The sequence below is a fragment of the Daphnia magna genome, unplaced genomic scaffold (genome assembly GCF_020631705.1).
Source record: "Daphnia magna isolate NIES unplaced genomic scaffold, ASM2063170v1.1 Dm_contigs199, whole genome shotgun sequence".
Lineage (NCBI taxonomy): Eukaryota > Metazoa > Arthropoda > Branchiopoda > Diplostraca > Daphniidae > Daphnia > Daphnia magna.
Genome location: NW_025533171.1, coordinates 1 through 68,131, shown reverse-complemented (window position 1 = coordinate 68,131; position 68,131 = coordinate 1). Strand labels below are relative to the sequence as shown.

The 68,131-nt window shown below is 38.3% G+C and overlaps 8 protein-coding genes, 3 long non-coding RNA genes and 5 pseudogenes across 12 annotated transcripts in view; 6 read left to right on the top strand and 10 right to left on the bottom strand.

Annotated features, from left to right (window-relative positions):
• The window catches only part of LOC123467586, a 14,683-nt gene extending 8,157 nt beyond the window's left edge, over positions 1-6,526 (top strand). Inside the window, exons 2-7 of the mRNA XM_045167458.1 lie at positions 1,858-2,120; positions 3,450-3,518; positions 3,641-3,707; positions 4,683-4,831; positions 5,160-5,430; positions 5,671-6,526. Of these exons, the coding sequence (XP_045023393.1) occupies positions 1,863-2,120; positions 3,450-3,518; positions 3,641-3,707; positions 4,683-4,831; positions 5,160-5,430; positions 5,671-5,756 (900 nt within the window). The 5' untranslated portion in view covers positions 1,858-1,862 and the 3' untranslated portion in view covers positions 5,757-6,526. The remainder of the gene's footprint in view (positions 1-1,857; positions 2,121-3,449; positions 3,519-3,640; positions 3,708-4,682; positions 4,832-5,159; positions 5,431-5,670) is intronic.
• On the bottom strand, positions 6,203-10,581 carry LOC116916176 (platelet-activating factor acetylhydrolase IB subunit alpha2). The gene is made up of 5 exons (XM_032921389.2): positions 10,346-10,581; positions 10,167-10,289; positions 10,013-10,096; positions 7,937-8,059; positions 6,203-7,831 (listed from the first exon to the last, which is right to left on the bottom strand). Exons 1-5 carry the CDS (start codon positions 10,409-10,411, stop codon positions 7,529-7,531), a joined length of 699 nt encoding a protein of 232 aa, XP_032777280.2. The 5' UTR covers positions 10,412-10,581; the 3' UTR covers positions 6,203-7,528.
• Positions 10,582-11,589: 1,008 nt separating this feature from the next.
• LOC123467588 lies at positions 11,590-12,319 on the top strand. The gene is made up of 2 exons (XR_006641806.1): positions 11,590-11,802; positions 11,908-12,319. It is a non-coding gene; the product is annotated as an uncharacterized LOC123467588 (long non-coding RNA).
• A 16,586-nt stretch (positions 12,320-28,905) lies between these two features.
• Positions 28,906-30,405, top strand: LOC123467585 (tetratricopeptide repeat protein 19 homolog, mitochondrial-like). The gene is made up of 2 exons (XM_045167457.1): positions 28,906-29,347; positions 29,412-30,405. Exons 1-2 carry the CDS (start codon positions 29,000-29,002, stop codon positions 30,216-30,218), a joined length of 1,155 nt encoding a protein of 384 aa, XP_045023392.1. The 5' UTR covers positions 28,906-28,999; the 3' UTR covers positions 30,219-30,405.
• LOC123467587 lies at positions 30,169-31,748 on the bottom strand (annotated as a pseudogene).
• Positions 31,749-31,857: 109 nt separating this feature from the next.
• LOC116933621 (cyclic nucleotide-gated cation channel beta-1-like) lies at positions 31,858-36,420 on the bottom strand. Of its 2 annotated transcripts, XM_045167452.1 has the most exons (16): positions 36,290-36,420; positions 36,140-36,187; positions 35,844-36,038; positions 35,247-35,463; positions 35,035-35,174; positions 34,853-34,972; positions 34,498-34,757; positions 34,342-34,431; positions 34,083-34,270; positions 33,820-33,961; positions 33,563-33,722; positions 33,304-33,485; positions 33,072-33,235; positions 32,906-33,007; positions 32,738-32,834; positions 31,858-32,615 (listed from the first exon to the last, which is right to left on the bottom strand). In XM_045167452.1, exons 2-16 carry the CDS (start codon positions 36,159-36,161, stop codon positions 32,310-32,312), a joined length of 2,385 nt encoding a protein of 794 aa, XP_045023387.1. In that variant the 5' UTR covers positions 36,162-36,187; positions 36,290-36,420; the 3' UTR covers positions 31,858-32,309. The 2 variants fall into 2 exon arrangements, with proteins under 2 accessions (XP_045023387.1, XP_045023388.1); XM_045167453.1 differs by lacking the exon at positions 31,858-32,615 and having other exon boundaries at positions 32,738-32,849.
• Positions 36,421-36,469: 49 nt separating this feature from the next.
• LOC123467584 (protein disulfide-isomerase TMX3-like) lies at positions 36,470-39,098 on the bottom strand. The gene is made up of 10 exons (XM_045167456.1): positions 38,951-39,098; positions 38,814-38,877; positions 38,702-38,741; positions 38,454-38,617; positions 38,211-38,394; positions 37,768-38,147; positions 37,636-37,689; positions 37,310-37,502; positions 37,012-37,204; positions 36,470-36,915 (listed from the first exon to the last, which is right to left on the bottom strand). The coding sequence occupies exons 1-10, from the start codon at positions 38,973-38,975 to the stop codon at positions 36,893-36,895; spliced, it is 1,320 nt and encodes a 439-aa protein (XP_045023391.1). The 5' UTR covers positions 38,976-39,098; the 3' UTR covers positions 36,470-36,892.
• A 1,495-nt stretch (positions 39,099-40,593) lies between these two features.
• Positions 40,594-44,727, top strand: LOC116916175 (tetraspanin-18). The gene is made up of 9 exons (XM_032921388.2): positions 40,594-40,867; positions 40,946-41,029; positions 41,130-41,231; positions 41,360-41,434; positions 41,538-41,606; positions 43,038-43,211; positions 43,866-43,895; positions 44,007-44,108; positions 44,191-44,727. The coding sequence occupies exons 1-9, from the start codon at positions 40,799-40,801 to the stop codon at positions 44,281-44,283; spliced, it is 798 nt and encodes a 265-aa protein (XP_032777279.1). The 5' UTR covers positions 40,594-40,798; the 3' UTR covers positions 44,284-44,727.
• Positions 44,728-44,736: 9 nt separating this feature from the next.
• On the bottom strand, positions 44,737-47,128 carry LOC116916173 (nucleolar and coiled-body phosphoprotein 1). Its single transcript, XM_032921385.2, has 5 exons — positions 46,614-47,128; positions 46,320-46,554; positions 46,172-46,240; positions 45,677-46,099; positions 44,737-45,607 (listed from the first exon to the last, which is right to left on the bottom strand). The coding sequence occupies exons 1-5, from the start codon at positions 46,794-46,796 to the stop codon at positions 45,555-45,557; spliced, it is 963 nt and encodes a 320-aa protein (XP_032777276.2). The 5' UTR covers positions 46,797-47,128; the 3' UTR covers positions 44,737-45,554.
• Positions 47,129-47,799: 671 nt separating this feature from the next.
• LOC123467582 lies at positions 47,800-51,500 on the bottom strand (annotated as a pseudogene).
• A 119-nt stretch (positions 51,501-51,619) lies between these two features.
• On the bottom strand, positions 51,620-52,187 carry LOC123467579. The gene is made up of 2 exons (XR_006641804.1): positions 52,009-52,187; positions 51,620-51,728 (listed from the first exon to the last, which is right to left on the bottom strand). It is a non-coding gene; the product is annotated as an uncharacterized LOC123467579 (long non-coding RNA).
• A 1,952-nt stretch (positions 52,188-54,139) lies between these two features.
• LOC123467581 lies at positions 54,140-54,606 on the top strand. The gene is made up of 3 exons (XR_006641805.1): positions 54,140-54,298; positions 54,353-54,486; positions 54,553-54,606. It is a non-coding gene; the product is annotated as an uncharacterized LOC123467581 (long non-coding RNA).
• A 514-nt stretch (positions 54,607-55,120) lies between these two features.
• On the top strand, positions 55,121-56,306 carry LOC123467574 (annotated as a pseudogene).
• A 292-nt stretch (positions 56,307-56,598) lies between these two features.
• LOC123467580 lies at positions 56,599-58,571 on the bottom strand (annotated as a pseudogene).
• Positions 58,572-60,003: 1,432 nt separating this feature from the next.
• LOC123467573 (microtubule-associated proteins 1A/1B light chain 3A-like) lies at positions 60,004-62,345 on the bottom strand. Its single transcript, XM_045167445.1, has 5 exons — positions 62,207-62,345; positions 62,090-62,145; positions 61,480-61,586; positions 61,213-61,403; positions 60,004-60,140 (listed from the first exon to the last, which is right to left on the bottom strand). Exons 1-4 carry the CDS (start codon positions 62,343-62,345, stop codon positions 61,229-61,231), a joined length of 477 nt encoding a protein of 158 aa, XP_045023380.1. The 3' UTR covers positions 60,004-60,140; positions 61,213-61,228.
• Positions 62,346-64,665: 2,320 nt separating this feature from the next.
• Positions 64,666-68,082, bottom strand: LOC123467583 (annotated as a pseudogene).
• Between the last annotated feature and the right edge of the window lie 49 nt (positions 68,083-68,131).

Genomic DNA, 68,131 nt, shown 5'->3' with positions numbered 1-68,131 from the left:
CCTTTCCTCCCCTTTCTTTTCTATGTAACATTACATGTATATATATACTATATACACACTATAAAAACAAAAATATTTGTGTTGCATCATTTCATTGCGTGCTGCGTATATAGTAAAGGATGCCACCAAATTAAATGTTGAGTGCTTTATAATGTATAAAGCCATGTGTTAAAAAAAAAAAAAGAGAGAAAGATAAAAGTATCGAGAGCCACACTGAAAATTGTCACATATGTTTCACTCAGAAAAAGGAAAGTAAAATTCCAACAGGACGTAAAAAAGGAAATATATATATATCTACCACACACAGACTTAATGAAGCCTGAAGTGAAGCCACTGGGCTCATTTTCTTTTACATATACTGTATATATACTATACGTATCAGTTTAAAGCCGAAAAGAAGTCAAGTTTACACAGCGAACCGAACGATTAAGGGCGACGGGGCGTTACCCGACTGATATACTCCTGCCATATCCTTCTTTGTCCTGATGTATACATATAGTGGATACAGCCGGAATTGCGAAAATCAATTGATTTCAAGAGAGAGAGAGAAAAAGACACGATTTTCCTGTTAGCCAAAGAAAAGTCAAAGTATAAAGACTGTTTTAAACGATGCTACCGCCTTGATGAATGCCACTCTTGTTTGCTTGTTGACAGCACACTTGCTGCCTCTTGGCCATATATACTCTTACAATAGAGTGCGCTTCTAAATAGAGTTGATACACAGACACGAGGATCAGGTGAGAGAGTCTTACGCGCTTTTTAACGTCTGCGTCTATCGAGACACAAGACACGAAATCGATATTGATGTACAGTAAAACGTATACAGTATATACGTATATATATACCTCAGCAGTCCAATCTGTTGGCGAAGGATTGAAATTGCGCCTCGGGAATAATACGCCATACCGTCTTATATCTAAAGCAATCTAATAAGACTGTGTATATATATAACTCCTTGGCATTTTCGGATTCTTCTTTTTACCCTATGTTTTGTAGTCTCTCTCTCTCTCTTTTTTATCCGTGCGTATCAATCAAAGAGAAACCCGTGATCGCGAAAAAGAAAAAAAAGACCGACACATATATAAGGGAGAGAGGGGTTATTATAGACGCTCGAATAGCCTTATCCGCACGACGACGGACAGATTGAAACCTTTTTTTACACGCATCACAAAGTCTACATACACAACAAAAGCGCATATAGTGCCTCAGGGGTGGATGTATATCTATTTTTTTTCTTCACCAGTTGACCAGTTTTTATTTTTTCTACGTTTGGTGTGGGCGGATCTATCATACGAGTGGGCTTGCTGACTTTGTTGCAAAAAATTCTTTACAGATAATTTTTTTTATAAACATCATCAGGTATTTATTATAAGGAAATACTTTGGATGTGTTCCGTGTCGGCGTGTCTCACGACCGGACGCATCAATGTCACTTTTTTTTTTTTTTTTTTTTGCCGGTTGGCCAAACGTGTATACGATATGATGATACATTATTCAAGCGGCAAACTGTCCAGCAACATCCCCTTGCACGTATACAAAAAAAAGACGACAGGAGGTCACGGATCTACGTTGGCCTTTAACTCTCTCTGTGTCGTTGAATAACAAATGGAGCGCAGCAGCCGGCCAACTTTATATATAGCCCAGTCAAAATGTCCATCTCTTCGCGACCTATAACTCGTGAAACAACAATATAACAGACCAGGAATCCCCCATGAGATCGCAAACCCATCAGTCGACTGACTTATATATATATAAAGAAACTACTATTCCTCTTGTTATTGTTTTGAAAATAGTTTTTCTTTTTCTTTTAAATCTATTATTTTTTTTTTAAATTTTATTTGATGTATTATTTTTACAGGAGATATGACGAGCGGTTGGCTATTGGCAGCAGCGCTCACGGCTCTGATGGGTCCAGTTTGCTGTCTTAGAGTGACGGGATTCAAGGTGCCCAGTATAGCGCTGATTGGAAGCGATGTCGAACTGGACTGCTCCTTCAGCGCGGCCAGAAATGCGAAACTCTATTCAGTGAAATGGTACCAGAATCACGAGGAATTCTATCGCTACATGTTCAGCGAACGGACACCCGTCACGGCATTCACGCGTCCAGGAATCAACGTCGACGTTAGTATTACTAATATATGCCATTCAAATCACACGATTTCATAGATGTTTTTTTTACGTAATTGATTTCAGCTAAAATATTATATCACTAAAAAGAAAATGAGATTTAAATGTGTAAGGATAAAATTGAATTTTGTTGGCGCATTTCTCGCTGCATATTTGCGATCATTATGGCCACTCGGCTGGTGTTCCCATGCAAGCAGCACAATCGAGAGAACACAGAGAGAGAGTCTAGTAAATATACACGCTCATCATCAACCCTCAGATTTTATCGATTCAGCTTTTATGTCCTTTCTTATATATAGCCGCCTTCTAATATAGTGCAACGGAGCGAACGAGCGTCCTGCTAGATGCCGATTGAATTACACACAAGCTCCTCCTTTTTTCTTTCCCCATCTACACACCCCCAAAAAAAAAAGAGAGTGCTGAACGCCATAGAGATAAAGATCAAGCTCCCTTTTTCCTTCTTCTTCTTTTTCCAGAAAAACAAAAATTGCATAGAGGCCCATGACATAAAAGAAAAAGGCTACATGTTTCATCTTATAAACAATTTATTGATTGGGAAATGGTTGGGTGCGGAGGGAGTTACGCCGAAACCATTTGTTGATGGAAGTTCTATATAGCTATAGGGAGCCTCCTCCGCCAACTTATGATAGAAAAAAAATGGAAGCTTCATCTATCAAATGATTGGAAAATGCCATCCCCACTTCAATTGAGTCGATATTTTCCAAACAGCATTTTAGAAAAAGAAATGGGATAATGTCGTTTTATTCGTGCGCTTCGTTGATTTCAACAAAAGATCAATGGCTTCCAAAATATTATCCACCAGTCCATAAAACAGAAAGAAAGAAAGAAAGAAAGAAGAAAAAAAATGGGACAAAGACCGCACAAGAACTTGTTATATATGTACACACAACGTAGACTATACATGTAGATCATGGTATATATACAGTATAAGGGAGTTATAGAACTTTGGGCTAGAATCAAAGTTAAAGCATTAAGCAGTCTGCATGGAAACGTCGACTTTTGTCACAGAGTTGTCGAGATGACATCGAGTTAGCTGAACCTTCCACATCAACCTATTTAGACTCCCGACTTGTGTACAGCAAAAGGCAGCGCATAGATTTTAGAAACGAGTCCTCTTTGCGATGTAACTTTGTCCTCATACATAAGAGTGACTTGTTTTATTTCTATAATAGCGTTCAGCTTTAATCAAATTCTATCCAGTTGAGGGGAGGGCAACACACACACACACAAAAAGTCAATCGTCTAATCGCATTTTGGAGTTGATTGAATATACTTTTTTAATGTTTCATTTGGACATAACAGTTGGCTCGATCGAACAACAGCAGAGTGACGCTCAAATCGGTCAACTTTAACTCGTCGGCTACTTTCCGGGTAAGACTTTTAAGAGACACAATTTTTGAAATAGTCGTGTCAGTGCTGAGTGTATCCGTGAAAAACAAGAATTTTTCGTTTCGAAATCTATTTTGATCATTTTCCTTTATAATATAAAACAGTGCGAGGTATCGGCAGACGAGCCTGACTTTGAGACCGTTTATCGTCGAGCCAACATGACTGTCATCCGTGAGTGGTTTTTACCATCGCCCTTCTTTTCTCATCTCTCTCTCTCTCTTTTCTTTTTCTTCTATCGTTCACCCCCCCCTTTTTTTGCCTGCCCAAATGTCTATACTCTATTACTACTAGTGTTCCTATCTATTCCCTTTCCACTTTGGCTCCGTTCCAGCGACAGTTTCAATGAAAATTCCCCCCCTTTTTTTTTATTTATTTTTATTTCCTTCACCAACTATACTTCTTCTTCAATCTTTTTTTATCTTCGTCTACGCTTTTGCTCGTTGTCCCGCACGTCAAATGGATTGCTCCCTTCATAGCTTTCAAAAAAAGTTATATCGACATATCCTCATCCGTCGCGATCCGAGTGGGATTCTTTATGTAACAAGCCAAGGAGACAAGCAGCCTATTTGCCTTCCTTTTTTATATCGTATGAGATATACACGGATATGTACTATCTAGAAACGGAACAAGAAAATGGAAAACTTCCTAAATACAAAGACGCTGATATGTGTGTAGGAAACTTTGCGGCTGAAAAGCTGCGGCGCCAAACAATTTCAAATTGCGGGATCTCTTAGAATTCCTGTTCTTAGAACAGCATATTTGATTTATTGTTGTAATATAATTTCAAAAATTTTTATTATTATTTGTTTTAAATCTATCAATGAAACAAATTGCGATATTTTCTCATCGGGAGATTTGATTGATTATTGACTGCGATGTTTTACCTTTTCATAGCTATACTATATCCGTTTTTGTTTGATTTCTTTTCTTTTTATATTATTATTATTTTGCCGGCTGTACGGATGGCGATGGTTGCTGATGCACGTCTCTTTTGTGCCCAACTGATGTCTGACTCGACTTGTCTCATTGCGTTCGTTTGCAACTGGAAATCCACGCGCGCGTGACCGAAATTGGCTTGTCGACATCCGCACGTTCTGCACGCTCTCCCCCCACCCTACTCCTTCTTACTACTACAACATCACGCAGAGGTTTCAGAAGATGGACCGCTCATCAACGGCCTGAGGGATCAATACGAGCTGAACGAGCAACTGAACGTTAATTGCACATCGCCGTCCATCACGCCCAACATCGGCACCCATCAGACCAAACTCTCCTGGCAGCTCAACCGACAAACGGTACACACACAGCCATACGTAACACAACAGAGCATCTTTTAATGCCCTATTTCATGTATTGAGCAATGATAGATTGATGAGTACGAAGAACGCTTTTTATATTGAAACATCATTATTTGACTTCCGATGAAAAGGAAGCCGAAAATAGAGAGATGTCATTATATCAATTCATACCCCGTAGTTCCCCCCCCTTTCTTCAACATGTTTATTCATGTGTACTAATAATAGCATTCAAATAATATAATCTGCCGTTCAATATGTTCGATCTCTGACAAATGTCAAAATATAATTCTTTTTTTATATATTTTTGTTAAATATATGTAAACAGATGGACGGTCAGACGATTCAAATGCAGTCAGCCGATCCTTCTCAGACCGTCATCAACTTACGTTTGATCCTAACCGAACGCCACTTCGATCCAAAAACGGGTTTGCTTCGTCTTAACTGTTCGTTCACTGTCGGACGTCCGACCGCCATTTACTTCAATCGTAGTCTGGAACTTAGCGCCGCCCTTATGCATCCGACGACCGTACTCGATCCAAGACCAACACAGCGCTCATATAAAAGCAAAGATTCACGCTCTGCCTCCTATTCTTCAGGTACCTTTTTATTTTTTCAAATATTATTATTTTTTTTATTAGATGGAAAATGAAACTAAATTTGTTCGATCCTAAATTAATATTAACGCATTCTGCTTGCGGTGATTATTAAGCGTTCAATTCAATCAATTCAAACAACTTGTCGGTGTCCCGATGTTTAAAATTCGTTTAACCAAACATTCCCGCGCTTGTTTGTTTTGTTTGTTTTTTTTAAATAATTTTGTCACGCGTTTGACATAGGTGGCCGACGGCAATTTCGGCTTTCACTTGTCACGTTCCTGGCCGTCATTCCTTACGCTTTGTGGACGTGCTGCAATCCATGCTGATGGCCGTTTCCATTTTATCTCTTGTTTGATTTTCAACAAGATTTGTCTGAGGTTAAATGTCTGCCAAAAAAAAAAAAAAAAGGAAACCCCAATAAACAAGCAGGAAGAGAACTTACCCAAAATGTCTAACCCGTTGTATCTGATGTGTCCATCCCTCATCGTCATTCAACGTTTTATTTTCAATTTTTATTTAAACGTTTTACATTCGCATTTCGATTCAATTTTAAAAATCTCTTACCCTCCCCCTGACGTCCAATTAGCTTTCTATATATTATTATATAAATATGATTGTATAAAAGGTGGATATATCAAAAACAGCACATCGCTGATGGCATCAGGTTTTTTTTTTTTAATTAGCATGTCAACAAGCAAAATGGGCAAGAGCCCAAGACGGAGCCAAACGATGCGGAGGAACAAACGGACGCAGATAATAAAAAGCAAAAAACTTGAAGCAAAAATTGTCAATGTGTATAATTATTACAATAAGGCAGTGGTTGTATATGTGTCATATCTCCTTTCATCCCAATCCCCCAAACGGTGTGTCATTTGCAAGGAAGAAAAAGATTTAAAAAAAAAGGACGAAGTTGATTGCTAATTATTTGGGTTATTTTTTTCCCCCCTTTGTCCTCGGCCATAGAGAACGGAAGAACAAAAGAATTACTGGATATAGAAGCGCGTGTAATGATGAACACTTTTCGCATCTGTATAAATGATGATTCAATACATATTTGACGGTGCTGTAACAATAACCCCAACATAAAAAAAGACTTTTTTTTTTTTTTTCAAACAAACAACAACTTTTCTGATCTGTCCCAGCGCGTTTTTCTTCTCCCTCCTATGGGGTTGAGTATCCTGCTACGAAGAATCACGCTTGAATAAAAAGGGCCGAGAAACAAAAGGCTCCGTTTCGTCCCCCCCCCCCTTTTTTTTTTATCTCTTTTTAAAAGTCTTTTTTGTTTTGTTTTGTTTTTTTTCCTCGAAAAGAACTGATTGAACACACGCTACGACACCCCGAACACAGATCAGAAACTCTCTTTGCCTTTGCTTTCTTGCTGAAGCCTGCAAAAAAAGGAATAAAAATAGAGACAACGAACAGCAAAGACACAAAATCCCGTTGCCGCCCTCCCTTCCCCGGTCGAATAACTCTTCCAGAGTGGTTGGGACATGCACACATATACACGGAACAAAAACACAAATCCGATTATGTACAATACAAAGAGCAAGCCAAGAGGAAAAACACGAAAGCCAAAAACAAAAGGAAGATTTCTTTTTTTTTTTTTTTTATAGTTTAGTTTATATAGGAAATAAAATAATGCTAATAAAGATTTAAAAAAAAAAAAAAGGCTTCTCATCTCTTCATTAGAGATCTATTTATAATATGTCCATTCACAGTGCGGCATTTCCATAAAAGAAACAACAAGGAAAAAAAAACCAAAAAAAAGGCAATCTGTTGGAGCGATACACACACGTACCAATGACACAGCGCCAAATTAAACGTATTAGTTTTAACACAGTAGAGCAAATCATTCGGCAGAGAAAAAAAAAAAAAAAGGCGGAACAAATATCGCACCTTAAAGAGAACCATCAAAGAAGAGATTTGATTTAATAGCCAAGAATAGGGCAAAAAAAAAAAATAATGGTCTATTTAATTTTCTTCGGCTGTGTTGGAGGCAGCAACTGCTGCATGATTGCTGTCGAGTGTAGGCGAGATAGTAGAATATCTAAAGTCTAGTGTGTGTGTGTGTGTGTGAGGAGTGAAAAGAAGAAAAGAATCAAGGTCCTTTGTGAAGAAGCGATTGGGCGTTATTGGTCTCATCCGCTTCGTCGGATTCGGCCAACAGTTGCAAGAGGAGGTCGTGTAAAGGCTCGAAGACTTTGCGGTAGCCGTTGGGCGTCAGGTGGAGATAGTCGTACATGTCCAAGTGCGAGATGGTGCCATCGGGCAAGACAAAATCCGGTGCCGTATTGACCAACTGGACCCGAGTCATCAACGTCAGCTTCTGGGCCAGCAACTCATTGACATGGGCGTTGCGCTGACGAAGAGGATTTACCAGATGACCACGGGGCAACAGCGACTGAATCAAATTATGCACACACACACACACAAAATGCATCAATATTTTGACTTGAATTTGTTTTCTTTTTCTTTTCTTCCATGAACAATTTTAAATTGAATTTACCATAACGATGATGTGCGCTTGGGGTTGTTTGTCTCGGATGAGATGGACAACAGCCATGATGCCGTCGGCAATCATGTCGGCAGTATGGCCGTGATTATTGGTACCGACGAGTAAGACGACAACCTATATGCAGGACATTTCAACAACAACAAACAAATAAGATTTTACACGAACCGAGACCATATGTCCAAACAAGTACAGGGCGGACAAAAAAAATTAGAAAACAAACGGGCAGACGTCGATCCGTCATGCCAACATATCCAGACCGTTTCCTTCTTCAGTTGACTACCGACACAGCGGCACATTTAATAATCAACCATCGCTGCCCACACAAATCCAATACAATCGCGGCTTCCGTTTCTCTTCTCCTTCCTTTTGTTTTGTTTTGTTTTTTTTTAATTTTCACGAGATTCATTCCGGATGCATTTCTCGCCAAATATACATACTCTACACACCCGGCCTTTTCTCTTTATCTCTACGCCAACAGAGACCAATACCCTTGCGCAAATACACCCACTCGGCATTTTCAATAATAGGATATCGACATTTTCTTATATTTTTGTGATAGAAAGAAAGAATCCTTCTGATGGAAGCTTGTTTTTTCGCCTGTGTCAATACAAAGAAAGAAAAAAGAAAAGAAATGTGCAAGTTTTCGGAGCTCGAGATGCAGAGAAAATAGCAAAGGAGCAAAAAAAAAATAAATAAATACAATGTCTTCCGGAATTATCGAACGATTCGTAATACTGCCATTCCACACGCTTTTCGGGAGGGCGGAGGGCTGCGGAGGCGAATAGCAGGATTGCACGAATTGGATCAACGTTCGACTTAACGGGCAAAAGCTCACGTCATACAAAAGGTCGACTATTGTTCTCTGCGCTACCAAACCATTACCAACTAGTGGAACGGCATAAATCATAACAGCGTTATTCGCTTTGAACGCAAGAAAAACACGAGACGACATAATCCGACTTAATAGCCGACAACCAGCGTAACTCAGACACATAAACGGGTACATTGAGCTAGTCGGAAACAAACAAAAAAAAAACATAGACAAAAAAGATATAACATTCATCGCGTATGCATATACGAAGCCGCAGTTGGCGTTGCAAGGCCCGATGCAAAAACATGGACAGCAAAGTAGGCTAACTGGCCGTGTCAAACTCGTCAAAACTTAATTAGCGCGCATGCCGGGAGAGAGTAGTCGGCTAAGCGAATCGGTTGCGTGATTGACGAAGCCAAGTTTCTCGTCTTTTTTTTGCCTTTGCTTTAATAATGTAAAGAGACCCCTGCTGGACTAATACACGAGCGTCAGACGGACGTCTTGATAAAACTTTGAGGTCGCCCACCAAAAGGAAAAGCGATACTGGATCGTAATGACATACCGCGGAAAACTTGGACCAATCTTAACCGATCAAAGACTTGGGGGAAAGGACCAAATCCCTTTCCAACTCTCTTTAAAAAAGTTGTACCAGTTTTCCTTGGATTTTTGTTCCCCCCTATTTTTATTCCCTTCCCCTCTCTATAAACATAATAATATAATACACACACGCATACACACTCTTTCATCGTTTGCTAGATCTTTCCCCATTCTTTGCACAACACAAATAAATAAGGCCAACGCTTTTATCGTTATTAGTCTGCGAGACACTATGCAAGCCGGCAAAATCGTTGAACGGAGGGAAAAGCTCTTGTTTTCGGACTGTTTTTTCTGTTGTCTTTTCGCCCCTTTTTCTTTTTTCCTTTCTTTTTTTTTTTTTTTCAATTTTAAACGTGTGATCTGAGAGTTTATTGCAAAGCTGATGCATAATTCAGAAGATGATTCGTTTGATCCTTTTGCGCGACGAAGCGTTCGACGATAAGACTATACCAACGGCACAGCAAAATGTCCATAACTCGTATGAAAAATCCTCCTCTTATTTGATTTTCTTTGCCAGCAGTGTGCTGAATTGTCAAGCACCAAACACAATCATCTTAACACAACAAGACTGGCAAATCTTTTGAAATACTCCTTCAAAGCCCACAGTGCCAAGAGGCACATGAATAAGAAAAACCCTGAACTGCAAGAAAGAAGTTTACCTTGGGCTTTATGTTGTCCAACTCGCCATTAGATAGGCGCCAGAGTACATGTTGTGTTTGGTCCCCTCCAATGCCAAAATTTAACTAGAAAAAAGGGTAAGTAGCTGTTATTGTATGATGTGAACAGTATGACTTTTTTTTATTTTTTTTTTACTGGATGTAGAGGAGCAAACATTGTTTCCCACATATCGGTGTAGATGAGATGAGAGATGAGTGAGTCACCCACAAACAGGATTTCAGGTTCTCTTTCTTTCGTTTCCAAAACAAACCGTTGGTGCTGTAAAAAGATAAGTTTAAACAAGGTAGTCTGGATAGAAAGAAATGACTCCATACCAAGCTCATCCATCTATTATCCCCTTGGACATCTTCAACAGGACATGGAACGGCAGCTTCGTTCATGATGTAACTAGACAAAATTGGCTACAAACGATTTGAATCTAATATTCATAAATACAGCATAACGCCACACTCTGGCCCTCGATAAATTTTCTAGAATGTGTAACGTGAAGTAGTACACGTCGCCGTTCCGGTACGTCTGACACGAACAACTACCTGTCAAACAGAAAAAAATTAATGAACACTCAACACCACCTCGTGGACAGCTGGATTACTGCCAACGAAAGTTTTTCGTCTGTATAAGATAGCCGGGTGAGGTTGAATCTATTGCCACGAAAGATGTCGCTGGATGACGGCCAAAATTGTAGATTGGTTGGGGCCTTATGGTATTTCTCGATAGGTCTGTTTAAAAGGCAACATAACCAGAGTCATAAGGTATGGCGACAGTAGAACTCCAAGACAGTAGAACTCAAAAAACAGTAGAACTCCAAGACATTAGAACCCCGCTTTTAAAAATATTTTTAAAAATTGTTGGTAAATCCGAAAGTAGAACTCCATGTACAGTTTCCCGATAGGGATTCTATCAAAAGTGAGGTCCTATAGGGACACATTTTTCTGAGATTTTTGCCACTAGATAGATTTTTCTCGACTTGGGCCGCTAGATGGTGCAAAACGCGAAATCTAGTTTCGACCAGGGATCTATTTTTCACAACATGGTCTCCACGTACGTACGGAGAGGTCCGTACCAGAAAACGGCACCATTTCCAGGGTTTTCATTGGCTCAGTAGGATGGACACGTGACCATCCTTTCAAGCCACGCAATGGTGGGTAGGCCCCTAGCTCCTACCCCCGAAACAGAGTAATAGAATACTGGTGTAGCCACGCTTATGGCGGACCCTCCCATTGCCTTTTTGGCCTGAAAGTCTTTCTGTCCCATAACGAAAGCGCCACAGCGGCTGTGTTGTGAACTTGTGATGTATTACGTTTTCGGTATGTTTTCGCTCATTTTCGTCGTCTGTACTTCAGAAAGTAAACAAAAAGTGGCTTAATTAATTAGTGTGAAAAAAGTAAGAGCATGAAGAGATTTCTTAACAACCCTTAAAACTCAATTCATAGGTGGCGTTACGGTTATGGGACACTTAAATCGATATCTTGCCTCATTTTCTCACAATCGATAAACGAAATTGGCAACAACTTTTGGGAAAAAATCCGAGAGAGGGAGTTAACATGGCCGTGGCTACACCAGTATTCTATTACTCTGCCCGAAATCTCATCAGCCGCCGTCGCATTTGAACCGGCAATTGTTTTTTTTTCTCGTTTGTTGTCATTTTCGTTTTTAATGGCGACCTGCTGTCATTTAAAATGAATAAATATATTACTTTTAGAAAAGGGCCGACTGCTCGTAAAGAGAACGATGGAATTTATAGATTCGGCTGGGAAACTTGTCGAGAAATGTATAATTATATTCTTATATCATCATGTTCATCATGATTTCATATTCATATATTATGTTTCCCTCTTACAAAACGTGTTTTAAATACTCTTTTTTACTTTTTCAGCTTTTTTGCTTTTTTAGATAAACTGACACGAGAGTTTGGTACCTTCTCAAACAGGCATAATTTCAATCTAATTAATTGTATCTGAGATTTTTTTACCAGATTTGTTTACTAACAGGGTTTGTACAACTTCAATCTGGATAAAAGTAGATTGAATTCTAATAGATTGAACTCCTTCTATATTTACTGCAGGAGCCCTCACTTTTTGCCATAGCAAAACTGTTGGCAACTGGTCTTGTAAATCTGAACAGGGTAGAAGTTCTTTGGCGTCCTGTAACAAATCACCTGCTGGAAGTCATCATCCATCCACTTAACCGCTTGAGAGAATGGGGAATAGATGTCATTACTACGTTAGTTAGATCAGTAATTCAATATGATTATTCTACCCCTTTAAAAGAAAACCAGATAACTATCCGAAACAGTTGGGCTATTTGTGTTTAGGCAGTTGAAGAATAGCAAACTCTATCCCTTATTAATTTGACAGAGATTGCAGATGTTGTTAATATCACCATTAAATGAGCTGTCTAGTACCAGTTTTGCAGACGTGCAGTAAAAGCAAGTTTATTGTGTGCTCCATTTGCTGCACAGCTCTGGTGACATAATCTCTTTTGGATGGCCCTTGTTTCTTAATATCATAGGAGCAATCAACAATTCTCAAGGGTAACAATCAAAGTATTTATCATGTTATACCAACTACTTTATCACATTATTTTATTTTTATTTAGTAAATTGTCTTTAAAAAAACTGAAACAATTTATATAGTTTAATGTGTGTTGTGGACAATAAATGATGCCCTTTCATTTCCATAAATCAATTGTTTTTACTTTAAATTTACTATTTTTTATTGCATGGCAGCAATGGACAAAGTTTTTATGACTCAATTTTTAATTTTTAATTGGAGCCACATTTAAAATACATTATTTCTGTTCGCCTATCGTGTTTTGTCATGCTTAAGTCTAGAGAGATTGGATATTGGTTACCTGCCATAAAAGATTTCGATTTATGTTTTAATTGTAGATTGCATTTATATTTGAATTAGGCGCGCAATCAAAATGGCCGCCATAATGGGTGTAAGGAAGAGGTTACTATTATTGTAATTTATGGTACCAAAACTATGGTTATCTAAGTAAATTTTTACACCAAAACATGCTGAAGGTTTTAAGGTATCTTAATTATGTATTACTTTATTGATTTGCCGTATATTAAGACCCAAACGATGTGCCCAAATTTTGACAGTTTTGGTTCTTTTTCCCTCCCCCCGAAAAAAATTTTAAATTAAAAAAATTAATTACGGCTAAAATATTACACGCATGTAAAAAACACAAACATCAGTCGATAGACCTTGAAAAGAGCTATCTTTTCCATGTATTTTTATTGAAAAATGTTGAAAAGAAAAAAATTGCTGCAACATGACAGTTTTTCTTCATTTTATCCAACCAGCGCAATAATTGACCCAAGTGAGAAAGCGCAAAAAATTTTCATGTTGCAGCAAATTTTTTCTTTTTAACGAAAATCAGGTTTATTTTCCTATTGGTCTTATAGCTTTTTATTAAAACGTTAAAAACCATAAATAAAGTTGTGGCGCTAACAGCACTGTTTTCGTTAAATTTTGAAACGGCTGGTTTAACGAGAAAACCAATGGCTAAATCGAAATCAGCGTTCGATTTCGATTATGCCGTTTGATTTTTTGAAAATTTCAAGAGATGTCGTTTTTGGCCGATTTTGACAAAAGTGGGAAGGCTATACCCTTCCCACTTTTTCATTTTTGGCAAAATTTCATATTTTGCTTGAAATACATGAATTCGATTCAGAATTGAATGAAAATAACGAAAATCCGGTATATTTTCCTATTGGTCTTATAGTTTTTTATTTAAACGTTAAAAACCATAAATTAAGTTGTGGCGCTAACAGCACTGTTTTCGTAAATTTTTGAAACGGCTGGTTTAACGAGAAAACCAATGGCTAAATCGAAATCAGCGTTCAATTCGATTATGCCGTTTGATTTTTTGATAATTTCAAGAGATGCCGTTTTTGGCCGATTTTGACAAAAGTGGGAAGACTATACCCTTCCCACTTTTTCATTTTTGGCAAAATTTCATATTTTGCTTAAAATACATGAATTCTATTCAGAATTGAATAAAAATCACGAAAATCCGGTTTATTTTCATATTGGTCTTATAGTTTTTTATTTAAACGTTAAAAACCATAAATTAAGTTGTGGCGCTAACAGCACTGTTTTCGTTATTTTTGAAACTGCTGGTTTAACGAGAAAACCAATGACTAAATCGAAATCAGCGTTCAATTTCGATTATGCCGTTTCATTTTTTTAATAATTCAAGAGATGTCGTTTTTGGCCGATTTTGACAAAAGTGGGAAGGCTATACCCTTCCCACTTTTTCATTTTTGGCAAAATTTCATATTTTGCTTGAAATACATGAATTCTAATCAGAATTGAATAAAAATCACGAAAATCAAGTTTATTTTCCTATTGGTCTCATAGCTTTTTATTTAAACGTTAAAAACCATAAATTAAGTTGTGGCGCTAACAGCACTGTTTTCGTAAATTTTTGAAACGGCTGGTTTAACGAGAAAACCAATGACTAAATCGAAATCAGCGTTCAATTTCGATTATGCCGTTTAATTTTTTGATAATTTCAAGAGATGTCGTTTTTGGCCGATTTTGACAAAAGTGGGAAGGCTATACCCTTCCCACTTTTTCATTTTTGGCAAAATTTCATATTTAGCTTGAAATACATGAATTCGATTCAGAATTGAATGAAAATCACGAAAATCCGGTTTATTTTCCTATTGGTCTTATAGTTTTTTATTTAAACGTTAAAAACCATAAATTAAGTTGTGGCGCTAACAGCACTGTTTTCGTTATTTTTTGAAACTGCTGGTTTAACGAGAAAACCAATGACTAAATCGAAATCAGCGTTCAATTTCGATTATGCCGTTTCATTTTTTTATAATTTCAAGAGATGTCGTTTTTGGCCGATTTTGACAAAAGTGGGAAGGCTATACCCTTCCCACTTTTTCATTTTTGGCAAAATTTCATATTTTGCTTGAAATACATGAATTCTAATCAGAATTGAATAAAAATCACGAAAATCCGGTTTATTTTCCTATTGGTCTTATAGTTTTTTATTTAAACGTTAAAAACCATAAATTAAGTTGTGGCGCTAACAGCACTGTTTTCGTAAATTTTTGAAACGGCTGGTTTAACGAGAAAACCAATGGCTAAATCGAAATCAGCGTTAAATTTCGATTATGCCGTTTCATTTTTGATAATTTCAAGAGATGTCATTTTTGGCCGATTTTGACAAAAGTGGGAAGACTATACCCTTCCCACTTTTTCATTTTTGGCAAAATTTCATATTTTGCTTGAAATACATGAATTCGATTCAGAATTTAATGAAAATCACGAAAATCCGGTTTATTTTCCTATTGGTCTCATAGCTTTTTATTTAAACGTTAAAAACCATAAATTAAGTTGTGGCGCTAACAGCACTGTTTTCGTTATTTTTTGAAACTGCTGGTTTAACGAGAAAACCAATGACTAAATCGAAATCAGCGTTCAATTTCGATTATGCCGTTTCATTTTTTGATAATTTCAAGAGATGTCATTTTTGGCCGATTTTGACAAAAGTGGGAAGACTATACCCTTCCCACTTTTTCATTTTTGGCAAAATTTCATATTTAGCTTGAAATACATGAATTCGATTCAGAATTTAATGAAAATCACGAAAATCAAGTTTATTTTCCTATTGGTCTCATAGCTTTTTATTTAAACGTTAAAAACCATAAATTAAGTTGTGGCGCTAACAGCACTGTTTTCGTTATTTTTTGAAACTGCTGGTTTAACGAGAAAACCAATGACTAAATCGAAATCAGCGTTCAATTTCGATTATGCCGTTTCATTTTTTGATAATTTCAAGAGATGTCATTTTTGGCCGATTTTGACAAAAGTGGGAAGACTATACCCTTCCCACTTTTTCATTTTTGGCAAAATTTCATATTTAGCTTGAAATACATGAATTCGATTCAGAATTTAATGAAAATCACGAAAATCAAGTTTATTTTCCTATTGGTCTCATAGCTTTTTATTTAAACGTTAAAAACCATAAATTAAGTTGTGGCGCTAACAGCACTGTTTTCGTAAATTTTTGAAACGGCTGGTTTAACGAGAAAACCAATGACTAAATCGAAATCAGCGTTCAATTTCGATTATGCCGTTTCATTTTTTGATAATTTCAAGAGATGTCATTTTTGGCCGATTTTGACAAAAGTGGGAAGACTATACCCTTCCCACTTTTTCATTTTTGGCAAAATTTCATATTTAGCTTGAAATACATGAATTCGATTCAGAATTTAATGAAAATCACGAAAATCAAGTTTATTTTCCTATTGGTCTCATAGCTTTTTATTTAAACGTTAAAAACCATAAATTAAGTTGTGGCGCTAACAGCACTGTTTTCGTAAATTTTTGAAACGGCTGGTTTAACGAGAAATCCAATGACTAAATCGAAATCAGCGTTAAATTTCGATTATGCCGTTTCATTTTTGATAATTTCAAGAGATGTCATTTTTGGCCGATTTTGACAAAAGTGGGAAGACTATACCCTTCCCACTTTTTCATTTTTGGCAAAATTTCATATTTTGCTTGAAATACATGAATTCTATTCAGAATTGAATAAAAATCACGAAAATCCGGTTTATTTTCATATTGGTCTTATAGTTTTTTATTTAAACGTTAAAAACCATAAATTAAGTTGTGGCGCTAACAGCACTGTTTTCGTTATTTTTTGAAACTGCTGGTTTAACGAGAAAACCAATGACTAAATCGAAATCAGCGTTCAATTTCGATTATGCCGTTTAATTTTTTATAATTTCAAGAGATGTCGTTTTTGGCCGATTTTGACAAAAGTGGGAAGGCTATACCCTTCCCACTTTTTCATTTTTGGCAAAATTTCATATTTAGCTTGAAATACATGAATTCGATTCAGAATTGAATGAAAATCACGAAAATCCGGTTTATTTTCCTATTGGTCTTATAGTTTTTTATTTAAACGTTAAAAACCATAAATTAAGTTGTGGCGCTAACAGCACTGTTTTCGTTATTTTTTGAAACTGCTGGTTTAACGAGAAAACCAATGACTAAATCGAAATCAGCGTTCAATTTCGATTATGCCGTTTAATTTTTTTATAATTTCAAGAGATGTCGTTTTTGGCCGATTTTGACAAAAGTGGGAAGGCTTTTCCCCCCCCCTTTTTCCTTTTTGGCAAAATTTCATATTTAGCTTGAAATACATGAATTCGATTCAGAATTGAATGAAAATCACGAAAATCCGGTTTATTTTCCTATTGGTCTTATAGTTTTTATTTAAACGTTAAAAACCATAAATTAAGTTGTGGCGCTAACAGCACTGTTTTCGTTATTTTTTGAAACTGCTGGTTTAACGAGAAAACCAATGACTAAATCGAAATCAGCGTTCAATTTCGATTATGCCGTTTCATTTTTTGATAATTTCAAGAGATGTCATTTTTGGCCGATTTTGACAAAAGTGGGAAGACTATACCCTTCCCACTTTTTCATTTTTGGCAAAATTTCATATTTAGCTTGAAATACATGAATTCGATTCAGAATTTAATGAAAATCACGAAAATCAAGTTTATTTTCCTATTGGTCTCATAGCTTTTTATTTAAACGTTAAAAACCATAAATTAAGTTGTGGCGCTAACAGCACTGTTTTCGTTATTTTTGAAACTGCTGGTTTAACGAGAAAACCAATGACTAAATCGAAATCAGCGTTAAATTTCGATTATGCCGTTTCATTTTTTGATAATTTCAAGAGATGTCATTTTTGGCCGATTTTGACAAAAGTGGGAAGACTATACCCTTCCCACTTTTTCATTTTTGGCAAAATTTCATATTTAGCTTGAAATACATGAATTCGATTCAGAATTTAATGAAAATCACGAAAATCAAGTTTATTTTCCTATTGGTCTCATAGCTTTTTATTTAAACGTTAAAAACCATAAATTAAGTTGTGGCGCTAACAGCACTGTTTTCGTTATTTTTGAAACTGCTGGTTTAACGAGAAAACCAATGACTAAATCGAAATCAGCGTTCAATTTCGATTATGCCGTTTAATTTTTTGATAATTTCAAGAGATGTCGTTTTTGGCCGATTTTGACAAAAGTGGGAAGACTATACCCTTCCCACTTTTTCATTTTTGGCAAAATTTCATATTTAGCTTGAAATACATGAATTCGATTCAGAATTGAATGAAAATCACGAAAATCCGGTTTATTTTCCTATTGGTCTTATAGTTTTTTATTTAAACGTTAAAAACCATAAATTAAGTTGTGGCGCTAACAGCACTGTTTTCGTTATTTTTTGAAACTGCTGGTTTAACGAGAAAACCAATGACTAAATCGAAATCAGCGTTCAATTTCGATTATGCCGTTTAATTTTTTATAATTTCAAGAGATGTCGTTTTTGGCCGATTTTGACAAAAGTGGGAAGGCTATACCCTTCCCACTTTTTCATTTTTGGCAAAATTTCATATTTTAGCTTGAAATACATGAATTCGATTCAGAATTGAATAAAAATCACGAAAATCCGGTTTATTTTCCTATTGGTCTTATAGTTTTTTATTTAAACGTTAAAAACCATAAATTAAGTTGTGGCGCTAACAGCACTGTTTTCGTTAATTTTTGAAACTGCTGGTTTAACGAGAAAACCAATGACTAAATCGAAATCAGCGTTCAATTTCGATTATGCCGTTTCATATTTTTGATAATTTCAAGAGATGTCGTTTTTGGCCGATTTTGACAAAAGTGGGAAGGCTATACCCTTCCCACTTTTTCATTTTTGGCAAAATTTCATATTTTGCTTGAAATACATGAATTCGATTCAGAATTGAATGAAAATCACGAAAATCCGGTTTATTTTCCTATTGGTCTTATAGCTTTTTATTTAAACGTTAAAAACCATAAATTAAGTTGTGGCGCTAACAGCACTGTTTTCGTTATTTTTTGAAACTGCTGGTTTAACGAGAAAACCAATGACTAAATCGAAATCAGCGTTCAATTTCGATTATGCCGTTTCATTTTTTGATAATTTCAAGAGATGTCATTTTTGGCCGATTTTGACAAAAGTGGGAAGACTATACCCTTCCCACTTTTTCATTTTTGGCAAAATTTCATATTTAGCTTGAAATACATGAATTCGATTCAGAATTTAATGAAAATCACGAAAATCAAGTTTATTTTCCTATTGGTCTCATAGCTTTTTATTTAAACGTTAAAAACCATAAATTAAGTTGTGGCGCTAACAGCACTGTTTTCGTTATTTTTTGAAACTGCTGGTTTAACGAGAAAACCAATGACTAAATCGAAATCAGCGTTCAATTTCGATTATGCCGTTTCATTTTTTGATAATTTCAAGAGATGTCATTTTTGGCCGATTTTGACAAAAGTGGGAAGACTATACCCTTCCCACTTTTTCATTTTTGGCAAAATTTCATATTTAGCTTGAAATACATGAATTCGATTCAGAATTTAATGAAAATCACGAAAATCAAGTTTATTTTCCTATTGGTCTCATAGCTTTTTATTTAAACGTTAAAAACCATAAATTAAGTTGTGGCGCTAACAGCACTGTTTTCGTTATTTTTGAAACGGCTGGTTTAACGAGAAAACCAATGACTAAATCGAAATCAGCGTTCAATTTCGATTATGCCGTTTCATTTTTTGATAATTTCAAGAGATGTCATTTTTGGCCGATTTTGACAAAAGTGGGAAGACTATACCCTTCCCACTTTTTCATTTTTGGCAAAATTTCATATTTAGCTTGAAATACATGAATTCGATTCAGAATTTAATGAAAATCACGAAAATCAAGTTTATTTTCCTATTGGTCTCATAGCTTTTTATTTAAACGTTAAAAACCATAAATTAAGTTGTGGCGCTAACAGCACTGTTTTCGTAAATTTTTGAAACGGCTGGTTTAACGAGAAATCCAATGGCTAAATCGAAATCAGCGTTAAATTTCGATTATGCCGTTTCATTTTTTGATAATTTCAAGAGATGTCATTTTTGGCCGATTTTGACAAAAGTGGGAAGACTATACCCTTCCCACTTTTTCATTTTTGGCAAAATTTCATATTTAGCTTGAAATACATGAATTCGATTCAGAATTTAATGAAAATCACGAAAATCAAGTTTATTTTCCTATTGGTCTCATAGCTTTTTATTTAAACGTTAAAAACCATAAATTAAGTTGTGGCGCTAACAGCACTGTTTTCGTAAATTTTTGAAACGGCTGGTTTAACGAGAAATCCAATGGCTAAATCGAAATCAGCGTTAAATTTCGATTATGCCGTTTCATTTTTTGATAATTTCAAGAGATGTCATTTTTGGCCGATTTTGACAAAAGTGGGAAGACTATACCCTTCCCACTTTTTCATTTTTGGCAAAATTTCATATTTTGCTTGAAATACATGAATTCTATTCAGAATTGAATAAAAATCACGAAAATCCGGTTTATTTTCATATTGGTCTTATAGTTTTTTATTTAAACGTTAAAAACCATAAATTAAGTTGTGGCGCTAACAGCACTGTTTTCGTTATTTTTTGAAACTGCTGGTTTAACGAGAAAACCAATGACTAAATCGAAATCAGCGTTCAATTTCGATTATGCCGTTTAATTTTTTTATAATTTCAAGAGATGTCGTTTTTGGCCGATTTTGACAAAAGTGGGAAGGCTATACCCTTCCCACTTTTTCATTTTTGGCAAAATTTCATATTTAGCTTGAAATACATGAATTCGATTCAGAATTGAATGAAAATCACGAAAATCCGGTTTATTTTCCTATTGGTCTTATAGTTTTTTATTTAAACGTTAAAAACCATAAATTAAGTTGTGGCGCTAACAGCACTGTTTTCGTTATTTTTTGAAACTGCTGGTTTAACGAGAAAACCAATGACTAAATCGAAATCAGCGTTCAATTTCGATTATGCCGTTTCATTTTTTTATAATTTCAAGAGATGTCATTTTTGGCCGATTTTGACAAAAGTGGGAAGACTATACCCTTCCCACTTTTTCATTTTTGGCAAAATTTCATATTTAGCTTGAAATACATGAATTCGATTCAGAATTGAATGAAAATCACGAAAATCCGGTTTATTTTCCTATTGGTCTTATAGTTTTTATTTAAACGTTAAAAACCATAAATTAAGTTGTGGCGCTAACAGCACTGTTTTCGTTATTTTTTGAAACTGCTGGTTTAACGAGAAAACCAATGACTAAATCGAAATCAGCGTTCAATTTCGATTATGCCGTTTAATTTTTTTATAATTTCAAGAGATGTCGTTTTTGGCCGATTTTGACAAAAGTGGGAAGGCTATACCCTTCCCACTTTTTCATTTTTGGCAAAATTTCATATTTAGCTTGAAATACATGAATTCGATTCAGAATTGAATGAAAATCACGAAAATCCGGTTTATTTTCCTATTGGTCTTATAGTTTTTATTTAAACGTTAAAAACCATAAATTAAGTTGTGGCGCTAACAGCACTGTTTTCGTTATTTTTTGAAACTGCTGGTTTAACGAGAAAACCAATGACTAAATCGAAATCAGCGTTCAATTTCGATTATGCCGTTTCATTTTTTGATAATTTCAAGAGATGTCATTTTTGGCCGATTTTGACAAAAGTGGGAAGACTATACCCTTCCCACTTTTTCATTTTTGGCAAAATTTCATATTTAGCTTGAAATACATGAATTCGATTCAGAATTTAATGAAAATCACGAAAATCAAGTTTATTTTCCTATTGGTCTCATAGCTTTTTATTTAAACGTTAAAAACCATAAATTAAGTTGTGGCGCTAACAGCACTGTTTTCGTTATTTTTTGAAACTGCTGGTTTAACGAGAAAACCAATGACTAAATCGAAATCAGCGTTCAATTTCGATTATGCCGTTTCATTTTTTGATAATTTCAAGAGATGTCATTTTTGGCCGATTTTGACAAAAGTGGGAAGACTATACCCTTCCCACTTTTTCATTTTTGGCAAAATTTCATATTTAGCTTGAAATACATGAATTCGATTCAGAATTTAATGAAAATCACGAAAATCAAGTTTATTTTCCTATTGGTCTCATAGCTTTTTATTTAAACGTTAAAAACCATAAATTAAGTTGTGGCGCTAACAGCACTGTTTTCGTAAATTTTGAAACGGCTGGTTTAACGAGAAAACCAATGACTAAATCGAAATCAGCGTTCAATTTCGATTATGCCGTTTCATTTTTTGATAATTTCAAGAGATGTCATTTTTGGCCGATTTTGACAAAAGTGGGAAGACTATACCCTTCCCACTTTTTCATTTTTGGCAAAATTTCATATTTAGCTTGAAATACATGAATTCGATTCAGAATTTAATGAAAATCACGAAAATCAAGTTTATTTTCCTATTGGTCTTATAGTTTTTTATTTAAACGTTAAAAACCATAAATTAAGTTGTGGCGCTAACAGCACTGTTTTCGTTATTTTTTGAAACTGCTGGTTTAACGAGAAAACCAATGACTAAATCGAAATCAGCGTTCAATTCCGATTATGCCGTTTCATTTTTTTATAATTTCAAGAGATGTCGTTTTTGGCCGATTTTGACAAAAGTGGGAAGGCTATACCCTTCCCACTTTTTCATTTTTGGCAAAATTTCATATTTTGCTTGAAATACATGAATTCTAATCAGAATTGAATAAAAATCACGAAAATCCGGTTTATTTTCCTATTGGTCTTATAGTTTTTTATTTAAACGTTAAAAACCATAAATTAAGTTGTGGCGCTAACAGCACTGTTTTCGTAAATTTTTGAAACGGCTGGTTTAACGAGAAAACCAATGGCTAAATCGAAATCAGCGTTAAATTTCGATTATGCCGTTTCATTTTTTGATAATTTCAAGAGATGTCATTTTTGGCCGATTTTGACAAAAGTGGGAAGACTATACCCTTCCCACTTTTTCATTTTTGGCAAAATTTCATATTTTGCTTGAAATACATGAATTCTATTCAGAATTGAATAAAAATCACGAAAATCCGGTTTATTTTCATATTGGTCTTATAGTTTTTTATTTAAACGTTAAAAACCATAAATTAAGTTGTGGCGCTAACAGCACTGTTTTCGTTATTTTTTGAAACTGCTGGTTTAACGAGAAAACCAATGACTAAATCGAAATCAGCGTTCAATTTCGATTATGCCGTTTAATTTTTTTATAATTTCAAGAGATGTCGTTTTTGGCCGATTTTGACAAAAGTGGGAAGGCTATACCCTTCCCACTTTTTCATTTTTGGCAAAATTTCATATTTAGCTTGAAATACATGAATTCGATTCAGAATTGAATGAAAATCACGAAAATCCGGTTTATTTTCCTATTGGTCTTATAGTTTTTTATTTAAACGTTAAAAACCATAAATTAAGTTGTGGCGCTAACAGCACTGTTTTCGTTATTTTTTGAAACTGCTGGTTTAACGAGAAAACCAATGACTAAATCGAAATCAGCGTTCAATTTCGATTATGCCGTTTCATTTTTTGATAATTTCAAGAGATGTCATTTTTGGCCGATTTTGACAAAAGTGGGAAGACTATACCCTTCCCACTTTTTCATTTTTGGCAAAATTTCATATTTAGCTTGAAATACATGAATTCGATTCAGAATTTAATGAAAATCACGAAAATCAAGTTTATTTTCCTATTGGTCTCATAGCTTTTTATTTAAACGTTAAAAACCATAAATTAAGTTGTGGCGCTAACAGCACTGTTTTCGTTATTTTTTGAAACTGCTGGTTTAACGAGAAAACCAATGACTAAATCGAAATCAGCGTTCAATTTCGATTATGCCGTTTAATTTTTTTATAATTTCAAGAGATGTCGTTTTTGGCCGATTTTGACAAAAGTGGGAAGGCAATACCCTTCCCACTTTTTCATTTTTGGCAAAATTTCATATTTAGCTTGAAATACATGAATTCGATTCAGAATTGAATGAAAATCACGAAAATCCGGTTTATTTTCCTATTGGTCTTATAGTTTTTTATTTAAACGTTAAAAACCATAAATTAAGTGGTGGCGCTAACAGCACTGTTTTCGTTATTTTTTGAAACTGCTGGTTTAACGAGAAAACCAATGACTAAATCGAAATCAGCGTTCAATTTCGATTATGCCGTTTCATTTTTTGATAATTTCAAGAGATGTCATTTTTGGCCGATTTTGACAAAAGTGGGAAGACTATACCCTTCCCACTTTTTCATTTTTGGCAAAATTTCATATTTAGCTTGAAATACATGAATTCGATTCAGAATTTAATGAAAATCACGAAAATCAAGTTTATTTTCCTATTGGTCTCATAGCTTTTTATTTAAACGTCAAAACCATAAATTAAGTTGTGGCGCTAACAGCACTGTTTTCGTTATTTTTTGAAACTGCTGGTTTAACGAGAAAACCAATGACTAAATCGAAATCAGCGTTCAATTTCGATTATGCCGTTTCATTTTTTGATAATTTCAAGAGATGTCATTTTTGGCCGATTTTGACAAAAGTGGGAAGACTATACCCTTCCCACTTTTTCATTTTTGGCAAAATTTCATATTTAGCTTGAAATACATGAATTCGATTCAGAATTTAATGAAAATCACGAAAATCAAGTTTATTTTCCTATTGGTCTCATAGCTTTTTATTTAAACGTTAAAAACCATAAATTAAGTTGTGGCGCTAACAGCACTGTTTTCGTAAATTTTGAAACGGCTGGTTTAACGAGAAAACCAATGGCTAAATCGAAATCAGCGTTAAATTTCGATTATGCCGTTTCATTTTTTGATAATTTCAAGAGATGTCATTTTTGCCGATTTTGACAAAAGTGGGAAGACTATACCCTTCCCACTTTTTCATTTTTGGCAAAATTTCATATTTTGCTTGAAATACATGAATTCTATTCAGAATTGAATAAAAATCACGAAAATCCGGTTTATTTTCATATTGGTCTTATAGTTTTTTATTTAAACGTTAAAAACCATAAATTAAGTTGTGGCGCTAACAGCACTGTTTTCGTTATTTTTTGAAACTGCTGGTTTAACGAGAAAACCAATGACTAAATCGAAATCAGCGTTCAATTTCGATTATGCCGTTGAATTTTTTTATAATTTCAAGAGATGTCGTTTTTGGCCGATTTTGACAAAAGTGGGAAGGCTATACCCTTCCCACTTTTTCATTTTTGGCAAAATTTCATATTTAGCTTGAAATACATGAATTCGATTCAGAATTGAATGAAAATCACGAAAATCCGGTTTATTTTCCTTTTGGTCTTATAGTTTTTTATTTAAACGTTAAAAACCATAAATTAAGTTATGGCGCTAACAGCACTGTTTTCGTTATTTTTTGAAACTGCTGGTTTAACGAGAAAACCAATGACTAAATCGAAATCAGCGTTCAATTTCGATTATGCCGTTTCATTTTTTGATAATTTCAAGAGATGTCATTTTTGGCCGATTTTGACAAAAGTGGGAAGACTATACCCTTCCCACTTTTTCATTTTTGGCAAAATTTCATATTTAGCTTGAAATACATGAATTCGATTCAGAATTTAATGAAAATCACGAAAATCAAGTTTATTTTCCTATTGGTCTCATAGCTTTTTATTTAAACGTTAAAAACCATAAATTAAGTTGTGGCGCTAACAGCACTGTTTTCGTTATTTTTTGAAACTGCTGGTTTAACGAGAAAACCAATGACTAAATCGAAATCAGCGTTCAATTTCGATTATGCCGTTTCATTTTTTTATAATTTCAAGAGATGTCGTTTTTGGCCGATTTTGACAAAAGTGGGAAGGCTATACCCTTCCCACTTTTTCATTTTTGGCAAAATTTCATATTTTGCTTGAAATACATGAATTCTAATCAGAATTGAATAAAAATCACGAAAATCCGGTTTATTTTCCTATTGGTCTTATAGTTTTTTATTTAAACGTTAAAAACCATAAATTAAGTTGTGGCGCTAACAGCACTGTTTTCGTAAATTTTTGAAACGGCTGGTTTAACGAGAAAACCAATGGCTAAATCGAAATCAGCGTTAAATTTCGATTATGCCGTTTCATTTTTTGATAATTTCAAGAGATGTCATTTTTGGCCGATTTTGACAAAAGTGGGAAGACTATACCCTTCCCACTTTTTCATTTTTGGCAAAATTTCATATTTTGCTTGAAATACATGAATTCGATTCAGAATTTAATGAAAATCACGAAAATCAAGTTTATTTTCCTATTGGTCTCATAGCTTTTTATTTAAACGTTAAAAACCATAAATTAAGTTGTGGCGCTAACAGCACTGTTTTCGTTATTTTTTGAAACTGCTGGTTTAACGAGAAAACCAATGACTAAATCGAAATCAGCGTTCAATTTCGATTATGCCGTTTAATTTTTTTATAATTTCAAGAGATGTCGTTTTTGGCCGATTTTGACAAAAGTGGGAAGGCTATACCCTTCCCACTTTTTCATTTTTGGCAAAATTTCATATTTTGCTTGAAATACATGAATTCTATTCAGAATTGAATAAAAATCACGAAAATCCGGTTTATTTTCATATTGGTCTTATAGTTTTTTATTTAAACGTTAAAAACCATAAATTAAGTTGTGGCGCTAACAGCACTGTTTTCGTTATTTTTTGAAACTGCTGGTTTAACGAGAAAACCAATGACTAAATCGAAATCAGCGTTCAATTTCGATTATGCCGTTTAATTTTTTTATAATTTCAAGAGATGTCGTTTTTGGCCGATTTTGACAAAAGTGGGAAGGCTATACCCTTCCCACTTTTTCATTTTTGGCAAAATTTCATATTTAGCTTGAAATACATGAATTCGATTCAGAATTGAATGAAAATCACGAAAATCCGGTTTATTTTCCTATTGGTCTTATAGTTTTTTATTTAAACGTTAAAAACCATAAATTAAGTTGTGGCGCTAACAGCACTGTTTTCGTTATTTTTTGAAACTGCTGGTTTAACGAGAAAACCAATGACTAAATCGAAATCAGCGTTCAATTTCGATTATGCCGTTTCATTTTTTGATAATTTCAAGAGATGTCATTTTTGGCCGATTTTGACAAAAGTGGGAAGACTATACCCTTCCCACTTTTTCATTTTTGGCAAAATTTCATATTTAGCTTGAAATACATGAATTCGATTCAGAATTTAATGAAAATCACGAAAATCAAGTTTATTTTCCTATTGGTCTCATAGCTTTTTATTTAAACGTTAAAAACCATAAATTAAGTTGTGGCGCTAACAGCACTGTTTTCGTTATTTTTTGAAACTGCTGGTTTAACGAGAAAACCAATGACTAAATCGAAATCAGCGTTCAATTTCGATTATGCCGTTTCATTTTTTGATAATTTCAAGAGATGTCATTTTTGGCCGATTTTGACAAAAGTGGGAAGACTATACCCTTCCCACTTTTTCATTTTTGGCAAAATTTCATATTTAGCTTGAAATACATGAATTCGATTCAGAATTTAATGAAAATCACGAAAATCAAGTTTATTTTCCTATTGGTCTCATAGCTTTTTATTTAAACGTTAAAAACCATAAATTAAGTTGTGGCGCTAACAGCACTGTTTTCGTAAATTTTTGAAACGGCTGGTTTAACGAGAAAACCAATGGCTAAATCGAAATCAGCGTTAAATTTCGATTATGCCGTTTCATTTTTTGATAATTTCAAGAGATGTCATTTTTGGCCGATTTTGACAAAAGTGGGAAGACTATACCCTTCCCACTTTTTCATTTTTGGCAAAATTTCATATTTTGCTTGAAATACATGAATTCTATTCAGAATTGAATAAAAATCACGAAAATCCGGTTTATTTTCATATTGGTCTTATAGTTTTTTATTTAAACGTTAAAAACCATAAATTAAGTTGTGGCGCTAACAGCACTGTTTTCGTTATTTTTTGAAACTGCTGGTTTAACGAGAAAACCAATGACTAAATCGAAATCAGCGTTCAATTTCGATTATGCCGTTTAATTTTTTTATAATTTCAAGAGATGTCGTTTTTGGCCGATTTTGACAAAAGTGGGATTCTCATTTTTGGCAAAATTTAATATTTTCCTTGAAATACATGAATTCGATTCAGAATTGAATGATAATCACGAAAATCAGGTTTAGTTTCCTATTGGTCTCATAGTATTTGATTTAAACGTAAAAAACCCTAAATTAAGTTGTTGCGCTAACAGCACTGTTTTCGTTAATTTTTGAAACGGCTGTTATACCGCGAAAACTAATCACTAAATCAAAATCAGCGTTCAATTTCGATTATGTCGTGTTATTTTTGGAGAATTTTAAGAGATGTCATTTTTTTTGGCCGATTTTGCAAAAGTGGGAAGGCAGGATGAAGCGGGGATGATTACCGCACGCTTCGTCTTCATAGTACATGGATACATTGTCAGTTTTGTCGTAAGGACAAACGGTTTCCGAGATTCTATGGCGAAATGGCGACCAGGCCGGACCCTATCGGGAACTTCCTGAACGGAGTGAGGGCATCTAGTATCCCGCACAAAAATCCGAACACCGATTTAATTTTTTTAAAGCCACCTATTGGCGGGGTAAAGGGTTTTTTGTTTGTTTTTCTTTAAGAGGGAGGGTAGACGGGGTGATGGACACATAGGGCAGGGTTGGGTAAGTCTATACATTTTGTTATGCCTTAAGGTATTACGCTTTTAGGCAAGTAACAGGTCGGGACATTTTTGCAACCCCCAGGGTGGTGTGTTTTTTTTAAACGACAGTTGGAAATGTTGGACTTAAAAGGGAAACCCTGTTTTTGCTTAATCTTGTATTTAGGTTTTCGAAGCATTAGCAGTAGCGAACGCTAGATGGTGTCGTCGTAACCCTTGTTTTTCCTCTGATTGGTTGTTGCCAGGTAACGCGTCACCGCCATAGGAGGTATACGAGTTTACAGGCCTTAAGCATTAAGTAGGCCTTGGGTTAGAGTAGGCCTAGTCCATGCAAGTGTTCGATAATATACACGCTCTTAACTTAAGCTCACGGTACAAAAATGTTTTCGCAGCAGAAACATTCGTGGTGCAGTTTGGCTCGCATGGTGATGCAGTATTCAAGAATGTCAGTAAAACAGCTATCGATAAAAGCAACTACATCTGGAATTCCAATTAACCCTCATTGTCTTTCAACCAACTCTACGTTACATAAGCCGCCCACAGGTTTGCAAAATGGCAAGTCGGCAAACAAGGAAAATGAAGGGAATAACCAGTCCACCATATCAAAGTGTTTTGGTTTTGTGGGATTGATGAGTATTTTGGGTACCAAAGTTAAAGAAGAGAACAAGGAGCGACTTGGTGAAGAAAAAATTATTCACATGATTAAATTGGCAAAGCTTTCTCAAGAGGTATAGATATTTGACAATTCAACATTATTTAAATTTTACAGGATTCTGGGGATTATGTTGACAGAGGAAAGAATTCAAGAAGTCAGAGCAATTACTTCATTTAGCATTGCGAGCAGCCTATGAAATCCAACATCATGATGCCCAAAAATATATTATCGATGATATGGCCAATAATGCTTACGAGGCTGGGGACTTCAAAAAAGCAGAAAAGCTGTTTGTTGATTTGATTAAACAGCTAGTGACTGATGGAGTGGCTCAGAGTCACAATTCCATCATTCACATTAGTGCAAAACTTGCAAATTTGTATGCTATGTTTCATGAAGAAGTTAAAGCTTGTGAAGGATTTAACTTTTGCATTCATCACCTGGAAGCCAAGATAAAAAAAGGTGAAGATGATTTTGACACCCTTGCCCTTTATTCATTAATCCTCTCTTGGTTTGGGGATTGCGTCCATAGAAGAGGAGATTTTACACAATCCTTAGCTTTATTCAAGAAATCACATGAGATTTCAGTTAAAATTAATGGCAAACACCATCCACACAGCCTGCTTCAGCTTAATAATATGGCTGCTGCCTACACGTTGATGAACCGACTTGAAGATGCCGTAGATTGTTTAAATACAGCTCTAGTCCTCGCTCAAGAGGTGCAGATGGATGACGGCATGAAGGATCTTCCATACTATTTTATTAACCTAGCAAATGTGTACCTGACTCAAGTGGAAAAGTCTGCGGCGGATGCCAAAGAATTGTTAAAAATGGCTGAAAATTCCTGTAGAGAAGCTCTGAAGTGTGCTAAAGTTGTGGATAATAGAGATGCTCTGATACAAGCTAGGAAATGTATGAAACAAATTAATTCGTATCAAACCCTGTAAATCTTTCACATTAAACGCGTATCAACTGACTTAAATTTTAAAATGTCAAACTGTGAATGCATAATGGAGGAATAGGGTCTGCGTAACGTAATGCACGTCCCGGTACGGCTTCCCGAGGCGGTAAACTACAGAAATAATAGTACCGCATGATAACTTTGTGATAGAACAATAAACTTATAAAGTTTCACCTTGATTTTTTATTTGATGGTGGAGGTAATACTATCGGATCAGCTGCCATCTCAATCCGTTTTTGAGAGCCAAAAAAATCTGTAATAAAGACTCTGTTAGGGTCCCGCTGGAAAAGGTCGCTACGAAAGCCGACAGTAGATAGGCAAAGATATTTCGGACAGACTTTGAGCTAAAAAAAAACAACCAAAATTATGATCCATAGGATGATGGCAATTTCTAAGAGAACATACAAACTGGCCAAGGGTATGATTACTTGTGGGGGTAACATGTTCCAAAAATTCTAGGGCATAATACGTGTAGCGATCAATTATATAGACGCCAATGGCAGGATCGACATGGTGTGAGAGAGAATCCTCCCCAACCAAACTGCTACCAATCGCCAACACATTTGGAGAATAGAATTTCTGGTAAAGTGAAGCTGCTTGGCAAGTGTCAACTATGAACAGCATTTCATGATATCTGTCAATCATGAGTGAATACAGAATGTCAATTATGTGAGATAGAAGGATCAGGATGTTCAGCAGCAAACTGGGCTTATACCTTTTGTTTTTCCCACATCTGTTGGATAGCATCTGCCAAATCAACATTTGTGATTTCTTCAGAATCTTGAAATTTCAAAAATCCATCACCACCATGGCCTGTTAGGTATATCAAAACATTGCTTCCTGTATCAGTCAGCAATTTTTTAGATCTTGGAGTTGAAGATGGTAGACGACCAGTGAGGACCCGAATAAAGTTTTCTACAGTTACCTGAAATGAAAATATTTTAACAATGAAAATTGAAGAGTGAATAGTTCTACAGTAAGTATACCTCATAACCCCTATAATCCACTTCAACATCATCACCATATACATCAATTTGCTGATTTGCGTTGTTGTAAACAGCAGCTGGATGAGGATTTCGTGGGTTGCAGGCCATATCATCAGCAATCATCAAAATTATCTGGCTATCTGGAATTCCCAATCTTTTCACGCTACGGTAGATGGATAATACATTTGCTACATGTCTGTAATTGAACCAAAAACGGGAAGTATCGACTAGAACGGCCCAGTTGCTGGTGTGGTTGCCGGAGGTAAGAAAATCTTTAGCCTTAGCATCCTGTCAAGCAAATAAAATCCGGATAAAAATTACTGTTATTTGCATGCGGTGGTAATATTAATATGTGATTAATGGGGACTTACCAAAGTGTTCGTACTAGGTACTAAGAACGCAAAAAAACTGTAAAAAATTATACTCGGCATTTTTAAGAGCTGTTTTTTGGGAAAGTTTGTAGGTGTATCGAAATTCAAATTCCAAACATTAGAGCAGACGACGACGGGACCTTTTCCGCAGGATGAAAAATAATGAAACTAATTTGCGGGTAGATTTTGGAGAACTTATTACGATACCCTATGTTTGATTGCCCCATGTTTGGTGAAAAGTACATATGTGTAGTACAGTACATCGAAAACATTTTGTTCCAGTTCAATCTGTAATACACTTTACGGCCCACAACAGAAAATAAATTCTCGGACAAAAACAGAAAATCGATTCGGACAAGAACTGATGAGCCGGGTGATGAGCCAGAAATAAAAACAATTCTAGCCCAAATTCTAAAGTGTATGACTTATAGATAAAGAAATTTTAAGGGAAATAAAACTATCTAAATAACAATTTTAAAAAATTGAATACCAGAAAATCATAAAAATCTAATTGTATATAAGTTTGTAATGGCCGTCCGGAGTAGCGTGTAGAAAAGTAAAACAGTTGTAAACATTAATAATAGTACCAAGGGAATGCCATTACGCTTTATGCGCTAAACAATGATCAAACAATTCGTAACAAGGTGAGTGCTGCTTATTACGGTTGGACGCGTGAACAATGAATGGGTCTCCCATTTTCCGTTTGAATTTTTTAAGCTTTTATTCGGACTTTCGTAAGTTGACTGGAACGATTCGATTGGACGCAACCTTAAAGACATGGCGTCTGATTGTCGGAGCTCCCGGACTATTGGCAGCAAGATAATTGGGTTTCAGCAAAACTTCTTCACTGTACGATCGTGCATCCTTTTCTATTAAAACATCGTCAGCTCCATGTTTTCTCCTTGGAACCCCAAAATCAGAAGGAAAAGACGCGTGCGCTAACTTTGGCATCGAAGACGTTGTTCTGTATGTTGTTCCTGATCCTTGTAGAAGAAATTGTCTCGTCTTCGAATCGGCTGAGATAGCCTGTGTGTGCAATAAAGGGAAACACTGATTTGATAACTTGCTCATTGTCCCATAACGCAAATTCTGCGGTGTAGTATAAATACAGATGGCTATGTCTAGAGCATAGAACAAGATTTTAGTACCTGAAGAACAGTTTTGACTAGCTTAGGTGTGGGGGGTTTAGGAGTAAGTATTGGCTCGCTAGACAGCTGCCGTTCGGAGCTTTTCTTCACCAGTTTCCTTTTATCACGTTAGCTGAGATTACCACAACACCATTTAAGGATATTTTCATAATGCTAAGATAAACCTACTTGGCTTTTCTTTGTAAGATCTTCTGCGCCTCAGGATGATATTCGAGGGCCTCGTTCAAATCGCTTTTGCTCAAAACAAATAAATTGGAAAATCCCTGAGACCTTAAGTATAGTAAAAAATTTGAGGTTTTCATTTTATCCTATAACTAGGTTGTGTGCAAATTACCTAACATCCGCCATTCTTCGGTTTCCTCCTCCAACAGCCAATAAACTAATTTCTCCAAACACACTGCCTTCGCTTAATGCCACCAATATTTTATCGTTAGCCGGTCCACCCATGACTTGAACTGTTCCAGTTTTTACAATGTACATCTCTTTTCCGACTTCTCCCTGCGTAGAATAAATGTCACTCATCCTTAATAATATCGATTTGTACGAAACAGGTAAAACATTTAAACCTTTTTGCAAACCAAATCCCCCGGTAGAAAAAGGACGGGCTTCAGTTTTAGTACTAAATCGCGAATTAAGGCAGAATCGCAATCCTGGAAAAGCTGCACCTTGGAAAGTGTTTGGATATGGACGTTCATGGCAATATCCATTTGCATGTTGTGAGGCAACGATACAAGTGACGATATCTCATCTGTTGATAGCATGTCGAAATTTGCATCAGTCAGTTCTAAAGGTATAAACAATGAAGAAGAACGAAGCTAAATTTACCAAGCGTCTTCTGCATCGACCAGCTGTAAGTAAACCACATTCTGATACGGTCCTGAATCTTGGGTGGCAAATTTAAACGGTTCATTAACTGGACAGTGCGGTCGAGACGTTCACGGTATTCGGTTGTGCTCCTTTCGGCTGCAGCCATAATATCCCTGATCTTTACCACCGGAAATATCGGAATACGTGAAACTGGTCAGCGTGACGCAAAATATAAGAAATGGTGGTTGTAACCAATGCCCGAATCGGTTTCTTACCTGGCCGATGATGGCTGCGCAAGCGAAAACACCAATAAGCCAGTTGAAAATCATGAACGTCCTATCGACATTATTGGCTGGTTTAGGATTCTTTCCGATTTTTGTGGCAGTTTTCATGGCAAAGTAAAAACAGCGCAGATATCTGTTATTTTTTAAGAGTTGGTACAACACATTTGAATGTTTGTTATTAATAAGTTACCAGCTAATTCTGCTAGCTTTATTCTTTGTTGGGGGAAATGAACGATGGCAAGTGGGAAACTTACGCATTTCCTTCTCCTTGGAAGACGAAGGCATCATTGCCGATGCCAGACCACTTGGAATAGAAGAAATAAGCACAGGCATTAAGATGGATCAAGTAGAGCATGTAGAAGAGTGTCCGGCTGACACGGATGACGAAAGGAGATGGTGCCATCATGTCGAGACGATCAAAGAACTCCCAAAATGGTAAAATCTTTGTTTGGAAATTTTTGATTATTTTTAACTTAACTTTAACAGTCAGTAACGTATATAATTGTATCATACTCTTATCATTCGAGGAAAACGCAGAAGGGAGCTCTGAAGACCAAAATAAAAATAGAGGAAATCCAATGGAAATAGGGATAAAATATCGATCTAGAAAAATCTTTTTCCGTTAATAAATTAGCTGTCAAAAAATGTGATAAGCATCAGATTATGTACTTTTGATCCCAAGCTGGCGATGTAGTTTCTGCGGCAATCGGTTACATCCTCGACCCAATTGCCTTCGTGAACAAAACGGAGCCTCGGATGGACGAGGAAAGTGTCGATTAGGTAGACCGCGTCAGCTACGTAATCAGCAACTAGCCAGTAATAGATATTCGAGTCATCTTGGTAAGGAAAGGTAATTCGAAGCGGAACGCTCCACAAATTGTACATGAACGCTGAAGAGACCACAAAAAGCCAAGATATGTAGACTGAGCCTATAACAAAAGGGCGGTAAAAAATTCCAATAAGTGCTTGAGGACGAAACAGCGCAGTTCAATACTGTGTGAAATGACCGATTAACTCCGATTACTTTGAGGGTGGAACGTGCTGGGGATGCGAAATGGTTTCGCTCCTCTGGTTCCATCGGGTTCATTCGGTGGATCGTAGCGTAAGTTTAAGGGCGGAGGAAGAGGTGCTGGTCCTCTTTCGCCTAAAAATAATAAGACTTATTCAAGGACCGGTAAAAGGCGTGAAATTGCAACTGCAACAAACCACGCTCGGATGAATCAGTTGAAGGTGTTGGCGGTTGGGCAATGCGTTCCTTGAGAGATTTGGCGCGATCGGTAAAAGCGCTTACAAGTCGCTGTATCCGCGAAGTTACAAAATGATTCTTGTCGATTGAAAAAACCGTCCTGCAACAAGAGGAATCCACAACAAACATGAGAGGGGAATAGTGATGTGCCAACATGAAATTAAACGGTTACATTGAACTGTTTCCACTAATACACGATGAAGCGATCGAGTGTAATGTAGGACGGCGGGTCCATGTCATAATTGAATCGTTTTCTGTTCCTTTCTCGACTTCGTCGTCGATGGAGATGGTTGGAATCGACTGGAAAAACGGTTTTCGTTCTTGGGATGGATTTGACGGGCCGTTGGTAGTAATTTCCGCTTTTGCCCTAGCTTCTGAGAGTTGGTCACCTGTAAGAAGGAGAGGAGATCGATCGTCAATAATCACCGCCGATTATGAGATCACGATTCATGACGTCTTAGGTTTATTCCCAAATAAGAAGACATATTGTTTTTAAAAATTGAAAACGTTTTGTAAAACATATCAGCCCTTTAATATCCTCGACTTAACAGATGGTAAGCTCGTAATCCAATGTAAGTTGTGTGCTGGACTGGAAGTAAAATGTAGTTCCTTTGATCTACTGATGCCCCCCACCCATCTTCACTCGAACGTACCGCCATGTTGATTATGCGTGATGATCCATCTGACAGCAGTGAAACAACAAAAATCGGCTTCTTTTTCCTTTTACCCACTTGTTGCGCATGAAAAACATAAATAAAACGTTCGTTACTGAATTTTTCAGCCACATGTTGCGGTAAGTCACAGCCGACAGAGCGCACCATTCGCTGCAATGGAGACGGCCAATTCCAATCTTGCGTAATGTGACTCAGTTCCGCACCGCTTATGTAGGTCGTCGTAGGAGCTGGCGGCGGTGATTCAGGCTCGGTAAGAGGGTCCACTTGGTGTCGTAGCAAGTTGTACTCGTCTATTTTGGGGATGTAAATGGGTAGGGATAATATGTCGTTCTTAGTTTGAATCATTGAAGCGATTCATTTGACCCAATTAAACGGAACGCGGAGAACTTACTAACGCTACGTGGTCTCGGCATGATGAACAGAGAAGAAGCAGATGAACCTAAGATTTTGAGTTTAATCACGATAAAAAATTCAAAAAAATTTAAGAAACCATCATTACCCTGGTTAGGACAAAGAGTAACTGAGCCCGCGACTACCATACCTGAATAAAAGCCTCATATGTCGGGAGTTGCTGTCTATATATCGATGGTTGCCAGGAGCGACGAGAGACTTTGACCTGGATCTACGATCGATTCTCCAATTCGATTCCCGGTGCAAACACGTCAATGCGGGCCAAAAGACCAAAAATACAAAGAAAACCACAAAAAAAAATATGGCTAAATATTTTGTCCATTCTTGTGTTTACTCATCGGTCAATATAGAGTGAACAGAAAGTGTCTAATCATTTTAGATGTGATTCACCAAAAGGCGAATTTTCACCAAAGACTTGTCATTGAAAGGTATAGAATTTGCTGCTGCGATAAGTATGGAGCAATCTAAGTACGTCACGCTTGCCAAAATCAATACGATGGGCGTGGTGAGGAAAACCACAAAAATGGGAACAAATGGTAGAGATGCGGGCGCGGCTGCTGGACGTAGAACAAGAGAAGATCTTGGTGGCATCCAAACGCTTGAGACTTGGCACACTGACGATGCGATTCACAAAAATAACCAGCAGCAACAGCTGCTGAACAACACGTGGTGACTAGAAGTACGAAGGGGAAACGAGGAGAGAGAAGATTCATTCTATATAGGGATATGCTTCCTAATCTTCTTTTTCCCGAACATCTGTCGTTAAGTAAAGATAAAGTAAAAAAAACAATGGCCCGTCATTAATACTTTAACCGTTTATGTTGCGAATGGTTCTCTCATTCTTTAAATTACTTTGATCATCTTCAGATGCGTCCATGATATCGGCACACCACATGGAGTAGCAAATGAGGCTGAGGAAGCCCAAGGGGAGTCCGATGATGACGCTAGTGAGAACTGGGTTGCCGTACCACATGCCGGCCAGGGTGGTAGTTCCTTCGTAGTACATGCGCTTAGCTCGCGCCATCACACCCATACCACCATAAGCCTAGTTCCATTATGAGGAGAATGAAGGGGGGGGGGGTAACGGTTACAATAGTTTTATGTAAAACTTAATTAAGAAAAACAACCTTCCCTCGCTTTATTGTGTTACCTCAATGTCATTTTGAAGAATTCGGTTGAGGAAATCAGCCAAAGTTTCAGGGGTCAATATTTCCATATGTTTTTCAGGGATGTGGTGAAGGTAATTGGTCGCGTTAATGACGATTAAACTTGGCACTGGTAGGGTTGTCATGGCTATAGAATTGGCTAATTCGGGTGACCCAGTCCATCCAAAGAGGAAATTGCTGCAAATGTTTAAAAAGAAAAAGGAAAAAAAAAGGAAAAAAAGAAAAAAAAGGAAAAAAGAAAAAGAAAAAAGGGAATGAAAACATGTTACTAAGCTGCGTAGATTATAAAGTTGAATAAATTGCTGAATACTCATGATAGATGCTATGATATGTTTCAGCAAATCGCTCTATTGCTTCTTTGTAGCTGTAAAAATAAAAACAAACCAAGATTTAAAAATTGTTAGGTTATGGCTAGTGAATAATCTAAGAACAAAATAATTACTCTCTCATGGGCTTCGGCATCCTACCAACTTTGTCCACTTCCGTAACAACCAAGACGATGTATTTTTTTATTTTCATGACTTGATGGAAGTTTCCACCACTGATTTCAACCACATTCGGGAATCTTTCATGATTGATCCAGTCTCTCATATTACTTAATTCAGTTTGGGCTGGGGTCGTCTCGCTTTCTTCCCCTTCTAAACGGTTTTCCAGAGCAACCGGCTTCTCATTTTTGTAAATATAATGGGTGCCGTCTTTGAAAACCATTACACTAGGTGCATGGTCGACGGTTTCTATACCACTCGATAATAAAACAGGGAGCGATATAGAATAAAAATAGATGTATGGTTGAAATTCATACGCCGTCACATTGAACGCTTCCTGCAACCAGCAAAGTTACGCTTGACGACTTTTCAAAAAGAAACTGTGCTGCTGGAAACTTACCCAAGTAGGTCCTGCATTGTCTCCAATATAAAGAAAAAATTTCTGCTGGGAGTTGATTTTGTTTTTCATGGTGTTTGAGTCGCCAATGACTTGAATGGGTGGAAGAGCCATCCGCTCTGCATAATCAACTAAGGTTTCTCGGGTCCTCTCTCCCTTGTAATGGAATGTCTCCCCATTTTTCATGCTACCAACATAAACATAATGTTAAGAATTTTTAAATCTAGAACCTTTCAGTAATATTACAATATCAAAGTAGGAAATCCTTTCACTTTAAATTCAGAAGCTACGTTGGGGAACCGTGTACAATCCACTTGAGCAACCCGTACAACTGGAGGATATAGTGACTGGGAAACTTGGTTCCAAATGGGCTCCAATTTTTTGCAGTGACCACACCAAGGTGCATAGAACTTTGAAAACAAAAGGAACAATAAAAGTAATTGTGAATTGCTTATTTTTAATAATTTTAATTCGAAAAAAAAAAATTATCATACCATGACAAACCAGGCTCCTTCATTGCGTACTTCGAGGAATCTTGACAGAAGGAAGGAGAGAAATAGGTAATTATACTAGGATCAATATATCGATAAAGAGCTTCAATTTTACCTATCGCTAAGTTCCAGCACTTTGCCGATTCCAGAAGGTATGTTAAAAACGAAACATAATAAGCCTGATGGAGAAAAAATGTAAGCACATATAAGTAATCAAAGTAAAGATTGGTGGTTTTTTTTATGGTTTGTTACTGAGAGCAAGAGGAAGCCAATCCATTTTTCTTGACGTGTGTTGTCAGACGTTGTTCGACTGTTCAAGAGACCTGTCAAAAACCGAACGAAATGGTTATTGCAAACAAAGCACAGCAGATGGCGCGGAAACGAAGAGAACTTCTTCGTTTAGTAAGTCTTGAAAAAAGGAAATTGCAACTCGTCAGGCAATCAGGCTCAATACTTTACGATTCTTGTTGAGTTACAAGGGAAAAAATTTTATTTTATTTTTTTTATTATTCACACCCTCGTTTTCCAGTGTGAAACGAGCCCAACCAACTAGATTCAGGATACCAAGTTTCCCCCAAATTTTAAGTCGTTAGAAATCAACTGGAAATGAGGTTGAGAAGAAGAATCTTGACGAAGCTGAAGTCTACGTAATGAGAGGGTAAAAAGAACTAAAATCTTTCCGAGTTTCGTCTACTCCCACAAGTCCAACGCATGACTTTCCATATGGCTACTTGTTGCAGCAGCCTTATACTGTTATTTACTCTACATGTGCTACATTTATAGACAACGACCACCACTGGAAGTTCGTTTATTAATGGTACGAAAAAAATAACGAATGAAATAGTACGGCTGCCCAGTAATGGGGAACGAGGGAAGAAAAATCAAGTGGCCCATTCCTAGTTCCCACGAAAATATGTAATAATGACGGTTCAACAGACAACGTGAACAAACCATACATACGTCATACATATTGAATCGTACACACGCAATATATCTCTATTTTACTGTTTTAAAAAACAGTCTTGAAATTCAAAAAGAACTGACCTATAACGAAGATATATTTCATGGTCACGATATGCTGCATTTTAAGCTACCCCAAGTTTAACTCGCTCATCTAGCGACGTATTCACCCTCCATTCACGCCTTTTGTTATTTAATCAATTGATTCATAGGCAGGGCCTGTTTTCAGAATAAATCTTTTATTTTTTGAGTGACTATTGTTGCACCGCACTTCCGTTCCACGACAGATGAGCTCACTTCCGCATTGCCGGACATGCGAGGGGAGAACATTATTAGGGTTAATATCAAGAATTCCTAGTTAACAAAAAGCAAATCCGAACCTCCCATACAGTGGCTCTTTCGAATTGAAAAAATACTACGAGAATTAAAATCCAACTTGACCAACCTTTATTGGCTTAATTACTGTCTAAAGATTTGGAATAGAATAGCATATTCAATGATACCGAAACAAGATTCGATATTGAGAATTTCTCCGGTAGAACAATTTGAAAGCTGAAACCAAGAGAGATTGATTATAAGCAAACAAGTTTAGAAAGCGTTTGTTCCCATAACCATTTAACCGAATCGTGTTAAGTATCATCTCATCAAGAATTCATCCTTTTTAGCCTCTTCAGTTCTTTGCGTCTGTCTCCAAAACGAAAGAAACCATTCTAGGTTGACTTGACAAAGAATGTGTTTTCTTTTTTTTTTTCTTAGAAATCACATAGCTATTAGTTTATCTTCCGTGTGTTGTACAATGGCCGTCATTTGACGTTGCAACTGAATTCACCGGCTGCTGCGACTAGCAACTGGGTCCTACTGCTTGCCGACAAAACTGGTACTGTTGAAAAATGTGGCACACCTAGGGGCCGAGCGGGACTCTCAAAACAAGAGGCTTTCGTTGCCACTGCAGCCAGTTGATGTCCAGATAGCAGCCCGAGCAGTCGATGGATAGAAACTTCTTTGCGTTCAAGCTGCCAAAAAGATTGCAAAGACAAGACGTCGTTCGTGCTTCGCTGTTGGATAATTTTTTACTTAGTCGACACCCTGAATTTTGCTCGGTTACTTCACTTCAAGTGAAATTACTTGTGATCGACCATCATGTCGTTTAAGAAGCAAAACTGGGGCTGGATGCGACACGTTTTGACGGCACTTTCCGTCATAATTTTTGTGAGTGTGATTTGTTTTGTAAAATGTTCCACTGGAAATATTTTAACGATGAATATTATGCCCGTTTTTGTTGTTCAGTTTCTTGGATGTATCGTCATCGGCTACATGGCTTGGGTATTAGCCACATCGACGACAGTTAACCGTTTCCTGTCCGGAACTTTGGTACATAAACAGGGCCATTTACTGCATTGTTTTATTATTTGTTTTCGATGTCCTTTCATTTGAATTTGTGCTTTGTTTCTTAATTTATGTTCACCATTAGATTTTTACGTATACGGTGATCGCTTTGGGATTTTTCTTGTTCGTCAACGGGCTGATCGGCTGGGTCGGTACAGTCAGCCAAAGTATATGGCTAGTTCGTTTGGTACGTTGTGAAATTCCATGCTCTGACAGCTGAATGACGACTTGATTCTCTCGTCACGAATATTTTCTTTTTCAACATCCCTATCTAGCTTTTCTTGTTTGTTATTTTCTTCCGATCTCAATATTCAGTTCCTCGGTGCTTCAGTGCTTTGTATCCTGGGAGAAATCGGCGGCATCATCACTCTGAATATCGTCCGAATTCAGGTCAGTTATGCGTTTCCTCCTCCCTTTTTGTTGAATATAGTACCTACATGTTTTTAGTAGCACAACTAATTTTTCCCTTTTCACATTTTTACATGTTAAACAGACGGTGGACGTGGTGGAGCATGGTTGGTTGGAGCTCAATCAAGGCACCCGCAATATGATCCAAACTAGCGTAAGTGACCTCTCTTTTGTTGCCAACTACGCATGGTCTAGCGAAAGGGTAGTGAAGTTAATGATAGTAATTATCTTCCCCTCTTCCCCTCCATACTTGTCCGCAGGTTAGAATGAGAAACGCTTCTTTCAACGCCCAATTGTCGACAGATTTTCTAAAATAGCGCCCGGTTTTAGCAAAGCGGTCAGTGGGGCGGGCGTAGTGAAGTATATGGCAAGCCACGCCGCGCTTGAGTGAACATCCCACCCGATCCCAAAACAAAAACTAAGCAAACAGATGGCGTTTTTTATTTTTTTATTTTTTAGTTGTTGAAATGAACGGCCTACTTCCATCGCTAGCATTATTGGCTTAGGCTCACAAGTAAAGTAGGACCCTGCCCACCCGGAATTTGTTCAGCCCTTTCTACAAAAGACAATGTAAATTGGGTTTCCATCTTTCTCATCTCAATATCACGATTTCACAGATCCTAAGGCATTGTACATATCTTGGGAGAAAAGCAACACCCTCGATAGACGAGTTTGTATTTTTTCACACTAAGTGTTCGGTTTGTTCTCGATTTTGTTCTAGTCCCATGCAATCGTTTAGGTTTTGTCGGGTTTTGTGAAATTACATATAGCAAAGGGCATATAGTTTTTCTGAAAAATGAGGCATGTATTCTTAGTACACTTGTTGTGGGAATATAGGGTCTAATTCAGTTCTTGAGGCAATTGAAAATTTGTCTGGTCTCTCTTTTTTCTTCTCGAATATCCTTATTGCAAATGGCCAGCATGTTAATTCTCTTCGGTTGAAATGGAGATATTTCATTTCTCAACAACGTTTTGTTCATGTTTTTTTCTTGAAGGATAAAAGAATGTAGCAGCAGCAGCAGGTGTCCGTAAATTTCTTGTTACTCAATTTAGTATTTTAAAAGATTTGATTCTTTTACAGAACTGCTATGTTTGTGTTTCTTGTTTTGAATAATTGTTTTTCATTTCCGCTTGTCGCAAAAACGTTCGCCCAACCGGAAAGTGTACCATCAACTTCCCCACACTTAATAATATTGACGTTCAAATCGTAGTTGCAAATGGGTGGGCAAGCTAAAAAACAATAACCACATAGGAGACAATAAGTCTCGACATGTTTTAGGCTACGAGCAGCGGCAACATGTCAGCACATTGCACGCGCTGTTCTTCATTCAGCTAACATTTGATGGTACTTGTGGCACGAGAATAGGCGGCGGCTGGCCCATATATGCCGACGCCGTTAAAGGAAAAAAATATTACAGGAAAAACGTTAGACGAACTTGAATAAATCTCTCTCAATAGGATGAAACCACAAGGCGGTAATGCCAGATGGTCGATGCCACACGTCGTTATAGACGGACTGACTTGGTTCTACTTGATTATTTACTTCTTGGTTTTCGCTATCCCAACATTTCCTGCAATTCTATAGATGGAATGCTGTGGATTTTCGGGACCGCAAGAGTTTGCCTATTCAACATTGCCTATTGACGAATCGTGCTACGAGCCGCATACCGACAACAGCACGGATGATGATGGCAGCGCGATAGCACGGTCAGACTGGGACGAGACTACCTTCACTACGCCAAACATGCGTTTAAAACAGGTGCCGTATTCCGTTCTTTTTTTCCCCCTTTAAAACATCAATCTTCTCGACTCTTGTGAAAAGAAGACAGAAGTATTTGTTTACGTAGCGGACGACTGTAACGACAAATTTTGCGATTTGTTGTCAAGCTGCGACCAGTTTTTGCCACATTTTTTCTTTTCCTTTGAAAATGACAGGCGGTTTTGTTTCTTCTCTATTTCTCGCTAAAACAGACGTAAACTAAGGGTCTGGTACATAATAACGTTTCATTATGCAAAAACTGTTGACGAAAAAGGTGACTGTTAACACGTTCCGGAAAAAAGTTTGAAACATCTGTTACATGATGGTGTACACATAAGGAAGAATTCTTAAAAAAGGTTGAATGACGGAAAGAAAAAGCCGCTTGTCATTAGCGTATCACGACAAAATTGATGTCGCCGTTCATCAAAGCTTGGTATGCAAGCTTTTCTGTATGTTTGAGTTTGAAATAAGGAAATGTCGGATAAAGAAGACTGCAAAACCGTTGGTTGTGTCCGGCTGACGCCGGTAGATCTCCTGTTAAAATTTTGTTTTTCTTGCATTAGCATTAAAACTATACTCTTGGTAGTGCATTTAACAAATATGCTGTTATCTTTCTCTTTCCTTTGTGACGAACTCGCAAAAAAATGAAAACAGATTGGTTGCGGACAGAAACTCCACAATTGGGTGAGTAATTTTTCATTGCTTCTATTACTATTTTTTTTTGCGGTAATTTGAATGTGATATGTGACTCATCGTTATCTTTGGCTTCTGCTTGTATCCATTGTTTTTTTGTAGTTTGAAGAGAACAAGGTGGGTTGGGTTGCCGGGTTAGCCACAATAGGAGCCGTCGAGTTTATGGCAGCAGCCGTCGCTCTCTTCATCTTGCGTCGACTGCAGGTAACAAATGTTTACACTATTTGACAGTATCACTTTTGTTGTTGTTTCACATTCACTACGATTGACGTTTGTGACTTTACAGACAAGTTTACGCCCACGAACTCTCTCTCGTCGACGCTTACGCCAACACGAGACTGACATGGCCAACGATCCCCTACCTTCTGAACTGCCTTAAGATATTTGTTTGCGTACACTAGGACATGCCATAGCCACCCTCATTCTGAAAAGTGCCGATCAATTTTTCTATATTTTTGCAATTTTTCCTAGAGGGCAGCATGTCACTTGACGCAATTGTGTCGGCCAATCTCACTGGCCCATTATTATTATATTTATGAGACTATATTCAAACAGACAAAGAGAGATAGAGACACGGTAGGAAGAAAGAGACGGAAATCAACCGTTGAAAGGAGAGGACGATGCAGTTAAACAGCAAGTCAGCAATCAATCAGGTGGAATGCTTTGGTTGTTTCGGAGGTGAAACAAACCTTCAATTTCCGGCAGTTGCACTGCAATTTGACATGTCCGCCGCAGCAATTGTACACTTATCTTGTGCCCATCAATACAGCTATCACAAGAATCACAGTAAATAAACAAGAAAAAGAAAAAATTCAGAAAATCACTACCGTTATTCATCTTTCTCATTTAATTTGAATCGTACTGTGAATTTGAATTTTACACACGCACACAAAAAACCATTCACCGCATTTCATATGACCTACATAAGGGAAATGCGCATGGAAGCCCATACACATATCAATAAAAAATAACACTCTGGTCCCCAATTTAACATTTCCCATGACCGATAGAAAATAGCATTTAAATCCCGCATTTTTTTTTGCGTTACTAGGAATATAAGTTCACATAGTTTTGTCTCTTAACCCCATCAGAGGAAAAACACGGGTTCTATTCCGACAATATCGGACTGCCAATGAAGTGTCTACTTCCGACTTATTGATGTAAGTCACTTTGATATGGATCGTACACGTGCGCACTGTGCACTACATGGAACAGTTTCACTAAAGAACATACAGCACAATAATACATGCACTTAAACCCTTTCTGAAATATCTCAAAATGTATCCACGCCAACAACGGGGAATCTTGAGTGAACACAAAAAGGAATAATAAAAATAATAGTACAAGAAAAAGAAAAAAAAAAAAAAATAGAAAATAAAATAAAGAAAAAATAGAAACAAAGAAAAAAAAAACAACAAAAAAAAAGGAAGAGAAAAAGACTCGACTATAATCACCAAATTAAAGAAAAAAGAAGCACCGAGTAGGGTATTGAATAGGAAGGCTAAAGTCAAACAAAAAAGAACGGAAAACAAAGACCAATGACCTTATTTTTGCACGCAGGAGTTGAATGGGATGGAGACAAAATGATTAACATTTTCATAACCATCATGGAGTTTGGCGCAAAGGTGAAGCCACTACGCAGTGTTAAGTTTAATCCCGACGGGCCTTCTTCTTCTTCTTGCTCTTGTTTTCCTGCCACGTGTCTAAGTTACAGTAAAGAATTTATAATTCCAATTCTTTAAAACGGGATTCTCGATAAAATGCGCAAATACCTTCAGATACGTTTACAATAGCATGTGGCGTGGCATCGGTAACTTTCTCTACGGTTTCCTTGATTTTCTCAACTACTATCTCTGCCTTGACCTTTTCCACTTTTTTTGAGTTGGCGTTATTGGCATTGTTGTTGTTTTTCTCTTTTTTATCAGTAGTTGTTTCAGCGGTAACCTTTTTGTTGGCCTTTTCCTCCTCTTTTTTCACCAGTTTGACCGACTCGATTTCCACAACTACTGGAGCAGCCACAACGACGGCTTCTGTTACTGCCTTGACTTCGGGTTCCTGGACGGTAGCAACATCGTTCTCTATTTTCTCGATGGGGATTTCGTTGCTCTTGTTTTCCTCGTTTTTCTTCACAGATTCCTTCTTCTTCTTTTCGGCCTTTTTTCCAGCTTCATGAGTAGGGGAATTTGCTGAACTAACTTCATATTTTCAAACATGTTACACTTTTATGAGTTAGCTCACTGTTTCTATATAAACCTTAATAACATTACCATTAGCTGAAGAACCATCTGCTGGTTTCTTCTTCTTGTCTTTTTTGCTCACAGCTTGAACCCAGTCACCTAACAGGCATTAACAAAAATCAATGAACAACGGAAAATAGGTTCATGTCAACCAGATAACAAAGAAAGAATTGTATACCTTCATCAAAATCTGCTGGCTTAGCTTCCTTTTTCTTTTGTTGAACTTCTCCACTTTTTTTTTCTAATTTCACAATTTCCACTTCAGCCTTTTTAGTTTGCTCAGTTTTAGCTGTCTTTTTTGGTGACTCCTTTTTTACAGCAGTCTTGGCAGGGGATTTAGGTTGAGCAGGAGTGCTTGTTTTCTTGAAATCTCCGGTTAGTTCAGGAGAAACAGAAACATTTGCTTTCTTCACCTGGTATAAGATAAATTATTATTTTAAAAATGACATTGTGGCCAACGAACGATGTTTACCTTTGTCTTTGGTTTGACTTGTTTCTTTTTCTTTTCTTCACTTCCAGTACTTCTGTCAAAAGTTGGCTCAGCAACAGTTTTAAAGCCAAAGGTAAACACAAGTATTGCTAATAACAGCACCCCACCCACAGGAACAGCATACTGGGAGTGGGAAAGGAATTTATCAACTTCCATTTTAAACATTCGCAGGATTGAGTGTGAGTACGCTTCTAGAGTAAAATTTGGAAGACAAATTGAACTTCAAAATGGACTCTTGACAAGGAGACAAGAACAGGGCGGAGAGAAGGGGAACCGAATCGTTAGAAATGAATTATTAAGCTTGTCAAGAGGGAGCAGCAAAGTCAACAGATCAGACACAAAGGAAATGAAAGCTGTAGGAAACCTTTCATAGTAGGATAAGTATTAATCAAAGAAGGAAAGATGAATAATAATGTGAAAAAGAATAACAGAAGCCTAAGTGTGACGTAAACGCCTTCCGACTCGTCAGCGGTGGATCTGTCACCTGTTGCACGATGCCCTCTGAAACTATGGCCAGCTTCACCGCTGGTTTTAGCTGATCGTGGCTAACAGTGCTCCCTGGTGGCCATTTATGTTCCTTATTTGGGTATAGCATAACGGTGCGAGCGGAGAGCGCTGCCGAGGGGGCATGTCTTTGTTAACATTAAATAATTTTGAGAATAGTAGTACCGGGCCTTCTTGGTTTGAAAGGTTCGATTGCTGACACAACTTCCTTTATCACGCCATCTTGTGGCTGGAAAGATCATAAATACTTCGTTTTCTAGTAGGGACGGCAGCGACTGCGGTTCTTTTTGGATTAGGTAAAAACGAATCAATGAACAAATAATACTTAAAATATTCGTGAAATTTGCGAGGTATCCAATAGCCTCAAGTAAAAAAATATATATTTTTATTGTTTACGGTGCCTTCAAATCGCGCGATAGTCCCGAGCGTGATGTAGGAGGCAGTGGGGACAGTATGTTCTCCCTGTGTGTACAGTACAAGATACCACTATTTGCTATGTATTTTTTAATAGCGCACATCAACCTTTTGCGTGAACGCCACCCAAGTTTTTCTACACAACCCCAACCACGACTTTCGTACCTGAAGATCTACTTCATCACCCTTCGATAACCTCGCGTCATCTATGAGTTGGACGAAATATCATTTAAACAGACGTGCAATCGAGAAAATTATAACCGCGCTTGTATTTTCTGTATTTCTTAAGTAAAAATCTGTATTTTTGCGCAGACAATCGAACACACAGTTTACGGAAGTGAGGAAGAAGCTTAAAAAAATTCCTTGAGGAAGCCGTGATTATTGAGAATTCAGAGACACTCTGTCTAAGGCTGTTTTTCTCTGTTCCAAGCTCTGATTAAGAAAAAAAAGAGCAGGATAAAAAAAAAAAAATTCTGATAAAGTAACTTAGCGTGTGAATACCTGCTTGAGGATAGATAAGCGATAGAGAAGATCCTGTTTATCTTGTTCCGTGCAAATTCTTTGTTCTTTGATCTGCAAATTCTCGAAGTCCTTATCGATTTTAACGACTTGATCAGCCGAATCGTAATTATCCCATTCATGTTTATCGCCAGATGCGGTATCACCATTTGACATCTGGATCTTTTTGAGGACAGCTGGAACAGGTGGCGACGACATCAGCCTTGATTGGGATCGTGTGGGGGCGACGGACGGTAGCGGTACCGGAGTCGGTTGGATGGGTTGAATCAATTCTACATCTGACTGGTTGGCTCCAATCGATTTGCCGTGACTGTGGTGGGTGTTGATGGCCGGAGCTTTCTTGTAATAGCGGCTAACAGCAGCGGCCTGGAGGGCTTCGTAATACCTTTCGTGTGGTACGGCGGTTCCGCTGCCAGGTAAAAACGGGAAGAATATACCCCCATCTCTTCCTGGCTCCTTCATGCGCACACGGAATCGACGTCGATTTATGAGTCAATCACGCGCGATATGACAGCTACTTTGACATCATTCCTCGGCAAGAGCATGCACATTGCCGTGAAAATAGGGTAACAACCCAAGTAACTACTCATCACCAAAAGAAAAGGTGGTATTCAATCAAAAAGCCTACCCTGAATTCTCACTTGATGGCCAGGAACCATGGAGTTGCTTTTCAAGTAATAGCTTCTGGCGGCGTCGGAGGCGTTCACGGCGACGTTGAAGAAAACGAGGATCCTTCTCCGTCTGACTCTGTACAACCAACATGAATGGAATTCCGGGAAAAGGTGAAAGACGTATTCCAAGAAAAACCGTGAACGGTTCTAGCTATATTGGTCTTACTTGGTATTTCGCATTTGTCTTATGAGCACCCCATAACGGACGATTGGCCGTGCTGGTGGATGTTTGACTTTTGATGGCTATCATAGACATTCGCGTGGCCGGGCGTTCAACAGTGCTATCTTCTGTTGTTGCCGCAATTCTCTGTCTGGCATTTCAGTAGAGCATTACATTATACGTATAGGTAAATCTGGATATGCTTTTACAATTCTGAGAACGGAACGATCCGAACAATACTTACCGAAACTGACGGGAACGTGGGTTGTTTTCGCATCGACAAGTAGCTTGAGGGTGCTGATCTGTCTGAACTTCTGCATCGACTGAGGAGCGAGTTAAAGTGCGTTTTTCTTGTAGTGGCGAACGTGGTGTTAGAATGGCGTGCCGCAGCTCGATCGGTTCGTTTTGCGTCTGCGCCGACGTCGACCTTTCTTCACTTCTGACAGTGGAAGTCAACGATGATCTGTCAACCGCAGTTGGCGGGTCATTGTCCGCTGGCGGTATCGAACGGTTCTGTAGGTTTCTCCTGCGTGCTTGTTTCTCCGCTAAGGCGTTCTGTTGGGCGCCGGCGATGGCCTCTTTCACTGCCTCTAAACGCCGTTCTTCTGCTTCCTGAAAATGGAAGTTAACGATGTTTTACAATTGTCATTTTTTTTTTCTCTAAAAAGGAAGATCCAACTTTCGTCAATGTGGCGAGAAATGATGTATATGTACTAACCTTTTTCTCCTGAATTCGTCTTTGCTCTTCTTCGATCTGTCGTCTCTCGGCTTCCAAATGTCTCCCGAAGCTCTTGCTCTTGTCGCTCTTCTTCCTCCTGTTGCCTTTTGCGCTCCAAAAGCTTTTGGTTTTCCTTCTCGGCCAACTGGATAAGAAGCAGTTTAAGTTGGTTAAAATTCATGCAAACGTATCCGGTTTTGTTCTGTCTGGACGGCTCCATCGGTCAGTCTCAACTGTGCCTTAAATGCAGCTGTGCCATTGAGGAGGCCAAATATTCTTTTATATCCAGCGAGAACAACACGCAAGTGGAAATAAAAACTTACTGATATTTTTGTTTGAACAAAAGTGGGCAAGGCAAACATATAACAAATGGGTGAAATATTTTGTCTCGCATGTCTGCATGGATATGGATTATCATGCCGCAGGATCGCGTGATGCAAGACGGTTTTCTATCAGAAGTTTATCTGTCGTTTATGTTAGTAATCCTTCGCGACGACAGTGCAGGCTATTCAGCCCCTATCATTGGGCCATGCGGACACAACTATTGCAATATTAAATGTATATATAAGCTAATATAACTAAAGAACTGTTCCTTCTACGACAGAACGTCTTGACTCGGCACATGACGCCCAAAAGCCACGAACGGGGTTACCGTGGCAACTTTTCTTCAATATTTGGCTATTGAAGCACAAGAAATTTTATTTTTCTCCCTTTTTCTCTTTTCTTTTGTTCAAATTCACAAGTAGACTACGGATTCCCAACCAGGATCAGATAAAAACAATAATTTCATTGTTCTGTTTTAATTTCGGTGGAAAACCAATCAAGCATAAACAGCTAATTTTCATGCAACACGCCACTGATTGGGGTGTCAGTCTAAATTATTAGTAATTACCTGCTGGAGGAGCACGCGCTGCAGTTCATTGGCTTTGGCTGCTTCCTCTCCCTTTCTGCCAACTCGGCGACATCCACCACGACATTCTGACCACGCAGAAAGCTGGGACTAACATATAGGATGGTCAAAACAAAACCGTTAAATGAATTCGGAATTGCTAGGCTTAATGTTCTTCAATAACTTACGCCGCATTGGTTGCGCAATGCTGAATAGCACGATGGCTGATGTTGGGACTGTCGCCTAAAGTACGATGTGATGGATTGACGTCATCAGCCCACAGACACGAGATATGTTAATCAATTTTGTTGCTACGAAATAATGCGTATACATTCTTCGATACCCACCTGACGTATGAAACTCGGTCTGAGCAAATGTATTCATCGGCCGGGCCACCCATCGAGGTGGGGTTGATCTATCGTAAATCTGAGGGAGGCACTAATACATACAATAATAGATTTAATTAGGCTTGAGTTTCATTGTAAAAACAACAAAAACTTTCTTATTGTATAAAAAAGTGATTCATCTATTTAATAAAGCCATCATCTAAGGTATTGTATTCAAAATATTTAAGAAGCTTACCTCTGGATACAAGTCGTAGGGTACGGTACCGTCTTGGACCCATTTCTTGCGCTCAAGGAACTTGTGATCGGCCCTAGCCGAGATACCGTTTGATCCATCGTGATGATCCGAATCGAGATGTTCTTTAGCTGAGTGCTTTATTACTGAAGGGCTATGGGGTGGTAAACATGTAACTTTGTGTTCCCTAGGGGAAGACTGTTGATGACGAGGTCGGAGGTGGTAATTTACTGATGGATCGATAAAGTGATTGTCGCTTTGGTAGCCAGAAGTTTCACCGTCAGTCACAGGGTGACTAACGTGACGCTTTGAACCTCGAGGTGGAGGCAGTGGCGGTGCAGTGGCGGGCGCTTGAAGTGGTTCGTGTTGGTGTGTCGACCAATTGAGTGGAGGCAGATAGTTGTCATCTCTGATGCAGGAAACAATTAATTCAACGTTACGCACTACAGACTATCGAAACAGCGGAAGTGAAGGCGTAGCTGGCCAATATCCGTTTTTGTTTGTGATATTCATGAATCATTGGGCTTACTTTTGTTGTCGGCAGGAGTCAGGCGTGAATCGCTACGAGCGGAGGTACGTTGCCATTTTAGAGGTGCACCACATCCTGGCCGACCCCACGGACACCAGTCGATCTTTGCCTCCTCTGATAGTCGGGATGGAAATTATGTTGTTTACATGTCTACTTAGCGTTTGCACATCCACTCTTTCTTTTTCGGCCTTTGAGCTACGTTTCATTTGGACACGAATACTTTTGACGCGCATGCTAGGTGTACGATTCAGGCATGATCATCAGATACTGTGACAGTAGCCGAGTACAAGGTACCCATATTCGGATTCAAATGAAAAGTAACTCAAAGACGAATTGAAAGTGCAAGAAAATTAAAGGACTAAACATAATGTTAAAAAAAGTTAACGATTCTTACCTCTTTCGCGAGCCCACTGTTGACGCTTTAGTTCCATCAGTGAGGGTTTTTCCATACCTGATTACACAACCTAGAGCTGGGCGAAAGGAAAGAGAACTGTGCAAACCAGTACGGCTGACCCGACCAAACTGCTAGGCATGCCGGAAATACACAACCGGATGAGGGTTGAAGAGCTTGCAATCGATATAACCCCCCACACCATCACCAAGGCAACTCCCTACTTGTTCTCTCTGAAAATGGGGATTTATTCTTTCTTTACCTATCTATGAGCCGTACAACAATGTCTTTTACGAACGCCTAGATGAAATTTTGCAAAACGCAGATGTAAAAATTAATTAAGATCCATTCCCCATTCTCTTGACAGCTAATAGGACATGTAGATTTGGTTCCGTAAAAGTTGTAGATTACTCTTTTTCTGTCGGAAAGAGTCGCACCTTGGGAACACGGCGTGGAGTTTTCCACACTTATGGAAACTGGCAGGTACTCAATCAAGTGCGATGGCCCACCTTTCACTGTTAAGGTTCCTATGCGAGGTCTGTTGAGTTATTTTTATGTCATGTCTACCAACAATTATCAATAGGCATGCTACACAATTCACTTTCACCGTGCCACCTTAGGTTTAAAGTGTATCGCTCCTTTCGTACAGTTGGTCACGTAAGGGCATTATGAGAGTTGTTTCGTGCAAGACTTTACCGGTTAGCCAATTGACACCCCATTCAATAACACGTTTCTACGATTTTGAATTTAAAGAGCGTTTTCATTTTCAAGTTCAATTTTCTTCTATTTTCGAATATATAAGTTCGTCAGATCCCCCATTCAACTAGAATGGTGGGTAAAACTTGAGTAATTTTACGTATCAGAAAGTCTATTCATACCGACGGAGAAGGCTATTTTGAAAGCCAAACTTCGTCGATGACATCTGATTATGAGCCAACCTAAACTAGTTTTCAACCGAAAAGCAATCATATGGGGACTGAAACGAAAAGCATAGAATTCCTCATTAATAAATAACGGTGTCGTGTTCAAGCCAATCAGTGACATAAAAGAAATAAGATCCATGAAGTTGTTTGTTAGGAACTTTCTGTTCGTACATACCCGGTATAATAGCGTAGCATGGCATTCAACCACATACTGCTTGTAACTCATGGCTTGTAACTATAGTGTTACTGGCGATCATGCTGGCGATGTTGCAATTCAGTTAAGTGGGTTAGGTATCCAAGTTTTGTTTGATTTCACTTATGATTGATTGAAAGGCTTGCACGGTATAATTTATACTAGCTGCTACAGAGTAAATACACGTGATGTATTTTACTCCTCTCAGCAGCATTGATACTCCTAAAGGGTTGCATTATACACATTCTAAAGAAGTCTGTTTGTTGCATTGGCTAACACGTTTCACACGAGGTGATCTTTAGCAGCCAACATTTTCTCTCTTTTTTCTCGTAAAGGTCTGTTAGCTTCTCCCTCCATCGCTCTCGATATTAATGGAAAATTAATAGAAGTTGGAAAGAGGATACGGTATTTGTGGATGACAGTACTTAAAAATAAAAATACAGTCTAACGAAAATTAGCACAATTATTGAACAATGTGTGCTGATCTATGCAGCTAATCTTTACAAGTAATATTAGCTAACTGTTTTAGGCGGTTTTGGGGTTACCTCTGTATATACTACGTTCGGAAACTTATTATAAAAAAATTCAGGTGTAAGTCGTATTTTTTCTAAATCGTTTTCAGTCAAACTGAAATTTGGATGGACTTTGTTACGACTACTTTGCTTTGTACCTTCTCGATCCGTCTAACGTTACAGAAAAACTTGTCAGGTAAATAAAACAAAACATAGGTAAAAACTGAAACATTTTTCTGCAGCGTACCTTTTTCATGAACGCCAGAATAAGTCCAGCCAGAACAAACGAAAAACACAGAAGAATGAACTGCTTAACTAGAGTGTAGAGTCTCTAGTCTAGTAGTCTCTGTTCTCTAGGGTAGTAGAGACAGGTATAGTTATAGATTTATAGTTAAATGAGTTTTAGAATAGAGTTATAGAAGGTTCCAATAGCTCTGCTTAGACATATAGAAATTAACGATAACGAAGTAAAATACTAAAAAAAAAAAAGACAAAATCTCAATATAAAACGCGTTTGTACAATTTGGCGGCACTGTGTAAGATGTTGCAGACATAATTTTGCTCAGCCCAAAGTCGAAAACATTTTGATTACAAATGGCTGTCCACGTGGATTCTTACAGCTCTTCCCCAGTTGAAGGACAATTCAGCGACGTCGAAGATGAAAAGTAATTTTGGGTGACCTACTAGTATTTTCAGTATTTAATTATAAATTATGACAGAGAATCAGTTGTTGCTGAAGGTATTCAACAACTACAGATAGGGGCGAAGGTTGAGGTACCATCCCTTAGCGACAACGAAGACTATTCTGACGATTCAGATTTGAGTGACGAACAATTTTATGACTGGCAATATGGTGAAAAGAGTTATTTATAGTTGTTGTGTTTAAAAATGTCGAATAACCAAAGAATTACTATTAAAGATCAGGGACCTCAAATTAGAGTACAGGGAGCTCATCCGAACCAGCAAATGAGTTCAAATAAAGTGGTTTCCTTCCAGCCTAGAGAAAAAACTATTCAAGAAATATTCTCAAAAGATAAATGTGGATGACTTCAAAATGCCTACTTTACCAGATGATGACAAGGTTCGTCTCAAGAGACAAAGCTGATAGAGCTACAGCTGAACAGGTTATGGATCCACGCACAAGAATGATTCTGTTCAAACTGATGAACCGAGGATTTATCACCCAAATCAATGGGTGTATCTCAACTGGAAAGGAAGCCAATGTGTACCATGCAACAGGGAAAGATGACACTCATTTTGCACAAAAATTTACAAGACATCCATTCTTGTATTCAAGGACAGAGATAAATATGTGACTGGAGAGTTCAGGTATCCTTGAGTTCTTAACCTTTATTAAATAATGATAAACACTATTCTTTAACTCAGGTTTAGCATGGTTATTGCAAGCACAATCCACGAAAAATGGTTCGGACTTGGGCTGAAAAAGAACTAAGAAATTTGCTGAGACTCGAAACAGCTGGGTTGCCATGTCCAAAACCAATATTGCTAAGGAGTCACGTGTTGTTAATGAGTTTTATTGGCGATGGGGGATGGCCTGCCCCTCGGCTAAAGGTAGCTCTTATTCTACAGCTGATTTAGTCACGGACAGGGTTGAAATTATATTTCATTTGTAAAAGTTGAACTGAGTGAATCGAAAGCACGCGAATTGTATCGGGACACTATAATTTTGATGCGGCGAATGTTTCATGAATGCAGGCTAGTTCATGCGGACCTCAGCGAATTTAATATGCTGTAAGTAAAAAAATGTATATAACTATTTTATATTTATGCAAATTTCTTCAATTGATTAAAATTACATTATTAGATATCATGAAGGAAAGGCATACATAATTGACGTGTCCCAGTCAGTGGAGCATGACCATCCTCATGCGCTGGAGTTTCACGTAAGGATTGCACTAACATAACTGACTTTTTCAAAAGAAACGGAGTGCAAGCGTTATGACAGTGAAAGAGCTATTTGATTTTGTTGTTGATTTGACTATCAATGAAAGCAATATTGAGGTAGATTTATACTGCCCAACAAACATGTCTATCATCCGTAGTAACTTTTGGAAACGTTGAATTCCAGGATTACTTGGACAGAATGGCGTCGCTTTCTGCTGAAAGAAATTTCCATGGAGAGTTGACGGCAGAAGACTTGGTGAAAGAAGAAGTCTTTAAACAAACCTATATTCCCCAACGATTGGATGAAGTAAGTGATTTTTTTAGACTACTTCTTCAATTTGTATTTAAAAAACTTTAGTTCTTTTTACGTTACTTCGTAGGCGTCAATTCTTTTGTCAATCAGTAATCGCAGCTTTTCTTTTAGGTTATGTTCTTCGAACGGGATATTAAACAAATAAAGTCGGGAGAGAAAACAGAATTAGTTTATACAACCGTAACTGGAATCAAGTCAGACTTGTCAGGCCCTCAGCAAGTTCCAGAAATTTTAGACAATTCCGTTGCAGTCGATACCAGCGATGATGAGTCGACTGATGATTCCAATGCTGATGTTGAGAAGAAACAGTTCGTGAGTAGCGGACGACCACGCGACGAATCTCCGAACAGCCGAAGGGTAACATTTTACTTTTTATGTGCTAACCTATCTAAATGGTGGCAAGCAAAAAGAATACTTATTTATATTTAGGAAAGGAAAAAGCAGTGAAGGCCGAACAATCAGAAAAACGGAAAACAAAAGTAAAGAAGCACGTGAAGAAAAGAAAGGAAAAATTGCGACCACAAAAAGTGATTTCAGTTGGTTTGTTTATGTATTCCTGTTGCTTAATAAAAATAATAATTGCCAGAGATGGAAAAAAATGTTTAACAACCTTATCAAAAATCTTCAGAATAAGTTGAATTTAAAATTTTCTTCTACAAACGCTTTAACATCAAAGATGTATTAATTTGCCGAGTGAGATAAACAAATGATTGAAACTCTGAAATTGACCTGAGAGTATATATCACACAGTGTAACAAAGAACTAGCGCTGACTTATGGCTTTAGAACCCTCATCAAGTTACGATACGTTAGCACTGATTAGAAAGATTAGGGCAGCAATAGCCACGACTGCTCCTAGCGATCCAGCACTGATAGGAACAAAGCACAGCTTAGCAACACCTTTGTGACATGCCATAAATGTCATGAACGAATCCAACTTCTGGGCGGGAACATCCTGAAAGCCGAACGGACGGACTCGTATTTTCATTCCCATTGTACGGACGTTTCGACTTGAGGCAGTAACAATACGCAGCCTAGGATGAAAGAAAAGGCAATTTTAATTACGTTAGCCCTTACAATATCCATTTGTACGAAATCTTACGGAAACAAGCGGTGCTATGGAAACAGAAGCCCACTGAATTAACAACATAATCACTATAAACGAGTGTGCATCGATGGTGTAGTACAAAATCCTGGATGAATGACTGTTAGGGTCGTCACTATTGTCCGGGTCGTTGAGAGAAGCAACAGCAAACCGATGGCAGGAGAAACATTTTCATTCAAGTACAACAGGAACTTCGAATTCCAGCATTTCCTGTTCAGTCCATGAAATTAGACTTCAATTCCACTGACACAATCACTCTTTTGTAAGGAAAATTATTATTAAAATAACATACTTTCATGGCAACTTCCACGGACAGCGATTTTTTCAACAACGCGTTCGCTAATAGAACTCACATAAGACATACGAGTAACTGACACTCGATGCAGTAGTTGCTGACGACTAAACAATAGAACAACATCCTGGCAAAGAGTGGAGGCAATCATTATCCCCATCAATGAATTGTGGACAACATAGCTCCTGCAAAATGACGTTAATGGAAAATTTTACTCAACGTTTTAGAATTGATGATTGCGTACAGTATAACTTGCATTTGAGGAAGAAATGAGACCATTTTTTATGGTGCTGGTACACACAAGGAAAATTTGAGCAACTAGCGACCATAGTAACCAAATCACAGAGAGAATAACATGAATGCGAAGTCTTCGTAGAAGAACCCGTTGAGTCTTTGCTCCTCGTGCTCGTGATGTCAGTAAAAACCTGTGAACCCATAAACATTCTGGAGTTAAAAAGAGAAACATATCATATACTTGCTTACAAATACTTGAGCCTTACTAACCTTCCCCAAAGAGTGTTTGCGAGATGTTCATTATCTGTAATTCGCAATAAATATATTGTCTGAATGAAGGCACAAAGGTGGAGTAATGGAGGTAAAATGTAGCAAAGGAAAAGGCTTCCATCACAAACAGTTTCAGTAGTTTCTTTCAACTTAGTCAAATGTTGATGGTGATTTTGGATTAGATTATCAATACCAGAACTTTTGACATAAGAGAAAACCTGTGTCCCTTCTAAACACAGACATCATTTACTAAATTGGAAGTCAGAACAAAGCTTATACATTGTTTTGTACCTGTAACATGTGAAGAGTTGATTACATAGCCAAAATAAGGAAGCAGGTAACAAAGAAGAGATGGATTTTATTGATTGCACTTAGCGCAAGCGCTTGGTCATTAAAGTCTCCCAACAATGGCCTGAGACCAAGGAGTCCTAGGAGACGCAGTGTAGGGCAGGATCATTTGACGTTGACAATAATTCAGAACTGCAGAAGTACTAAAGGCTGTGGTGGATTGTATTCCAATAAATCACGAATCTTAGAAAAGGTGGAGTGTAAAGAGACTGAAATTAGCTGAGGCTAGACTGCAAAAACTTCTGCTTTATAGATTACTTCGACACTTCTACTATCTCGCAAGTTTCTGAATATTACTAGCCGGCAGGTCTACCTAGAGAAACTGGTGCGCGACTGCAAAAAGATGTATCAATATTCGACGCCATTTCAATCATTCACTTCACTAAAATAGCAGACTTTTCCCTTTAAGGGTTGATAACAGTCGAGTGTTTCATCCAAAGATAACATCAAGTAAGTCTTAAGTAGAGTCAAACCCTCATCAAATGTGAAAAAAATAAATACCAAAACAAAACGGCGTTGCCACATAATTGTAAAAAGAACACTCCCCGAGCTAATTGTGGTCGGCCCCGATTACCCGAGAACCAGCCATTACCAGAAGTAACTGGCGCTAAGAGGAAAAAGAAGCTAAAAAAGCACATTTTCGCGCCAGTACCTACCGGTAGGAAGGTGGGTCTCAGGTAATCGAGGCCGATCCCAGAGCTAATTATTGCTCAGCCTCAGATGCTCACTTGCTCACGTCCGGCTCGGCGATCGGGAACCGGGGCAGAGTCAACTTCTCAATCAGAGTTTTAAAAAGGATTTTAAACTACAAAGGGTCCTATATTGCAGAACTATGAATCAATTTCTAAGGCTTGAGCCTTAAGCATGAGGAAAAAATTATGGAGCTAAGTTATTCAGAAGAAAAATGTGCTCTCTTTTTTCTAACGTTAAACCTTTGTAGCTTCAACGTAATTATTTTTCTAAATGAAATATAAGGCGTGATATTTGATACCATCTATGTTGCATTATTTGATGTTACTATAATGATTATCGAAGAGACGCCGCGTTGATTTAACAGAAACTTTTACCGTGGGCTATTCACAAGGTTACAACATTAACGTGTTTCATCACGTAAAGTTCTCAAGACAACACAATGCTTTCAGGAAAGGAAGAAATCGGCAATCACTAGAACAAAAGCCAAGTTCTTCATTAAAATTCATCTGTGTGGATTGCTAATGACCCTTACGACACGACGATATTGTTTTAGCTCAATTAAAAAACATTCACAGCTGATAAGGTCAAAATCTCACATTCATTTATTCAGTAATAAAACATTATATTCAAAAAAGCTGTAAGGACTGTCAATTTTGTACAAATCCCGACCAGTTGAATAAGGAATAAAATTTAAAAAAATTGGTGACCCAGTTACAAAATGAGAATCCATGGGAAATAAAACACATGTAAATAGTAAAGTACTTTGTCATCATAGAAGTCCACTAATGAAAAAAAAAAAGAACTAAAATAAAAGATGGGAGTTTGGTTTGCCAATGTCGCAATGAATTTTCCCCCTCTTGTTCATTCGTATTACATCACCTGGATGCTCATTGATTAGAAAAAAGAAATCATTATGTATCAGCAACACATGATCGGGCGTTCTACTGAATTTTCTTCAAAATGAAAAACAACAGAAATCGCGCGACTAGAGCGCATGAATCACAGAGATGCTAGAGAACCTTATGCGGCACACGTATACAGACAAAGCGCATTGAATACGATGATATGACACAAGTTACATATAGTTATGAGACCACAAGTAATGTATGGAAGAAAGACAAAAGTGAGTTTTTTTGAAAATTAAATCCAACCCTACCGAATCGAACTCTCAAGGCATTTTAATCAGCTATTTTCTTTTCTTGTTTCAAAAATAAAAAATAAAGATCGAACAAGAATACGCGACGTCCATCTACCGACAAAATCGAGAGACGATCAATAACGGAGGAAATGAGGATTTCGTTGAGAGAAAGGATAAATTCCTTAATGCGGACATGCCATTTTTATCCACCTGGAAGTAATTAAAAATAAATAAGGAACCTCTCAGATTCTAGCAAGAGATAACAAGTCAAAACAGATGATCGTCAACGTTGGTTGTTCAGCTGCCCCACGCAGGCCTTAGACGCTTTTCCGTCTAGTTCATATAGAAACTTAAAAATATGGTTTAGGATGCTCGATGATTTTCTTTTTAATTTGTGATCGGTAGGTCATGTCTTTCATGAAATTTTAAACCTGAAACAGATTTCGCTGATAAAAAAGAGACCCTCCTGGGTACTGCAGTCCTTTAAAGATGTTTTAACGGCTAGCTCCTCCATCACCCCATTTCCAAGTAAGTGACTGATGGTATCAGACCTTAAAGTCAACATTCCCTAGGCCAAAATCTTTACAAAGAGTTATTTACTATTAACTTAAATGCAACCTGATTCAAAACGATTTTACAGCTATCTACTCTTCAGAAGTCCAGTCTGGGAAAAGAAGTGAAGACGAACAAAACGTAAACGATAGTCCAAGAAGAAAAATTTTGCACACAAAAATGTGCACGTGCCTGTTTGCACAGCAAAGATGTATCGCAGCTCAAGTCTATTCGCCATGGGTCACGTAGTGAGCAAACAACACCGGCCGTTTGTTGCTTGGTTGATGGGGTTTCTCTTGTTCATGTTTACACCACACATAGGCTATTGTCCACAGTCAGTAAGTACAACACTGGCGATGACCTTTCAACAGTTCTGAAGCCATCGACAGACAATTCTGGAAAAAGGCGAAGAAAGATAAGGTTTCCCCCAACTACCAAATCCCGCCCTTCTAACAGCCACTCTCTCTTTTACCGCCAGTTGGTCAGACCAAAATTGAAATCGATTGCTGTCTAAAGGCGAATGATAACCAAAGATATAGAGTCCCTAATCGACCTTGTCCTACGTACAGGCTCCTACAGTAATAATAGCTAATCGTTTTCTTCAGAATAGGGGAAAACAAATGGATCTACGGCTCGTGGGGCAGCTCAGGTTTTCTTCAGAACGCTAAAACCTTTCCTTTTTTCACAAGAGCATTGAATTTGTCGTTAACGCCCAAATATGATGAGTCACCTGCGTATGGTTGATATCACGTAACCCGATCGGAGCCAAAAGCCTCTTGTGACGCATAGGATAGGTAAAGAAATCCATCTTGATCGTGATATTCGCGATAGACTTCCAGCACCGTCTTGGAAAGGGATGCCATACTCCGATTATTAACAATCAAGAAGATGGCTTGTGTCGACGACAGTCTCAGTCGGTTGCTAAGCGGATGACAAACACAAAATCAGTTAACTCGCAAACGCAACGGATGGGGAAACAAATAAAATAAAAAATTACCGGACAACAGTAATCAGCTGAGACATGCTCAACTCTTGTGGAACAAGAAATTTGCTCTTTTGAAGGTGAGGCAATGATAATTCCTGATCGAATCGTTCCACAATTACCTGCGAAATTGGAAAAGAAGAAGAACAAATTAAGTTGGTTTTTATTCTAGTCTGTTTTTGCTGGTCATCAACTAAAGTTGAAGGTCGATGATACGAAAGCCTCTGGACAAGGGTCACAGCTGGGTCTTAGGTGACAAACCAAGGGAAACTAAAAATAAGCCAAGATCAACAACAGATGACATCCATTTCTTTGTTTTTGAATGGATCCAATTCTCACCCCCCCACCAAAAAAAAAAACGAACAAGTTGCACCCTCTTCCGTAGAACACACGAGACATACATAATGCCTCCTCTCATTCGAAAACCATTCGGACAAGAAAACAAAACAGAATACGAAATTAGGTCAGCAGAAGTCGGGAAACGGCCCAGACGTACAGTACGATCATTCGATTTTCGAAAGTCGCAGTATATTATCGACCATTTCCCGGAAGCTTTTTTTTTATTTTATTTTATTTTTTCATTTTCGTTTAAACCATCAAACGAAGAAAAGAAGTTATCACTTACTGGAATCTTAGATGGATATTTTGTTCGAATGTATTGGCACTTCTCCTGTCGTGTCCCTGAAGGAAACAAAAAAAAAAAAAAAACTCAACTTTTTTTTTTTCAGATGATACTGATTACCAATCACAAAGTCTAGACCAGGTAAAATAAAGGAAAGCCTCAGGAATGAAGCAGAAAGGTGGTGAAAGTCGAAAGAACTCAGGTAGCAAAATGCAACGAAACGTTGAAACCAAAGATTTACCTTAACGCTATGCGACATTTGAAGTGAGCGCCACCGCTGTTTGTCGAACGGCTACTGTTATGGCGAGGAGGCTGTTATTCGACACGAGATTGTCATTGTCGTCGCATTGTTAAGTGATTCAAGACTCAAAACAGGCGAATGATTGGCAGCAACACGACGCCTGGCGCTCTCGAAGGAACTCTTGTTGGACGAACCCAATGAGATTTTGTCGAGTCCTACAGACTTGAGGCTGTTGCTGGGTGACGTGACAGTCAATAGACTGCCATGACTACTCCTGCCACAGTTGCTGCTAATGCCTCTGACGCCGTTGGGCTACTACTTTTTTGTTGTTGAGGCGTTTGTTGGGTGCCGGAACAACGTCAGATGATGAACACATATTACGATAGTTCAACGAGCGATGCACCAGTCCTTGGATCCTGGTGTTGGATTGCAGCCAGTCGTAACAGCCGCTGCTGCAATCGAGTAGCAACAGCAGTTGACGGAAGCCCGGCCGGTGTGGAGCAGCCCGGTAGCACACCACAGAACTAGTGATCACGGAGGCCGCCAGATTTAAAACGGGGATATCAGGGTTCTCCTGGTTCGAATTGATTTCTATTTTACAATTTTCGTTCCGTCAGTTCGCAATAAACGGTAATCGTCTTCAAAAATGGTTTCTTTGGCTTTAAAAACAAACAAATTCTCTTGTTAAGTCCGGATAATGTATAAATTGGAACAGGGCTGTTGGAGGTGGAGGTTGTCAGGATGAATGCTACGTGAAAATGCGTATTGCAACTCGATTTTGTCGTGTCTTTTTCTCAGACGTCTTTCGGTCAGAGACTGTCTCTCCTCGTGGCTGTGCCACTCTGACTTGTCAAAAGCGAGCTCCCTTGAGGCCATTATAAGATAGAGCCTGGAGAGGGGGAGAGCAAAGGCGTGGTGTCATTTCAATCTATCCTATTGGCTAAAAAAAAAACAAGAGCTTTTCTCAGTTTCTCTGTTCTCTCCCGAGCGCGCACACGCTCTCTTCTCTCCTCCTGCCAGATTTTCATGAATTTCAATATCGCTTTTTTTTATTTTATTATCGTCGCCTTCTATAGCTGCCTTAATGAGGTAACTGAAAACACAGTGCCCGTTTATTTGTTTGAAAAGATGAAATGCGTTGCAATGGACACGCACCCAACAGTTGCCGGCTCTTAAAGTCCGGGAGCGCGGACATCACGCCATGACCGCATTGAAAATTAAAAAAAAAACTAAAAAAAAACAACCGCCGTTTGCGTCCTACCCATCATGATTCATTCTATTGTGTAAAACGATCGCCCCTTGGATCTGCCTCACCAATCGGCAGAAGCACCTGCCCAAAGGCAGTTAAGGAGAAAGAACTGTCAATTACCAAATGATTTCCTAGGACAGGGGTTTGTGCGTATCTTGAAGAAAGGGCCAGGGTCCCAAAGAAATGAAAAAATTCCGGTGGATTATTTGAAAATGGGTGGACAAAGTCTTTGCACGTGTTGACCCACATTCCGGAACAAAAATGAGCAGCCCCCGTTAATAGTCACCCAAAAGAAAGGGCGAGTATATCCAATAAAAACAGGGTGATGTAGAAATAAACGATTTACTAAAGGCGATTAGAGTGGAAAAAAAACAAGTCAGTGAGTGTGTATTGAGATCATCACAATTTGATGTACTCTTCCCACCGTTGATGCAACAGAAACCAGTAGCACCCATTGCTATACAAGTCGACAGTTTAAGTAACAATAATATCAAATGCTGGATTAAATAAATAAAACAAAACGTAGACAGAATAAAATGGTTCGTGATTTTCAAATAAAAAAAATATCAGGATATAAGCAGGGGATGGGAAAAAACAGACGATTTGATTGATTTTCACGCTGCCCACATGTCAAAATTTGGAGTTTCTGTACAGACAACTTCGGGCTCACGATTCGCGTCTGCCACGAGCAGGGGAGCCGTGCTGGGCAGACTGATCTTCCTCATTTTACGTCAATTTTAGCCAGCGTGATTGACGAATGAACAGACGTCGACGACAGGTTGTCGTGTGGCTACAAACTGCTCGACCGTGGTCTTCCGGGCACTTTGGCTCGATGGCTTGACGTTAGGGTTCCAGTTCGTGAGCCTCGCAATGGACGGTAAAATGTTGGCATTAGGATTAGGACAGGAGGTACTGGAAGGTCGACAGAGTCGATTCCGACAGTCCGTAACTGCAGACCGTCTTATCGACGTGCGTCGGACTGTTGGGAACAACAACAACAAAAACAATGCGCGCAACTAGGGCGGATTTGCGAGCAGCCATTTGCGGTCGCAGACTCTCAACATCGACGGAAGAAGAGTGTCGAATAGATCAGGAAGTGATCATGACGACGACGACGAAGGTGCCAATCTGCTGGTGAGGCCGACGACGCTGGATGGCAGCACTGCTGCTCCGGCCGACAAGGTCGTCACGGCTGGCGATCCGGGCTGCTCATTCGTGAAGAGAAAAAGACTACAGACCGCGATCGGTCTCCTGCGCGCTCAGTCGGTAGGCGACGGCGTAGGTGGAGCGAGAAATCAACCGACAGCCCAACAGCAGGCCATAACGGATACGGATTCGAAGATGTTGAGCTTCCAGCCGAGAAGAACGAGGACGGCCGCAGACGAGGACGACGCTCGGACAAACGACCGAAATGAAACTCAGCCACAGGTTCCCGGTGGCACAAATCAAAACCAACGGGGCAATAGGCATGCAAGGCAATGGCACTGACGGTGCCTTCCGATAAACTGCACTTCGAACATCGTAAAGCCAAATCGCTCGTAGACCATCCGCCTTTCGTTCCCAGTGGAGCCTTGGCCAACTGCTCGTCCATCCATTGCTCCACTTGGCGATGGAAGTCGTTCATCTCCGTGTACGAAGAGTAGCTGATGTTGCTGTCGTATTCGATAACGACGGCGTCGACCCGTTGTGTCGACATGGAAAAGCGGACCATGCTACGCCCGGCAAGAAAAACGGGCAGCCGTTTCATAAGATCTTTGACGGCCAAGACGATACACTCGTTGAATACATCTTCTGCGTAGGAAATGTTGACAGCTCGCAGCAGGAGTCCGATTTCTACGATCGAATGAATCCTGTTGGATAAAAAAGAGCAAATAAATAAAGTTTAAGATGTATGCAATAAAGCAGAGGAACACGTTTACGAGGTTCTATGATATTTCTACAGTACAATAATATAGTATTTCCCGGTTTGTGAAAGAGCGAAGAACCAACAACCCATTTTGTTTTGCGAGCCGATCAGTCATGAGGAAAGGAGCCCTATTTCCATGGCAACATGATCGAGAAAACCTACTTTGCCGATGACGGAAATGGGGGTTCAGTCATATCCTCGTGGACTTTGCAACTTCTCTTGGCCTACGTTGTTCAAAGTTGACGAGTCCAGAATCTCCTCCCACTTATTTCCAGCAGAAAGTGATAGAGGCGCAATGATTATCGATTCTCCTCAACTTCCTCGAAATCGATTAGCTCAGTACGGCATCCCTTTGTGAGGGCTTGTTCTTCCCTCGCAAACAAACAGAAATTTAGGTTTTCCTTTCTTTTCTCAATTTTTTGTTTTTTTATCTTGCTGTCAAGGGCCAAGGGTAGGGCGTATCAATCCAGTTCTTTATAGATACAGGAAACAATAGAAATGAAGTATAAGCCGTGAATGACAATCACCTCCCGAACCTGTCCATCAAGATTGGAAGGTCTCAATGAAACAATTTGGAAGTAGCGGGCCGAGCGTTGGCTGGAAAAATGGTTGATCTCGGATGTCCTTGCAGAATCGAAGCTCATTCTTGACGAGATTCGGAGCAGCCATATTGAAAGTAGGATCCAGAACCAATGAGCCTTTGGAAGACGGATCCAAATGGTACCATTGTCTTCCGCTGCTATCCACAATAGGTAACTGGCAGTTTGGCCAGCAATTCTGCGCACTGAGACCTTTCAAACCAGAATTCGTGCTTGAATTCCATGTCATATCTACAATTGGAAAAAAAGACCAAAGATTCTGAATATTTCTGAATGTTTGATTTTAATTGTTGCACCGTTCAAACGGATGGCTGGAAAAAACAGTTGGAATTCTTTCGTGTCGGGCAATTCAATTCGGGTAATGGAAAACAACAACGCCGGCAGCGACGGCCAAGCCTCCCAAAGTGCAATCCAAAAATCTATAGAATGAAAAAGAAGTAATTTCTTAGTGCAAAAACGTAGTCATTTTGTGCACAGGGAAACGCACAGCGAAAGTGACCGATGCGGGCAATATTGTCAGATAGTAGCACGTCCCAGGTGGAAACGGTACGCCAGCAGCTGCAAGAATGGTTGACAAAAGTAAGACGATCGACCAGTATTTTGGCGACAGACAGGCGAAAAATATTTCTCGGCCAAGAGGACTGAGGCTGGCAGCCAGGATAACATAAAAGAAAATGGATGGTGACCTGTGAGGCCAGCAAAAGGCTAAACACCGGATGGCATCACTGGACAGATGAAAGAAGAAAAAAGCCGCTGCTGTCGTCCCAGCGATGTCACCAACATAGACAAACCCATATGACCTAACGTATCCATCATAATTTAAGGAAGTGTTGTTCCATCTTTGTCAGCTTCGCGCAGCTGAATGTACCAGAACCCCCAAAAACAGAAAAAAAAGAACGAGCAGAGTTTTCGCGTTATGGAGTCGAAGATAATTCATGTGAAGAAGAAATTAAGATTGCACGACTTAATGCCTGAATATAGTAAGAGACGTCATCTGCCCCCAATTCCACGACGATCACTGCCGCTAGGAGATTCATAAACGGAAAGAAATCCAACCAAGCAGGAAGGTGTAGACAAAATAGGCGACTGCCAATGAAGGATGACGGAAACGATCGCCATGAAGGTGAGAAATAGGGCATAAGTGTACACCACGTCATAAGTGCAGATCCAGACGGCCCCAATGCTCAAAAACAGCACATCGCGGATATGTACTCGTTGAAAAGAGATTCTTTCAATCCAAATCCATCGCCAGCTGTATAATTGTCAGCAAGCGGCCGAAACTCATCGTGACTGTCCAGCCAGTCAAAATGAGATGAGAGGGCCGTACTTCCAGGCTACTGGAAGGAAGACTGCAGCGTAGCGCAAGTGTTGATGCCGCCAACCAGAAATTCCGCGTCCGTCAAATAATGGAAAATGTGATAAACAGCATTGTGGCAGGTGCAAATTTCGATAAATCTTCCCACAATCATGATGTTGGCCAACTAGAACCTTAAAGAATCAATTTCAATTAAAAAACAAAATGTATTTTGCTAGGATCAATTTCTAGCGTACCCTCTTGAACGATGCTGTCGCAGTTTGGTGACAATTGAAGCCCGTGGTAATGCCTGGAACACGATTCCGAAAATGTTAAAACGATGGTAAACATCGGCCACGTCGATATCCGAACGGGACGATCGATTTCTCGGTAAAGCTTCACGTGGTGTCCCAAAGTCAAGACGGGCAACATTGATGATGAGCGGATTGCTGGTGAAAACCAGTTGTTGACATACGGTAGGGAAAAGTGGGCTAGATCTCATCAAATACATCGAGTCGACACATGGATTGGATAGTTCACCCGACGTTTCCACAGGGATCGATTTTTGTTCACCAGCTGACGAAAATGACGTGGGCGTATTCACCGTGCGGCTGGTCGCAAGTAGAACGAATTTCGTGACGGATTCTGTGGTTTTTGATCTCTTCTTCTTCGCCTTCTTCTCGATCGTCTTCGTCCGATCGCAAAAATCAGCTTGATGCCAGCTGCTGCAACTGACTCCACATTAGGCAATGCGTA

Excerpts from the sequence above, each read along its gene's own strand:
- LOC116916176 (XM_032921389.2), bottom strand. The coding sequence starts at position 10,411 with ATGAACGAAGCTGCCGTTCCATGTCCTGTTGAAGATGTCCAAGGGGAT. Across the intron at positions 10,097-10,166 it reads TGTTTGCTCCTCTACATCCA|TTAAATTTTGGCATTGGAGG; the intron begins GTAAAAAAAAAA and ends CCTTTTTTCTAG. Across the intron at positions 8,060-10,012 it reads TGGACAACATAAAGCCCAAG|GTTGTCGTCTTACTCGTCGG; the intron begins GTAAACTTCTTT and ends TCCTGCATATAG.
- LOC123467585 (XM_045167457.1), top strand. The coding sequence starts at position 29,000 with ATGTTTTCGCAGCAGAAACATTCGTGGTGCAGTTTGGCTCGCATGGTG. Across the intron at positions 29,348-29,411 it reads TGGCAAAGCTTTCTCAAGAG|AGGAAAGAATTCAAGAAGTC; the intron begins GTATAGATATTT and ends TTATGTTGACAG.
- LOC116933621 (XM_045167452.1), bottom strand. The coding sequence starts at position 36,161 with ATGCCGAGACCACGTAGCGTTA. Across the intron at positions 34,973-35,034 it reads AACTGATTCATCCGAGCGTG|GCGAAAGAGGACCAGCACCT; the intron begins GTTTGTTGCAGT and ends TATTATTTTTAG. Across the intron at positions 32,835-32,905 it reads ATCTTACAAAGAAAAGCCAA|GAAACTGGTGAAGAAAAGCT; the intron begins GTAGGTTTATCT and ends ACGTGATAAAAG.
- LOC123467584 (XM_045167456.1), bottom strand. The coding sequence starts at position 38,975 with ATGGATTGGCTTCCTCTTGCTCTCA. Across the intron at positions 38,742-38,813 it reads GTGCTGGAACTTAGCGATAG|ATTCCTCGAAGTACGCAATG; the intron begins GTAAAATTGAAG and ends CCTTCTGTCAAG. Across the intron at positions 36,916-37,011 it reads CGCATCTGAAGATGATCAAA|ATGTTCGGGAAAAAGAAGAT; the intron begins GTAATTTAAAGA and ends ACTTAACGACAG.
- LOC116916175 (XM_032921388.2), top strand. The coding sequence starts at position 40,799 with ATGTCGTTTAAGAAGCAAAACTGGGGCTGGATGCGACACGTTTTGACG. Across the intron at positions 41,435-41,537 it reads TGAATATCGTCCGAATTCAG|ACGGTGGACGTGGTGGAGCA; the intron begins GTCAGTTATGCG and ends CATGTTAAACAG. Across the intron at positions 44,109-44,190 it reads TCATCTTGCGTCGACTGCAG|ACAAGTTTACGCCCACGAAC; the intron begins GTAACAAATGTT and ends GTGACTTTACAG.
- LOC116916173 (XM_032921385.2), bottom strand. The coding sequence starts at position 46,796 with ATGTTTAAAATGGAAGTTGATAAATTCCTTTCCCACTCCCAGTATGCT. Across the intron at positions 46,555-46,613 it reads AAGTCAAACCAAAGACAAAG|GTGAAGAAAGCAAATGTTTC; the intron begins GTAAACATCGTT and ends ATCTTATACCAG. Across the intron at positions 45,608-45,676 it reads TATTGTAAACGTATCTGAAG|ACACGTGGCAGGAAAACAAG; the intron begins GTATTTGCGCAT and ends ACTGTAACTTAG.
- LOC123467573 (XM_045167445.1), bottom strand. The coding sequence starts at position 62,345 with ATGTCGCATAGCGTTAAGGTAAATCTTTGGTTTCAACGTTTCGTTGCA. Across the intron at positions 62,146-62,206 it reads TGGTCTAGACTTTGTGATTG|GGACACGACAGGAGAAGTGC; the intron begins GTAATCAGTATC and ends TGTTTCCTTCAG. Across the intron at positions 61,404-61,479 it reads CAGCTGATTACTGTTGTCCG|CAACCGACTGAGACTGTCGT; the intron begins GTAATTTTTTAT and ends TCATCCGCTTAG.